The 50,662-nt window shown below is 40.7% G+C and overlaps 4 protein-coding genes across 4 annotated transcripts; 1 reads left to right on the top strand and 3 right to left on the bottom strand.

Annotated features, from left to right (window-relative positions):
- Positions 1-1,303: 1,303 nt before the first annotated feature.
- On the bottom strand, positions 1,304-4,498 carry LOC111568584 (zinc finger protein 892-like). The gene is made up of 2 exons (XM_023270291.3): positions 4,240-4,498; positions 1,304-2,794 (listed from the first exon to the last, which is right to left on the bottom strand). Exons 1-2 carry the CDS (start codon positions 4,430-4,432, stop codon positions 1,863-1,865), a joined length of 1,125 nt encoding a protein of 374 aa, XP_023126059.1. The 5' UTR covers positions 4,433-4,498; the 3' UTR covers positions 1,304-1,862.
- Positions 4,499-5,051: 553 nt separating this feature from the next.
- LOC111568590 (uncharacterized) lies at positions 5,052-31,072 on the top strand. Its single transcript, XM_055014662.1, is given in 10 exon segments — positions 5,052-5,288; positions 7,474-8,747; positions 9,721-9,726; positions 11,336-11,534; positions 11,791-11,905; positions 21,201-21,496; positions 23,381-25,072; positions 27,667-27,942; positions 29,551-30,489; positions 30,492-31,072. Coding segments are annotated over 10 exon segments (4,923 nt in total). The 5' UTR covers positions 5,052-5,242; the 3' UTR covers positions 30,572-31,072.
- LOC111568582 (zinc finger and SCAN domain-containing protein 21-like) lies at positions 15,876-19,203 on the bottom strand. The gene is made up of 2 exons (XM_023270289.3): positions 18,948-19,203; positions 15,876-17,622 (listed from the first exon to the last, which is right to left on the bottom strand). Exons 1-2 carry the CDS (start codon positions 19,087-19,089, stop codon positions 16,325-16,327), a joined length of 1,440 nt encoding a protein of 479 aa, XP_023126057.2. The 5' UTR covers positions 19,090-19,203; the 3' UTR covers positions 15,876-16,324.
- Positions 31,073-32,488: 1,416 nt separating the features above from the next.
- vcpip1 (valosin containing protein (p97)/p47 complex interacting protein 1) lies at positions 32,489-47,642 on the bottom strand. The gene is made up of 3 exons (XM_023270304.3): positions 44,828-47,642; positions 40,937-41,023; positions 32,489-38,503 (listed from the first exon to the last, which is right to left on the bottom strand). Exons 1-3 carry the CDS (start codon positions 47,475-47,477, stop codon positions 37,716-37,718), a joined length of 3,525 nt encoding a protein of 1,174 aa, XP_023126072.2. The 5' UTR covers positions 47,478-47,642; the 3' UTR covers positions 32,489-37,715.
- Between the last annotated feature and the right edge of the window lie 3,020 nt (positions 47,643-50,662).

Here is a 50,662-nt window from a genome sequence, read left to right as displayed (position 1 = left end):
ATGCAGGTTTGGGTATGGAGGTGATGGGTGCAGGTCTACATGTGTTGTAGCTGCAGGGTGTTCAACAGTCTGACTGCCTGTGGGAAGAAGCTGCTGCAGAACCTTGATGTGTGGGTTCTGATGCTGCAGTCTCTTTCCTGATGGGAGGGCAACAAACAGTCCATGTGAGGGGTGGGAAGGGTCCTTCGTGATGGAGGTGGTCCTGCATGTGCAGCGTTCTTGGTAGATGTCTTGGAGAGATAGGAGGGAGGCACCGATGATCCTCTCTACCATCCTGACCACACGTTGCAGAGATCAGTGATCCAGATCTGTGCAGTTTCCAAACCAGGCAGTGAAGCAGCCAGTCAGGACGCTTTCCACAGTGTCCCTGTAGAAGGTGGTCAGGATGGGAGTTGGAAGGCTGGCTCTCTTCAGTCTCCTCAGGAAGAGAAGCTGTTGTTGTGCTTTCTTCACTGTGGACTTGGTGTGGAGAGACCAGCTGAGGTCATCTGTGATGCGAACCTCCAGGAATTTGGTGCTCTTGACCCTCTCTGCCATGGAGCTGTTGATGTTTAGTGGACGGTGGTCAGTCGGTGGCCTCCTGAAGTCCACCACCAGCTCTTTAGTGTTGTCCACATTCAGGGTCAGGTTGTTGTTGCTGCACCATCCTACCAGGTGTTCCACTCCTGCTCTGTGGGTCATCTTGTCATTGTTACTGATGAGGCCCTGCACTGGGGTGACATCCGTAAACTTGATGATGACGTTGGAGTCTGTCTCAGCAGCGCAGTCATGGGTGAGCAGTGTGAACAGAAGGGGGCTGAGCACACATCCCTGTGGGACACCAGAGCTCAGCATGATGGTGCTTGACTTTCTAATTGTTAGTGTCACCAACCACATCCACTGTACCAGAAATTATTTAAGTATATAAGTCCTATTAACAAATCTTACATGTAGTAAGATAAACTGAGATGTGTCTACTGATATAGCTATGGAAGTATTATTGTCTTTATGGTTACCATGGAGACGTCACAGCTGAGGGTCTTGACTCAGCCAGTTCTTTAATAAAGACAAGAAGAAAAAAAAACACTGTCATTCAAGTAAAAGAGTATTTCATCTGCATGTATGTATGTATGTATGTACTGTACATGGTTGTCCTCCAGCTGATCAATATTTACTTTGAGACGTAGCTGAGTATCAGACTGTAAGACTGAACTCTTCTCTTGAATCACCACTCTTGTAACTGAGCCTGTCCACTTTGGTTCCAGCTTTTCCAGCCTTCCATAGTTGGGTATGTCAAAACAATGGAAGAAACATTCTTATCAAACTTCTTCTAGGAAAGAAACTTTATTTATACAGCACCTGTAAAATAATATAAAAATATCTCTTATAAAAATTAGTGACTACAGAAACATTATTGTTGGTAAGAGTGTGAATCAATGACATGGCTAAGTTTTTAAACCAACTCTACATTCACTAATCACACAGCATTCACACGAGGAAAGAAAGTTTGGACACATTCACTCAGAAATATTAGGGACTATCTCATGACTGTAAGAAAAGACGCCACAAGTGCAAGATCTCATACTATCTCATAGTTACAGACATAGCATACAATACACTCATGGTGTGGTAGTTGTTAGAACAGTTCAGAAATTACTCGTCAGCACATCTAATGGTAAACATAAAAAACAAACTTAATAATTTAAAATAATAATTCAGTGAATTCCATTCTTCAGAATGTAAACAAATACAGGCTACAAAAACAGGACTTATGTTGCAACCCACAGTGTACCTCACTGATGTTCACATTTATTATAAGCCAAAACTTTAAACGCGTCATTTTCAAAGATGCTTTGTTGTCAAGCTTGGCTCCCACAGATGTGTCAGGAGTATGACTTCTCACCTGTGTGTCTTCTTCTGTGAACATTCAAATTACTGCGCTGAATGAAACTTTTGCCACATATTTCACAAAAATACGGCCTTTCGCCCGTATGAGTTCTCATGTGTGTTTTCAGTGTTGATATGACTTTAAATCGTCTCTCACAGATGCTGCAGGCATAAGGTTTCTCACCTGTGTGAGATCTTGTGTGTACTTTCAGAGTTGATGCATCTTTATATAATTTCCCACAACTGTTGCAGGAGTAAGGCCTCTCATCTGTGTGGGTTCTCATGTGGACCAACAATTTATCATTGCTTCTGAATCTTTTCCCACATGTATTGCAAGCATACGGCTTCTCACCTGTGTGGATTCTGTGATGTCTCTTCATTTTGTAACTATCCTTAAAGGCTTTTCCACAAACATCACAGTTTACAGACTTTTTCCCTATGTAAGTATTACCATGACTCTCTACTACTGGACAGTTGTCTGCATTGGTAATATTGCTGCTGTTTCTGTGAAGCCTCATCTTTGGCATCAGTGCTGCATTTCTCGCTGATCCAAAGTCTACATACTTGCTTCCTTCCTGATCTTGGCTCTCAGCTACAGGAGAGTTGTGAGAAAGGAGCTGGTCATTGTTTGGTTCTGGTTCACTGTGGTTGCTGTCCTCATACATAGGAGTCACCATAGAGAGATCAGTCTCCTGCTTTAGAACAAGCTGCTCTTGCTCCAGACTGGTGCAGAGTTCCTTCTGTTCCTCTTTAACCTTTGAAACCTCGAGGTCCTCCTGGTGCACATTGGTGCAGGGTTCCTCCTGTTCCTCTTTAATCTGTGAATGTTCTGCATCCTCCTGGTCCAGACTGGAGTTCCTCTCCTGGTTACAGAGCTGCTGAACAGTGAGATTCTTCTCCTCCATACAGACATGTTTCTGTGGGGGCTCTGAAGAGACAAAAGGACATAAGAAACAAGTTACTAATGTGGTGAAAGTAAAACACACATCCAAGCAAATCCTTTCAGTTAAAACCATAAAGAAGGTTTGACAGTATGAGCACGTCAATCAGATTTACAAGCAAAATTTAAAGTGTGAAAATAAGACCAAGTTGATTATTTCTATGTTTTACATTGTTACAATCAACAACAGCTTTGACCAAACAAGAATTCTTTGGAACCAATCAATAGTCATTCAGACAATAGCTCCTCATAGCATCACTAACTAGCCTAACTAGAGTTAGATAATATAGCTAAATAGTATGATATGATGTTTCATTTACTTCATATCAGTAACTACGTACATTTTTTGTTGACCTATTTTTATAGAGATCAAGAGAAAAAAATGATTTAAATTTAAAGTGTTTTGGCCACTAAAGTGTAATCAATGTACACAGGTACTAATTTCACTGCCAACATAACAAGGAAAACCCCATACAAATGAATACATTTACACACATAAATAACAAACTTTGCATTTTCGCTATGGACTTTCATGGCGACTTGCACCCAACGCATTTCAACAGAACTGTCAACAACTTTGTTATTGCAGCCGATGAAGCATCAACCACTGAAACATATTGTCCCTTATTTTATTCCCCAAAAATTTTAACCCAAAAATTTATTCTAAACACTTTATACAGTTCCTTTATCGAGAATATACAGTGTCCATCTCTTAAATACTTCCCTCTAGCTCGAAAAGTGGCTCCAAACAGCTAATAATTCACTTTTGGTCCAGCATCGCCTCAGTCTTGCCAGCTGTTCCATCAACCTGCTTGTCATTCATTTCTGAGGCCATCTGCTTAGTGGATAAAGAGACTGCGTCTGCATTTTTAAGATTATTAATATCAGCTTTTTCTTTAAAAAAACAAACAAAAACAACTTTCATTGTAGCAATTATACTTTCAGCTAAACATAGCAATAAACAAGTCAACCCTTTTGTTGATTTGCCTGTCTCTTTTCTAAACTTATGTAAATAAAGGCATAAAGTTGTACTGAGCTGAATTAAATTATGGCCCAAAAACATTCATATCCTCTTGCAGTTAACAGCACTTTATCACCAAAATATCATCAAATTGGTTGTCTTTTTGACCAAGTGGTTCCAACTCCATCCCTACCTTTAGTTTAAATCGTCGTGAAAGTTTGCGTTGTCCAAAATGACAAATAATCACAGTCTGGATCCCAGAAACACCACAAATACATGATCTACTGTCCTGGTAGCCTGACAGTTAGCTTTAGTTAGTTAGCCTCGCTAGCAAGCTAGCAGTCGGCTACCAGTTTGTGTTGTCTCTGTTAGCTCACAGCTACACGTCACGTTTATAAACTCTGCTTTAATCTCCCAGTTCAGTCAGTTTCTCTGGTATCTTCTACATCCAGACCATCACGGTTTTACATACCTGGTATTTGTAAGGTGATCTCTGGTTTCCAGATGTTATCCAGCAGTCTGCGCTGACGATCGATCTCCTCCTCGTACTGGACGATGGTTTTCTCAAACTCTGTGAATATTTCTTCAGCAGCAGCAGTTAGTCGCTGGTTGATCAACTCTCTCAGATTCTGGACTGAAGACATTCTTAGCTCAGCTGCTGACATCACAACTTCCAACAAAAACTACCACTCATCGGTAAATCTGGGCTCCAACTTCACCTCTTCCGGATGTCTTCTTCTTCTTCGTCATATTCTAATAAAGCTTGCAGCAGACTGAAGTCAGCGGAGGCGCTTTGCTGCCCCCTATTGGTCATATGCACCGTTAAATCCTTGTGTTGGGGCTAAAAACTCAGTGTGATTTCTGTAAATCCATAATGATTTGTGATACAACTGATGTACCTGGTTACACTAACAGCTGGAATGTGAAGATATTTTGCTTGAAGTTTTATTATAATTCTTGCAAAATTAATTTTTATTAGGTGAAATATTATTATTTATCCCAATAAACAAGAATCTTTCTTGTAAAATTCTACAAAACTAAAGTTTACGTAACCTTCATCCGTACAGGTTTGCAGAGTTGTGTCTGTTTTATATTGTCACCGTGACCTTGTTGTTGTTCAGAATATGTTCTAATCTGCACATGTGTCTTTTCATGAAGTAACATTTAATCTTCGTTGTACAACAAAGGCTAATTCTTTTCTGAAAAGAGAATTCGTAAGATGAACAAGGCGACACCACAGATGACCAGTTCCCCTCCGGAACTTCACAGTGTGACACCGGCGGAAGTAAACAATGACGGGGCGCTAGCTACGTTAGCTTTACTGATGTCTGGAAGTTTTTAAAGATGACTGTCTTGTCTCGCATGTAATATTTCAGGAGTTTAGGTAATAATGTCTTCAGTTCAACATTTAGGAGATAAACGTGATACAAACTGCTGCTGTTGAAAAAAAAAACATCATCCAGTACGAAGAAGAGATGGATCATAACATCTGGAAAGCACAGATAGCGTTACACACAGCTGGTATGTAAAACTGTGATGATCTTAATGAACTAACAGATGAACATGACTCATATAGGATCTTAATCAGAGCTCTGAGTTACACCAACTGCAACAAAAAGCATGAATACATCTGTGAACATGTGACATTAAACCCATTCACGTTTCCCTCAGACTGACTGCTGTGGGTAACAGCAGAAGTTCTGGTGTGATGTCGAATACTGATCATCTGTCGAATACTGATCATCTGTCGAATACTGATCATCTGCCAAATACTGTGCTTCATGTTAAAGTTGTATTGTTTAGTTTATGCACGTCTGTGGTCACAGCTAAAGAGCGTCTTTTCTGAAACTTCAACGTTGTCTCAGTTTATAGTGTAATCAGGATGGAGGGTGATTATAGGCAATACTATTGTATTTTATCCAATTTTTAGCCTCTAATATGGCCAGTATCCTTCCTTAGTTTGTAATTAGCATCACTTATGGATGACTTGTATATAAAAAATGAAGCCCTTACTTCTCTTGTGATCATCTTGTCTCCTGGAGGTCCTTGATGCCTTCAGCCATCAGGTACCACAACACCTTGGTCAAATACAGCAGCTCCAAGGTTCTGTTTTACCCATTAAGATGGTTAAAAAGCACAGAGCACCTGAAGCAACTCATTTCCTGTTTCAAATTTTATGAAAATCTAGCTGAATTCACATCACAGCGTACTTTAACTTCTGTGTAAGGTGAGTTTTTCAGACAGATAACATTATAAAGTCAGGAATTTTGCCGCAGAGCAGCAGCTTAGTTAATATATAGTCTTTATTATCTGACAACAGATATACATGAAATGAGAACAGCTGTATTTATTAGCATTGTATGTGAGCACAGACAGAAGCTTACAGATGTGAAGTGCCTCCTGTATGTTTTGTCTTCAGCTAGTTGTGCATAGAAACAGCAGCTAATGACTAATGAAATGACTGCAGCCAAAAACAAATGAAGTCATGACACAACAATTACACAGCCCAAGTAAAGAAAAATGATTGTTCTATTAAATTGAAGTTAAAAAACTTGCTGCACTTTAAAATATTGATATCAACACATTTTGGGTGTTGATTATGCCCACTCATCGTGGCAGCTCTTGTAAACATGTTGCTAACATCAATTTCAAAATAAGAAGATATTTTTCAATAAACAGTTACAGTTTTTAGTTTCAACATCTCTGCTATTTTCATGATATTTTCATATGAATACAGGTTTAAATGATTTACATGAAATAATACCCAGGTTTTATTTACATTTTTCTAGGGTTGGACATCCTTGATAAATTTCAGTTGCATTAGTTTGTAAACAGTTTAGTGAAACATCCACTGTATACACCAATCAGGAATAACATTAAGACCATCTGCCGAATATTGTGTTGGCCTCCTTTATGCTGCTAAAACTCGTCTGACCCAGTGGGGCATGGATCCAGGACCTCTGGGGATGTCCTGGGGTACCAGGATGGTGGCAGGGAATTCTGTGGTTGCAGGGTGGAACCTTCCTAGATCAGGCTTATACTGGAACATCCCACAGATGCTCAGTAAGATTTGGATCTGGGGAGTGTGGAACTCAGGTGAACACCTTAGCTCTGCCATGCAGAAAAATATCTCCTGTGACTGTTATATCGTTAGATAAGTGTTACTCGGGCATTTATGTACAAGCAGGATTTTACTAATGTAGCAGCCCTAACTGTCTTTCACTCAAAGAATTTAAATCAGTAAGCAGAATAATTAGAGTACCAACAATACTGAACCCTCCATGTTATGCATCCTGGTGTTACAGAGTGATTCTTCTCCTGCCTCATTAACAATCTTAACTGAACACAGACAAAAGCATTGTGTTGAAGCCTTTATCTTGTCCAAATTACAGACATCAACCCGACAACAGCAAAGGTTTACTTTGTTCTGTCATCAGTTCAAGTCATGGAGTTACCATTAGTCAGCAACACCTGACCTGCTGTTTCAAATGACAACAGTGACCATCAAGCCAGACTAAAAGTGGGAAGCTGCTGCCTGTTTCATACACTGCGTTTTGCTAATAAAAGTGCCAGAAATTAAGAGTCACTCAAACAGGTGCTCTCAGGTAGTTTGGTGTGAATTATTTACACATGTTGCTAGTGGTTTTAACTTGTATGTACTTATTTGCAGATTTCCATGACTGACTATTTTGTTGTGTCCCTTTAGACCTTCCACAGCAATATGTATGTAAGGAGGAGGAGGTTCTTGCTGACCAGCATCACTGTAACCTGGAGAGGAACTCCAGTCCGGACCAGGGGGACCCAGAGCTTCCACAAATTAAAGACGAACAGGAGGAACTCTGCATCAGCTTTAACCAAGAGGACCCAGAGCATTCACAGATTAAAGAGGAACAGGAGAAACATTGTTCCAGTCTAGAGCAGGAGGACCCAGAGCCTCTGTGGATTAAAGAAGAACAGGAGGAGTTCTGCACCAGTCTGGAGCCGGAGGATCCAGAGCCTCTTTGTATTAAAGAAGAACAGGAGGCACATTGCACCAGTCTGGAACCGGAGGATCTAGAGCTTCCACAGATTAAAGAGGAACAGGAGAAACATTGTTCCAGTCTAGAGCAGGAGGACCCAGAGCCTCTGTGGATTAAAGAGGAACAGGAGGAACAGGGGGAACTTTGTATCGGTCAGGAGGGAGAGCTGCTTGTTGTGAAGCTGGAGACTGATACTTTTATGGTGACTCCTATTTATGAGGAAAGTGACCACAGTGAACCAGAGCCAAACAGTGACCAGCTCCCTTCTTACATCTGTCCTGTAGGTGAGAGCCCAGATGATGAAGGAAGCAAACATGTAGACAATTTTCCCGTGTCAGAGACTCACTGTAGTACTGTTACAGGTGAAAAGAAAGTAAAATGCGATATTTGTGGAAAAGCTTTTAAAGATAGTTATCAAATGAAGAATCATTATAGAGTTCATACAGGTGAGAAACCGTATGATTGTGAAATATGTGGCAAAAGTTTCAGTCGAAGTCGAAGTTTGTTGCACCACATGAGAACTCATTCAGGTGAGAAGCGGTATTCTTGTGAAACATGTGGGAAAAGTTTCCGCCTAAGTTCTAATTTGTTGTGCCACAGGAGAACTCACACAGGTGAGAAGCGGTATTCTTGTGAAATGTGCGGGAAAAGTTTCCGTCAACGAGGCCATTTGCTGTGCCACATGAGAACTCACACTGGTGAGAAACGATATTCTTGTACTGCATGCGGGAAAAGTTTCAGTCAAAGTGGTAATTTGTTGCTCCACATGCGAACTCACACAGGGGAGAAGCCATATTCTTGTGAAACTTGTGGCAGAAGTTTCAGTCGAAGCGATAATTTGACAGTCCACATGAGAACTCACACAGGTGAGAAGCCTTACCTCTGTCACACCTGTGGGGACAGATTTACTCACACATCAATATTGAAAAGTCACATGAAAAAGCACACAGGTGAGAAACCTTAGGAAAGATTTGTTATCAGACCTTAAACAAAAACATGCAGCAGACCACACAGGTGAGAAGCTGTCATCTTGCAAAACATCTGTGAGACGTTTCAGTTGAAGTGGTAGTTTGACTGTACATAGAACTCACATGGCTGGAAAGTCATAGCTCTGAAACATGGTTGGAGAAAAATGGAACAATTTTCTCGCCTTCTTTGTAGGTACAGTGAATTACATATGAGCCAATATGTCAAGAACATTTATTTGAATTCAGAAAGAACTATTCAGAGATTTTTGTATTTTTTATCATTTAATTTTGTGCATCTACTTTACTATATTACACAGGTAAATATTAGACTGCAGTGCAGTTAGATTCAGTTGAGAGCTGTCATTTTTGTACGTATACATTACACTGTATGTGGAAAAACATCTCAACTTTGACTGGTTGCTAAAAAAAATGCTGTTTTTACTTAAAGACGGAATGAAAAGTTAACCCATTGTCTCTGCTGGTGTCACATTGAACTCTATGTCTTCCTACAAGCCCCGCCCCCCTGAAAACAGTGAACTGGATGAGAGTTGAGAGCAAAGCTGGGCTCGTACCACTGCAGTTCTAAGTGTGAAGCTTAAACTTACCTTTGCTTGTGACTGTTGTCTGTGGAAAGTTCTGTTGTAGAAGTGAAAGGAGTTTTTGTTGTTGTAGATTTTAAGAATGACAGTGAATGAACTAAACCTGCTTTGTTGCGATGTTTTGCATTATTGCTAACACAATCAATAATTGCTATTTTCATCAATGAGTCTTTCACATTCCAATATTGTCTCTGGTGCTTTTTAAGGAAATTTAATGTATTATAATATCATTGTAGACTAGAAATAAAATTTTAATGCTGTGATTTGAGGGGAAACTGAGACTTATTGACAAAAATGTCATTTTATAATCTGTGTTTGATTGTTTCCAAAAAACATTACCTTATGTCTGTGAATTCTCTGTCATCAGGTCATGGTAAGTGTTCCCGTCAAAGGAAGTGAACTTGTTTTTGGTTTCACCTCTCATCCAACAGATGGCGCAACATAAATGAAGCCCCTGCATCTAAAGTAGAAGGGACTCTGAAGACAACAATGTAGAGAAGACAGACGCATCGAGAGGATGAAGGAAGCCGTCTGTAGACAGTAGAAGTGGCCGACAGCACCACCTGCAGCTCAAAACAGACAACATTTAAGGTCTGGTTCTGTGCTCTGAATATTTCCTCAGCAGCAGCAGTTCATCACTCGTTGATCAACTCTCTCTGATTCTGCACTGAAGACCTTAATTCAACTACTGACAACTCAACCGTCTCTAAAAACTTCCACACATCAATAACATAAACACTGCTGGATCTTTAACTTCACTTCTTCTGGGTGTCTCCTTCTTTGTCGTCTTCTAATAAAGTTTGCAGCGGAGGTGTGTTGCTGCCCTCCACAGGTCACTTTTAGAATCCTTTTACATGAGATAAATTCTTATGTAGTCCAATTCCATTAATTAGCTTTTGTTTGATCAAAGTGCGTCACAAAACAAAGACTTGCAACATTAAAACACCTCTTGCATTTTATTATGTCACAACAATCAATTAGTCCATCAGTTTGAACATGAAGCATTGAAAAATATTCTTTGTATCGATGTTCTTTGAAAACAGTAAGCTTGTTTATGAAGCATCTTTTATAAAACCATATCGCACATCTTCCAAAATTTGTCAGTCACCTCTAAAACCTGAAACAATAAGTGGAAAAATGGATTTAAAAACGTTGAAGCAACACTTGAAGCAAGAAAAGACTCCAGTTGGCAGGGAGCATTAGAAGGTTTCTCAGCTACAATCAGAATTCAGATCTGACTAAGGCAGAGTAAAAAAAAAAAAAAAAAAAAGAGTTACATATCAGAATATGAACTGAAATGACAGAATATACTACTGACATTGTGTAAATGGTATTTCAAAATAAAGTTTATACAGACAAAAAAAATTATGAAAGTGAGGAATAAAATTTGTTTGTGTCCAATTTTGAGAAGCTGCTTATTTACAGCATAAGAGTGATGCAGATACTGGCTGATTTGAATGAGTGAAGATGTTTGGTGTGATGTAATCCGCATGTTGCTTTATTTGACACTTATCTTTAAAGGTCACATTTTACAGATGTTTTACTTGTGTGCGATCCAAAAGTTCAGACTGTGTCTATAAAAAAAACAAAAAACTGCTCCTTGTTTATATTTGGCCGCCATCCCCATCAAAGTAGTCTCCTTGTGCAGCAACACACCGCTGCCATCGCTCCTGCCACGTCTGAAATGCTCTCTGGAAGTCCTGCTGTTTAAATGTGTCGAGCACCAACTGTGACGCATTCTGAATCTCCTCCACTGTTTTACAATGGTAACATTTCAACTTGAATTTCATTTTGGGAAAGAGAAAGAAGTCACAGGGAGCCAAATCTGGCGAGTAGGGCGGGTGGGGAATGATGATTGTGTTGGTGTTGGCAAACAAATCCTGCGTTTCCAAACCCCTGTGAGCGGACGTGTTATCATGGTGGAGCACCCAGTTGCCATGGCGCCACAGTTTAGGTCGTTTCTGGCGAATGCTCTCCCTCAGATGCCTCAGGATGTTACAGTAGATCTCGGCATTGACCGTCTGACTGTGTGGGATGAACTCATGGTGCAAAACCCCATGAATGTCGAAGAAGACCACGAGCATGCTCTTAGTCGCACTCTTGACCTGACGTGCCTTCTTCAGTCTCGGAGACTGCTGCTTGGTTTCTGTGTTGTAGTCATAGACCCAAATCTCTTCACCAGTGACGATCCTTGACATGAAGGTTGGGTCATCCTGGGCCTGTTGACGGAGATCGTCGCACACTTTTATACGCTGCTGTTTCTGCTCAGCAGTCAGGAGCCTGGGCACAAACTTGGCAGCAACACGGTGCAAATTCAAATTGGACGTTAGGATTGCCTGAACTGTTCCAAAGGACATGTTGACCATGTAAGCAATTTCCTTTATGGTGAGCCGACGATCCTCACGCACAATTTGTTCAATTTCTTGGACATTTTCAGGAGTCGTACTTGTAGACGGTCGCCCTGTCCTACCGTCGTCATCCAGTGAAGTTCTGCCCATCTTGAAACGTGAATGCCACACAAAACATCTGGACCGGCTCATTGCCTCCTTGCCGTAGGCTTTCTGAAGTATCTTGAGAGTCTCCTTAGCCGATTTACCGAGCTTGACACAATATTGTATTTTTGCTCTCTGCTCAAGTTTGAGGTCCAGGTCACCAATGGGAACCTGCAAGTGGTCACATAAATGCAAATCACTGCTCGTATTTGGTGCATGTGTGTGACTGTTCTGGGTTCCGTCTGTTTGCAACAGGGACGGTCTCAGAACTTTCTGATCACACTTTGTACAGTGATTCTCTGAAAAGTTGTCTAAAGTTTTACTGTGACTGCTGCTACTGTGATGTCTTCTCTTTGGTCTCAACACTGCATTTCTGGCTGATCCTGAGTCTACATGTTTGCTTCCTTCTTGATCTGGGCTTTCAGCTACAGGTAAGTTGTGAGGTAGGAACTGGTCATTGTTTGGTTCTGGTTCACTGTGGTCGCTTTCCTCATAAGTAGGAGTTACTATTAGCATATCAATCTCATGTTTCAGTACAAGCTGCTCTCCTTCCTGACTGGTGCAGAGTTTCTCCTGCTCCTCTTTAATGTCTGGAGACCCTGGGTCATCCTTATCAAAGCTGATGATGAGTTCTTCCTGTTCCTCTTTAATCTCTGGAGGTTCTGGGTCCCCCTGGTCCGGACTGGAGTTCCTCTCCAGGTTACAGAGCTGCTGGTTAGCGAGATCCTCCTCCTCCTTACATACATGTTGCTCTGGGAGGCCTGGAGGGACAAAAAGACATAGAAAAAGGTTATTAATATGATTAATCAAAAACACACACCCAAACAAATATATTCTAATTCAAAACATTAGTAGGGCTCTACAATGCAAGCACGCTGCTGACATATTAAAATGAAATTTAAAATGTGCAAATGTGACAAACTATTTGGGTGTGATTGACTTTTAGTCTGTGCTGATTGTCACAGTTAACAGTTAAATCACAAAGAGCGGGTCAAACCAGCAAACCAGTTTAGGGTAAAGGAAAATGCATCTTGATGGAGAAACAGACTTTGACACTGTAATGTGCTGAACAGAAGACATCTTTTTCTAAATTCAAACCAGAATTTCTTCTCCTGAAGGAAAATGGTCTGCAAATAAAAGTTGCTATGCATTTCATGTTTGCTAAGAGGTTCTGATCATTGATCCAAGCTTTGCTCCACATTAATCAATGTTTCAGTTTGTCTCATAAGTCTGTCTTTTCCTCCTTCAACTCCAACAGAGGTAGGAAAATCCAAATAAGGTAGCAGTGCTACTATCTGACAGATTTCCTTATAGTTTTAGTTATCTATTTTATTAACTTTCATCAGTTGAACAGAAAACATAAAGAGATCTGAGGGATTCAGAACAGACAAAGTACTAAAATCGTTCTCTCATTTAAAAAGCCTTCAATTAATCCACAGACGGCATGCTGCTTACAGGGAATGCAAGAAACACAAAGAAATATGAAATTAAATTAAATACAAAGAATCATCTTCTTTGCTTTTTATTGGCTCAGATCTTATTGTTCAATTTCTGCAGTAATCCTATAGTTCAGTCAGTTCCCTCTGTTGTTCTATACATAATGCAGAATTAATGCAGAATAATTCTACTTCTAAAAGAGATACCTTTGTGTAATTTCTTTCTGCAGCTGTGGCCACCTGACGCAACCAATAGTGGAGATTGTTAGAAAGCAGTGCGAGTTACATCCAGTAACTGCCATTTCTTTTCTGACAGAACTTTTTAATGCAATGATTTATTTCCACACATGTATTTTACCAGCACAACCAGCTGCATATAATTGAGTAGCTCTGACCGTCCAGAAAATGTCCAGGCTGATTCTGAAGCAATTTAACTATGTCCTATTATTGTCATTGAAATGTGCAAAAACCTTTCTGTTGTTTTTTTAAAAACTGTAAACCAAGAGTCTCATTGCACGTGTTTTTATTTGTTAAAGTGATTTAGGTTTAGCTGTGATTTAGCTGAAGGACTTGTACAGACTCTTGAAGACGGTACAGATGAAAAACAACTTTGAGGAGCTCCAGAAAGAAGTGGAACAAAACGTAAACAATATAAGACTGACCGAGAACCAGCAGTCAACAGAGAGAAACTGATGGATGTTGGGAGTCCTGAGCACAACAAGGAAACTTCTGACTTAAGTGTCTTACATGTACTTATCCCATGTAATTTAAATTGTATTAGATAGATAGATAGATAGACTATAGATAGATAGATAGATAGATAGATAGACTATAGATAGATAGATAGATAGATAGATAGATAGATAGATAGATAGATAGATAGATAGACTATAGATAGATAGATAGATAGATAGATAGATAGATAGATAGACTATAGATAGATAGATAGATAGATAGATAGATAGATAGATAGATAGACAGATAGACTATAGATAGATAGACTATAGATAGATAGATAGATAGATAGATAGATAAATAGATAGATAGATAGATAGATAGATAGATAGATAGATAGATAGATAGACTAAAGATAGATGGATAGATAGATAGATAGATAGATAGATAGATAGATAGATAGATAGATAGATAGATAGATAGATAGATAGATAGATAGATAGACTATAGATAGATAGATAGATAGATAGACTATAGATAGATAGATAGATAGATAGATAGACTATAGATAGATAGATAGATAGATAGATAGATAGATAGACTATAGATAGATAGATAGATAGATAGATAGATAGATAGATAGATAGATAGATAGATAGATAGATAAAGATAGATAGATAGATAGATAGATAGATAGATAGATAGATAGATAGATAGATAGATAGATAGATAGATAGAGATTGGCTCCACCATTGCTCCCAGTTAAGTGTATTTTAGCACTATTAACAGGATCCTACATTAGTCCTATTTATTACTTAGTTCATTCAGACCATCACACTTCTACATACCAGTTGTGTGTTGTGTTATTTGTGGTTTCCAGATGTTATCCAGCAGTCTGCGCTGACTATCTTCGTCCTGGACGGTGGTTTGTTCGGCAGCAGCAGTTCGTGTCTCGTTAATAAATTCTCCTAAACACTGAGCTGAACTCATTTTAACTTGAACTGCTGAAATATTCATCTGAGACACGACAGCACAGCCTTCCTCCAGCTCAGTCCACCATCCGTCAAGCTAACGCAGCTGGAGGCTTTTGTTTGTTTACATCCGCCCGGTGTCACACTGTAAAAATCCGACAGAAACACTGAGGAAACGGCTAAAGCCACGTTCATATTTTTTTTACATCTCTATCTTAAAAAAAAATAAAAAGAAGTTATTTAACCTTTATTGCGCATTTCATTCCAGGAGTACAAAACAACCAAGTATTTACTAAATGTATTTATTAAATATGATCAAACTATAAATTTCTCTCTGGTTGTTGATTAAACCTCTAAAAACTCTGAGTTAACGTTTTGGGTGAATCTGCTGCTCCTTTATGGCACTGGGAGCAGAGAGGTCGAGAGGACAGATTAGGGGGTTATTCCTGCAAAGGATTCTGTCACCTTGTGCCTGATCTAAGTTCTGGCAGTAGGAATCCAGAACTCATCTCTGAACACACTCTGAACCCAAACGTGCAGGTGGAAGGATTGTTGTCAGTTTATCCCTGTAGAACAGAATCAGTCTGAAGTTCTTAAATGTTTAGTATCATGAACATCTCTACAAAACAACGTCCAAAACTGATGCACTCAAATCCACTTTGATAATCTATCTACTTTTACCACACTGCTGTCAGAGATTCAAGGCTTCAGTTTAGTTATTATGAGCATGAACGGAGCCGTGTCACCTTTCCAGATCCGTGGTTCCCAGAAGTATAGTTCCAGAGCACAGTTTAAAAAAGGTAATATTTATCAAATTTCTACGCAAACTGTGAATAGTTTTCTTCAATTGGAGAAAAAAAAGCGCAACAAAAGTGCAGACTATTTACTATTTATTTTTAAGACTTGGAAAAGATAAAAACGTCTGAATTATTTACAAGGACAATGCAGTGACTTTTCAAGGAATTTAATTTTACTGCTCAGCTTAAAGAATTTCCAGATTTTCCAAGAATAATCTTATTACAATGTTTTAACCAGAGTCTGCTATTTTATAGCAATATGAACCAAAACAAGTCATCTACAAGTGGTGTTTATTTGTTTCGCCTTTGTTTATTGAAACATGTAGATTCAGTTGAAAATCCACGGGTTTCCCTCCCTTTACAACAAACGGCTGAGGAGAAGTCGAGTGATTTTTTTACTGAAGCTCCTAGGATTACCAAGACCTGGATGACTGAGAATCAGCACAGACAATAAGCTGCATACATGGAAAACACAAAGCTGAGGGGTCTTTGCTGTTCAGGAGAAAAGGATACATTTTTCATATTTCGTTCTCAGGTAGTGCAGTGATTTGGTTTCCCACAGTGTGGGAAAGTCAGAAAGCTCTCTGTAGTATAAAACTTTTAATCCGTATGAACTCCTTGGTGCCTTCTCAAGTTTGTCATTCGACTGAATCTTTTCCCACAGGTGCGACAAGAATACGGTTTCTCACCTGTATGGATTTTTAAATGACCATTCAAGGTTGACCGCTCAGTAAATTTTGTCCCACAGGTGTTGCAAACATATGGCTTCTCACCTGTGTGAATCATCAGGTGTGCTTTTAACTTTGATGTGCAAAGAAATCTTTTCCCACATGTGCTGCAGGCATACGGCTTCTCACCTGTGTGGATCATCATATGCCTTTTCAAATTACCGATGCCATTAAATCTTTTCTCACAAGTGTTGCATGAATATGGTTTTTCACCTGTGTGCGTTCTCATGTGAATGTTAAATACATCGATCTGACTAAATCTTTTCCCACATGTATTGCAGGAGTACCGCTTTTCACCTGTGTGAATCATCACATGCCTTTTCAAATTTGCAATGTTTATAAATCTTTTCTCACACGTGTTGCAGGCATATGGTTTCTCACCTGTGTGACTCCTCTGATGTATAAGCAGTTTAGATTTATAAGGAAAACTTTTTTCACAAACATCACATTTTAAAGACATTTTCCCTGCGTCAGCATCACATTGACTCTCTGACATGGAAGAGTTGTCCACATTGGGAATTCTATTTCGGCGATATCTTTTCTTTGTCTTGAGTTGTGAAGTTCTACTTAATTCTGAGTCTACAACCTTGTTTCCTTGCTGATCTGGACTTTGAGCCACAGGAGAGTTGTGAAAGAGGAGCTTGTCATGGTGTGGTTCTGGTTCACTATGGTCACTTTCCTCATAATCAGAAGTCACGATACAGATGTTTATCTCCTGTTTAACTGCAAGCTGTGCTTCCTCCTGACTGGTGCAGAAATCCTCCTGTTCATCTTTAATCTGCAAAGGTTTTAGGTCCTCCTGGTCCAGATTGGTGCAGTGTTCCGCCGGTTCCTCTTTGATCTTGGGAGTCTCTGATTCCTTCTGGTCCAGACTGATGCAGCGTTCCTCTTGCTCATTTTTAATCTCTGCAGGTTCTGGGTCCTCTGGTTCTGTCTTAATTTGTAGAGAATGTGGATACTCTTGGTCCAGTTTAGTGCAGAATTCCTCCTGTTCCTCTTTAATCTGTGGAGGCTCTGGATCCTTCTGGTCAAGATTGGTGTAGAATTTCTCCTGTTCCTCTTTAATCTGTGGAGGCTCTGGGTGCTCCTGGTCCAGACCATTCCTCTGCTGGTTACAGGGCTGCTGGTCAGAGAGAAACTCCTCCTTCTTACAGATGTGCTGTGGGTTGTCTGGGGGGACAAAGTGACGCAGGAAAAACGTTACTAGCATAGTTCAAAATCAGACATGCAAATAGCTGCAATGCTACAAGTACAAGACACAACACACATTGTTTCAAATGATTAGGCTGCTGCGCAGTTCTGTGTTCTAAACTACTTACATTAAGTGTTAATGGGCAGATAAACAGGATAAATTAAATGATTTATCAGATGTTAATACATGTAAAGCGGCACTGATGGAGTTTTTCATACAAATGCCATCATATCTAGGTCTCTCATGACCAGATCTATTTCCACAGCACTGGATCAATGCTGAGGAGGATGGTCTGGCTGCGCCTCATGATTACTATCGATCTATCGACTGCTTTGCCACTTCGATTAAACTAAACTATTCATTTTAATCCAAAAAAGAGCAAAGTTCATTTTATTTTGACAAACTGTGTGTCGCTAAAAAGATTAACATATGGTATAAAGTGCAAAATTGGAAATTCCAACATAAGATTAAATAATAAAAGAGGGATTATTTGAGTCAGTGGTAGAACTCCAAAAGTAATCCCAGTTTCTTTCAAACTTCTTAACAAAGTGACCAAGTTTGGTCCGTGTATTAAACAAAGTGCAACATGGACATGGTGGGTATTTTTACAGCACGTAGCAACTAAAGCAACTCCTTTTCTCCATGATTGGCTTCAGTTTGGTTGTAGTGAGTAGTGCATTGATAGGAATATGGTCACTGAGGCATTTGTCAGTCATAAGTCTCATGATGTGGTTCTGACATCCTTAACACAGTCAAGACTGTTTAACACAACTGCCATGATGTAAGTGTCAAAGATCTTGGATTTCAGATGATAAGGAACTCGTTTTGATGTTAGGACTTGTTCATTTTTGTTGAAAGCTGCTCAACCTTAAGCGATGCGATGCTGTACAGCCACCATTCCATTGTTTGGTGACAGTTTGTGACCAAGATACAGAAATTCAGTTACCTGAGTGATTTGCTGGTTGTATGTTGCCATTGTTTTTGTGTGTTGTGGGGCAGATATTTCCTCATAGCAGAATCATAATGAAGTACAGTCAGACCATTCTACTTAACCTGCTTCAAAACTCTTCAAGTTCACTGACTTTCCCTTTCAGTGTCTTACACATACTGCCAGTTTATAGCTAAATGTTTCTGCTTTTAAAAATAAATGCGTTTATGTTCCTTTTTTCTGAATAATAACTGACAGTAGAAATACTGTATTATTTTATTAATCAGACACTAGAAATAAAAAGGGCTCTGATTAGGATCCTACATGATTCTTATTCATTCTTTAGTTCATTCAGACCATCACACCTCTACGTACCTGTTGTGTGTAGCGGTGGTTTCCAGATGTTATCCAGCAGTCTGCGCTGACGGTCCTCGTCCTGGACGATGGTTTGTTCGGAGACTCCGAGTTTTTCTTCTTCGTCTGTTTCCTGCTCGATAATAAACTCAGCCGAAGACATTCTTAGTCCAGCTGCTGAAATACTGATCTGAGAAACGACAATACAACCTTCTTCCAGCTCAGTCCACACATCAGTCAAGCTGACGCCGCTGGCTTGTTTTCGTCGTTCGCTTCCGCCTGGTGTCACACCGTGAAGCTCCGGAAGAAGACAACAGTTAGCTTCGGTTCCGCGCAGTACAACTTCTATTCCATAACTGGAATATTAATTCTGTATTCCTCTAAAACAAAAGAATCGTGACTACAAAAGTAGATTTGTAGAAAAGAAAATGGATTCATGTGCTTAAAACAAATTAACTAAAAGCATTTTTTACATTGCAGTTGTGCTGAATTTAATTTAGTTTTTTGATAAAGTCACCACATCTGTTGTACAATAAGTCATTTATATATATCGACATGTTAGAATTTCCACTTAACCCCGTTTTACACGTGGTTGTGTAACAGCTGTTACTTTATTTTATTTCATTTATTTTTATGGAAAAGAAAAAAATGTCTGGACTTAACAGTTGTTTTATTGCATGTTTTGGATTTTTTAACGATTATTTGTCATTATTTATATGATATTTGTCTACTGTAAAGTACTTATCAATAATTATTATTAAGTTATTATTATTATTATTATTATTATTATTATTATTATTATTATTATTATTATTATTATTATTATTATTATTATTATTATTATTATTATTATTATTATTAGGCATATTGTGACACTTGCAAAATGCAAACATCTTCAGTTACTCAGGGAGTTAAAACAGTTGACAATTCCTGCACAATCATCTTCCTGCTCCGTGGATAAGACAGAGTTGGGTACTGAGATTAGACAAAATCACTGAGGACAAAAACTGGCCAACAGAACAAACTAACGGAACAAGAAGTAAACATTATTAGAACATTATAAGAGTCACAAACATGCTCTGGATGCTGCAGACTGCTTAGATCAATGACATTAAACTGTTCTATAAAACATGTGAACACAAAAGTTGCTTCTCCATTTTACAGCCAGAAGATGCATTCACAAGTGTCAAAATATGTTTATATTAGAAATTTAGCCCTTAAAGGTTTACCCAAAATGCACTTTTAAAAAAAAGGTTTTCTCTGGTGAATTATCAGAAAACACATCAATTAACACATTAAAGAATTGTGTTGAACACAAAGATTTTCAACCCTGATAATTCCATGTGTCTGTCTGCTGCAATTATAAAGTTATGAGGCTCAAAAATGCTGGAAAAAGGACAAATTTGAAAGTGTGAAACTGTGATGCATGCCAATGTACACTGAGGGTATCATTAGACATTAAACTTTGACGTTAAATAAAAAATAAAGATAAATCATTTTGAAACTCCAGACCTCTGATGTACTTGGATTACTATCCAAGTACATCATATTTCAGTTCATCCATAATCAGAAATTATTTAATCTACTTTTCGAATATTGAAGATTGTAAAATAATTACATCACGAAAAATGGTCTTATCCTTAATTGTTCCTGAGATATTGTTGTTGAAAGAGCCACAAATTTCAATGTGTTAACAATGATCTGGTAGCGGACTGGCGTGTGTTTAAAAGAAAACATTTTTGATTTATCAAGGTAAAATTTCACAAGTAACTTTGTAAAAAAAATCCATATTTTATTCCATAAAAAGAAAAATCAGTCAAATAAAGGACGGTGGAGCAGAAACTGATGATTTGAGTTAGAATTAGTATCAGATAGTTCTCCTATCGTGCATCACTGTCATGGAAATATCTTCAGAAAACTCTTAAACTCTGACACATTCATATCCATTAATGAGTCTAAGAGTATCATAAAGAAGGCAGTGAAGGAGGGATGCCCTTGCATAGCAGTCAGTCTGTTTTATTGTTTATTTGTGTATCATGCATTTGTTTTATATACCTTTGGAATTTTGTATCTCTCACAGGTCTTCCTCGTGAAAGAGAGCTCTAGTCTCAATGGGACTTCCTCGTTAAATAAAAGTAAATAAATGTAATGTATTTATTTATTTATTTACCTTTACTTAATCAAGATATGATTAGAAATCTCAATCTGATTTACATAAAGGTAAATAGACAAAATTGAACCACGTCGGTGTAATTCCACTACTGACCTGCGGAGGCAGCAAGGCGCCTCTGCTGCCTCCAGTCTGATCAGGAGAAGAAGAAGAGCTTCACTGATGTGTGGTGTGGAGGAGGTTTGTGTTGTCGAAGCTCAGATCAACACCTCAGCAGCTGAAGCAACGATGAGTTCAGTCCAGAATCTGAGAGAGTTGATCAACCAGCGACTAACTGCTGCTGCTGAAGAAATATTCACAGAGTTTGAGAAAACCATCGTCCAGTACGAGGAGGAGATCGATCGTCAGCGCAGACTGCTGGAAAACATCTGGAAACCACAGATAACACAACACACGATGGGTATGTACAGCTGGGATGCTTTGGATGTGTAAGTGAGCTTTTAGAAACATGACATTAACTGGGAGCTTACAGAGGCAACACACTGGACAAGACTAGCATGCTAACTGAGCTAGCTGACAGAGCTAACGTCAGTGTCCAGGTTGTTGTGATTCTGAGAGATTCAGCAAAACGCAGCTGCTTTATCGGTTCTTGGGACGTTTCACCTTTATCCAGGAGACGTCTTCGGTTCGAACTGACCGCTGAGGAGTTCCGGATTTCTGTTATCGTGGCTAACATCCATTAACAAGCCAAAGCAGACAAGCCTCGAGCTGTGAATGGTTGTGAAACTGACAGGTCAGAGGTGGTTCCAGGTCTTAATGATGTGAAACTTTCTGGAATGAACTCTCCAGGCTGCATGGAGGTGGTAATGGGTGTCCTAGGCCTCGTCTTCTATTTAGAGATACACTGATCAGGCATAATATTATGACCACCTGTTTAATGTTGTGTTGGTCTCCTTTATGCTGCTTAAACTCCTCTGACCCAGTGGGCCATGGAACCAGGACCTCTGGGGATGGTGGCAGTGACTTCCCACTGGGAAGTGGGATCTATGTAAATCAGGCTTATTAGGCACATCCCTCTGATGCTCAGTAAGATTTGGATCTGGGGAGTGTGGAACCCAGGTGAACACCTTAGATCTGTTGTGTTCCCTGGTCACTCCTGAGCAGTTTTTGCGGTGTGTCAGGGTGGATTTTCCTGCTGAGGGCAACTGGCATCAAGGTTGTTGCTGTTCCAATGGGGTGGTTAGTGGGTTTGGGGTTGCTTGACCTACAATGCTTAGGTTGGTGATACGTGTCAAACATCCACATGAATATCAGAACTCAAGGTTTCCCAGCAGAACGTTGCATTAGAACAAGATGGCCGATGTTATTCACGTCACCTGTGTAGATGTTCCAGCTTCCTCCACTCTGCTCTCAGACCGTCTGCCTACTCTGTCCTGAAGGTGGACATTCCCATCCTTAAAGGAATGTCTTTTATCCTTCAGATGCAGGTGAACTCCTGAGTCTTGTCCCGAGGACTTGACCCCATGTGTTGAGTCGTGTTTATTGGAGTGCTTGTTTAGTTCCTCCATGTTTAGGTCTGTGCACTTCTCACTGCGTTGCTCAGTTTGTGTCTTGGTGTTTGGTCCTCAGGATTAACCAGCTATTGCCTCATAGTGTGACTTTATCTGGAGTGCACCACTGTGTTATGTTTGGAGAAAATCCTTCTAAGCTTCTCAGCCACTCCAGCTACACAAGGGGTAACAATAATGGTTCTCCCTGTTCTTCTTTTCCTCTGCTTGATATTGCACTGTTTTATTTTCCAGATCCCGTTGCTGATTTAATAAAGGGCCAGTTGCGATACCAACAAGGTTTAGGTGCTTTTTTAATATGTGTATGCTCCTTTTCAGGTTCATGTCAGTTTCACAACCCAGATAACAACCCAGTCTGTTTAATCAATAACAGAAGGTGTCTCATGTGATAATGCTTTAACACCTGTTTGAATTTTCTGTCCTGGTGAATATTGAACAGAAGCAGGACATTAAAATATTATATCACATATCCAACATGTTCTTACATCTGAACAGCAGAATAAATTGATTGCAGTATACTGTATATGAGGAGGAGGGTGTGGTGGTAGCGTCAGTCAATAACAAGACTTTCAGAATATCAGAACATTTTTTTCCTAATAGATTAATTGAAATAAGTTGTTTAATTGTAAACAATGTAAAATGTATGCTTAACCACGTTTGCACTCTTTAAATATCATTTTCATTTATGAGCAAAATTCTCGCCCTGGAAAAAACTGGAATATATTTGCTCAGATGTGTTCATAATCACATTATTAAACTTTTTCTTGACCTTCCAGACTTCCCACAGCAATATGTCTGTACAGAAGGGGAAGTTCTTACTGAGCAGGAGCTCTGTAACCAGGGGAGGATCTTCAGCCTGGACCAGGAGGGTCAAAACATTCAGCAGATTAAAGAGGAACAGGACGACCTCTGCAGCACATTAAACCAGACTGACTCAGTGCCTCCCCCGGTTGAAGAAGAACAGGAGGAACGCTGCAGCAGTATGGACCAGGAAGAACCAGACCCTCAACCGATTAAAGAGGAACAGGAAGAACTTTGCAACAGTCTGGACCTGGAAGACCTAGAGCCTCCTCACATTAAAGAGGAACAGCATGTTGGACTGAAACAGGAGACTGATATCTTTAAAGTAACTCCTGCTTATGAGGAATTTGACCACAGTGAACCAGAACCAAACAGCGACTTGCTCTTCTGTCACAACTCTCCTGTAGTTGTGGAGCTGGAGTCAAAGAAGAAACGTCATGGAAACAGCAGCCACAGTAACGATGTAGAAATATCTCCTGTTTCAGAAAGTCAGTGTGATACTGACACAGGAAAAAAGTCCATAAAGTGTGATGTTTGTGGAAAAGCCTTTAAGGATAATTACCAAATGAAAATACATCACAGAATCCATACAGGCGAGAAGCCATATGCTTGCAACTATTGTGGAAAAACATTCAATCAAATTTATTTTATGAAATTACATGAAAGAGTCCACACAGGTGAGAAGCCATTTTCTTGTGAAACATGTGGAAAAAGTTTCAGTTGTAATGCTCACCTTAAAGTCCACATCAGAATTCACACAGGCGAAAAGCCATATTCTTGCAAAGCATGCGGGAAAAATTTCAGAAGTAGCGATCAATTGTCGGTCCACATGAGATTCCACACAGATGTGAAACCATACGAATGCAACACTTGTGGGAAAAGATTTCACCAGATGTCAGCAATGAAAATTCACAAAAAAACTCACACAGGTGAGAAGCCGTTTCCCTGCAAAATATGTGGGAAAAGTTATACTCAATGTGGTAGTTTATTGCGCCACATGAGAACTCACACAGGTGAGAAGCCTTACCTGTGCAGCACCTGTGGAGAAACATTTACAGATGCATCAACACTGAACAATCACATAAGAACTCACACAAACGAAAAACCCCATTCTTGTGAAACATGTGGGAAAAGTTTCAGTTTTAGCTCTCACCTGAAGCTTCACATAAGAACCCACACAGGTGAGAAGCCTTACCTTTGTAACACCTGTGGGAAAAGATTTACTGACTTATCAGCATTAAAAAAGCATGTGGCAGTCCACACAGGTGAGAAGCCACATTCTTGCGAAACATGTGGAAAAAGTTTCACTCAAAAGAGTAACTTGACTGTTCACATGAGAACGCACACAGGTGAGAAGCCTTACTCCTGTGACACCTGTGGAGAAAGATTTAGTCTTGCATCAGTTTTGAAAAGTCACATGAGAAAACACACAGGTGAGAAACCTTACCTCTGTAACATATGTGGGGCAAGATTTGCTGAGTTATCGGCTCTTAAAAAGCATACAGCAGTCCACACAGGTGTGAAGCCATATTCATGTGAAACATGTGGGAAAAGTTTCAGTCGAAGTGATAATTTGGCTGTCCACATGAGAACTCACATGGGTGAAAAGTCTAGACAGAAAAATGCAACAAGTTTTTCTCCTTTTGTTATTGAAAAGATAAACGACATATGAGACAGCATAGCAAGAATATCTTTCCATTATAAAATGTTAGACATGTTTTTAAAGTTGCAGCTCACTTAAACATTGAGGTTTAAGTGTGATATGATGCAGTTTTATCAATGCAATTCTCCTTTACTGAGTAATTGTCTTTATAGGAGTGGGAAGTAACTAAGCCTCTAAGAACAGCATCATTTTCCTCATAAGCCCCAGATTACATCTAAATGGCAAACAAATTACAAATTTAAACAATTAAATAAGATCAGTCTTCAGGTTGTAATTTAATTCAGCTAATTTTCTGTTAATCACATTTATACTAAATATTTTACACTGACAAATCTTGGATTTAAACTGAGATTAGCTGACAGCTATAATTTCCAAAGCACTTATGAGATGTAATGTCTAATGTAGGAGTGACCAAGAGTCAAGATGAAGTGACTTCACTTTGACCAGCTGCTATAAAAAAAAAAATTACTTCTTCTTTGAAAGTGGATCTAAAATGTACCTCACTGCTTCTACTGTTCTCTGTAGAACGTGTGATTTTGCAATGTTTTAAGTTGTTTTAATGCAATCAGTGACTGCTATTTCCATCATTAAATGTGTCATGTTTGAAAATTATCTCCGGTGCTTTGTGGGAACATTTGATGTGGTTTAATGTCGCAGTGGACTGGAAAAAAAAATAGGATTCTGTGATTTCAAGGGAGATTTATGTAAATGTGATTTTTTTTTTTTTTTTTTAAACTGTTTTGAAAAAAATATTGCCTTGTGTTGGTGTTGACAGTCATTGGGGTCACAGCTTTTAGAATAGAATAGAATAGAATAGAATAGAATAGAATAGAATAGAATAGATCCTTATTGTCACTGTTACAGAAAACAATGAAAATCAGTTTAGTACTCTGAATAGCAGCATTAAAAAATAAACTATATAAACACACCCTAAAAAATATATACAACAAAAGTGGCTTAGGACAAAGAAGCAAAGCTTGTTCTTGGTTCGCCTGCATCTAAAGGGTGAGGGACACTCCTTCGAAGACAACAATGTCAATAGAAGACAGATGCATTGAGAGAGGAGTGAAGGAAGCAGTGTGTTAAACTGGAGAAACCATCTCCACCACCCTGACTATGGAGTACTGAGTGGTAGCTGCTGCATAGGATGGTGAGGCGAACGCAGGACTGAAGGGTCGGGTTTTTAGCCGCCAGTTCTTTATTGACCCATAACATATTTTTAACCAAAAGAAAATGTGGTTTTTTGGCCTTATTTGATAGTGTTTAGTAGAGAGGCAGACAGGAAAGTAGGGAGAAGTTCTGCAGTGGCCATGAGTGGGAATTGAACCCAGGCTGCTGCGTAGGGGAATATAACCCAGTTCATGGGTCACCCACTCAACCAGTTAAGCTATCTGGGTGCCCCAAAAGAAACTGTTTCGTGGATGTAAAGAAACATTCCCTGTAATATTGCTGGGAGGAAAGTTATGTTCCTCAAATGTTCCCTTGTTTTGCTGGGATGGCACTAAAAGGTGGGGTTTAGTCTGGTATAAGTCGTCCACTACGGGAAACAAAACTAACAACCTCCAAGTGCCATCTACATGCTAAAAAAAAGTTTTGCAGAGGATTTGGGTTGTGCAGTAAATTTGTATTTTGTGTTTTTTGGTAAATTACCATTTTTTTTGTTTAAATGTTTGGGGAAAAAAACGACTCCCTTGTTATTCTTTTGCAGTAACATCGTCACTGCATCCCCGGCTTAGTTCCACCCAATAGGATTGTGGTTGGTTTAAAGAAGTGCCAACAAAGCTGAGAACTGTTTTTACTTGTAGCAGAATGATGATGAGGTGCAGTCAGACCATTCTGTGCTGCAGAGACGAAGCCAGGTCTAATAGTAGAAATTTGTCAAGCCCCCAGAAGAACCGAGCTCCTGTGGGCAACAACTGTGAATCACACTTTAATGGAAAACTGCCACAGAGAGAAGCCCCATGTAAGCAGGTCATTCACTGAAATCAATGCGCAACACAGAACATTGTGAAACAACATAAATAAGTAACTCGATCATTACTCCACCAAGGAACGTGTCAGAGTTTGTCTGTGAATCTGTGAATCTGTCTGGGTGCAACATTAATCAAAAACGGACCATCAGATTTGGATGAAATTTTCACGACCACCTCATTAGATTTTGGCAGTGATGCAGCTTATAATCTGGATCCACAGATTGTTCAAGGATTTCCCTATGCGAGATATAGCAGCTGGCACGGCGTCACCGTAACTATGACATCAAGTGAACGTTTTGTCAGCTGCCTGCTGACGATCACATGATTGTGATCCTACTACAAATCCATCGTTGCCGTTATCGGAAACGATACAAGGAACAATTGATTAAATTGTGCAGGTGTTTCCGAGTCCCATCAATTAACGGCGGGCGCTAGATATTTAGGTCATGTGATTCGGTATCCGTACAAAACGTACACATGCATAACTCACTGTGGTCAGCCCGAGGTGAGGGTGTCAATGAAACTCTACAAATGACCTGTGGAGGGCAGCAGCATGCCTCTTCTGTGTCAAGTCTGCTGCAAACTTTATTTGAAGCCGACGAAGAAGAAGACACCCGGAAGAAGTAAACTGAAAGCGCTAGCAGCGTTAGCTTTACTGATGTGTGGAAGTTTTTAAATGACGGCTGTGTTATCTGGTTGCAAGGAGATATTTCAGTAGTTGAAGCAACGATGTCTTCGGTTCGGTATCTGAGAGAGTTGATCAGCGATCGACTAACTGCTGCTGCTGAGGAAATATTCGCAGAGTTTGAAAAAACCATCGTCCAGTACGAGGAGGAGATCGATCGTCAGCGCAGACTGCTGGATAACATCTGGAAACCCGGAATAACGCTACACACTATAGGTATGTGAAACTGTGATGCTCTGAGTTAATAAGACAACGGAGGAACTGACTGAGTTATAAAGTCACGACAGAGTTCAGAAACATGGGGTGGAACTGGGAGCTAACAAAGAGCACAGACTGACAGCTAACATGCTAGCGGTGCTAACTGACAAAGCTAACTGCTGAGTGTTGAATGTAACGATGAAAAGCTGGCCAGCTGACAGAAAACAGGACAGTATTTATAGCGTTTGGAATTTTTGTGCTCAACCATGCTAACATTCCTGTGGTTAGCTTAGCCACCGTGGCCAGTCTGTCTAATCAATGCCAGAGCTAGAATCATCTCAGCAGTCACTTGCTGTTACAAATTTGAAATACAAAAGACTTCTTGTTTTTAAGAATTCATTGATTAGATGTTTGAAATCCAGCCTATTCTGTCCCATGCACATGTGAGGATCTTCATATCAAAGCTAGTCATGTTAGCCTGAGTTCAGCTGTGATTACATGCTCAGGCTGCAAGCACATAATACCAAAATAATGCTTTCAACTTCAATCAGACACAGTCAGCAGATTTAATTTTGCTGATTATTAAAGCCAGTTGTGATCTGGAGCCTGACTGATCAATTGAATTTTTCCTGGGTAGAAAATTCCAATTCATAGGCCAGTATTCTTTAAATATATAAATATACACGCAGTATGTTGGTGTTAAACTGGCAAGGGCAAATGATGAGCCGTTGTTTATTATATTTCTAGCAATATATTTCACAGACTTACCTTGAAGACATTGCTTAACTCAACACTACCTTCTGCTCGGCTGTGATGCACAGTCTGCTCTGCTACATGTGCTGCAGACAGCGCTGTAAATGGAGTTAGAGCTGCTCTACTGGACATACTTTGAGAAGACACCAATTCTAAATTACCCCAAGCATGTTTTTTGGTGCTCTGGTGTGCATAAAGAAAATAAATGGACAACATATGAAACATGTATATCTGTTATATACTAGTATCAGCTGACCAATAATATCGGTCATTCTCTCATGCACCTACCAACAGCAAAATGAAAATGTCCTGACAGGTTGGATGTTACTCCAGGCTCAAAATGGCACCTTTTTTTTTGTCCAACAGATTTGACTGGATAGCTAACAAATATATCTGTATAATATGCACAAAAATACTCAGTGCTGTTAGCATTGGATCCTTACTGATCCTGTGGTATTACGGACTAATATGTGCATAAAAATACCTATATATGTGGAGCTGCTTGTATCACTTCTCCTATGATGTCTCTAAGTATTAATAAAATTCTAATTATAAATCCATCCGCTTAGTACGCTGTCATTAATTGACGTCATGGAATTACTGTTGGTGGACGACAGCAAACTTCACCTGCTGTTTTTTATTTTAATTGACAACTGTGATGAAGAACACCAACTAAAAGTAGGAGGCTGCTGCCTGAATGTTTTGCAAACAAGAGTGTCAGAACTCAAGAGCCCCACACGTTGGTACAACCAAATGATTTGTCACATTTCTGCAACATCCTGCTAATGATTTAAACTAGAAAATACTTGTTCACACCTTTGTTTTTCTATCGTTGTATTAGTACCCTTTTCTTGTGTTCCTTTGTCTCCCCAGGCCTCCCACAGCAGCATGTCTGCAAGCAGGAGGAGATTCTTGTTGACCAGGAGAGAAACTCCAGTGTGGACCAGGAGGACACAGAGCTTCCACAAATTGAAGAGGAACAGGAGAAGCTCTGCACCAGTCTGGACCAGGAGGACCAAGAACTCCCACAAATTAAAGAGGAACAGGAAGAACTCTGCACCAGCCAGGAGGAACTCTGCACCAGTCAAGAGGGAGAGCAGCTTATATTAAAACTGGAGACTGAAACATTTTTGGTGACTCCTACTTACGACGACAATTATCAAAGCGAACCGGAACCAAACAGTGACCAGCTGCTCTCTCACAACTCTTCTTTAGCTGAAAGCCCAGACCAGGAAGGAAGCATGCATGTAGGAAACTCTCCCATGTCAGAGAGTCACTGTCATACTGACACAGGGAAAAAGAAAGTAAAGTGTGACGTTTGTGGAAAAGCGTTTAAGAAAAACTGTGAAATGAAGAGACATTACAGAATCCACACAGGTGAGAAGCCATACATTTGCAGCACCTGTGGGAAAAGATTCAGTGAGGTGTCATCATTTAAGTATCACAAAAGAATCCATACGGGTGAGAAGCCATATTCTTGTGAAATGTGTGGCAAAAGTTTCAGAAGTACTGATAACCTGCTGGTCCACATGAGAACTCACACAGGTGAGAAGCCATACTCCTGTCAAACATGTGGTAAAAACTTCAGCCGAAGTGGTCATTTGTTGGGCCACATGAGAACTCACACAGGTGAGAAGCGTTATTCTTGTGAAGCGTGTGGTAAACGCTTCAGTCAAAGTTGTAATTTGTTGCGCCACATGAGAACTCACACAGGTGAGAAGCCGTATTCTTGTGAAAACTGTTGGAAAAATTTCGCTCAACGCGGCCAATTGTTGCGCCACATAAGAACTCACACAGGTGAAAAGCCTTACCCTGAAGCAGCTGTGGAGAACGATTTAAGTATGCATCCACACTGAAGAGTCACACAAGGACTCACACAGGTGAGAAATTGTAGTCCTGAGACATCTGTGGGAACCAAGCTTGAAAAACGTAAGAATTTATTAAGGTTAAAAGTAGGTATTTCAGAACAAAGGCGCCTACAAGCTGTGTTTAAACAACGATCATGTGACTTTATTGCATTAAAATCCGGATTCCATCTGTGCCAGATTGTACAATCAGTTTGAAGATGTCAAACTGTCCAATGGCTACATGGTGACTTTTACAGAAGCACACTGCATTTGCAAAAGGAAGAGAATTAGAGACATTTCATACTTCTGAGGAAAGATCTCATAATTAATTCCATGTTGCGCTGGTGTTACCTGATTAAATGTCTGAACATGAAGTTTGAAAGCCAGTATATTTTCTTCCAATGATGGAAAATGTCATATTAAGTTCACGTGTGTAAATTACATACAGTCCTGTTCATCTTGTTAAAATCTGATGTATTTCTGTGGTGGTTCTTTTCAATTTTTTTGTACAAATAAGTAAATAAAATCTGCTTCTGGTTTGTATCGGATGCAGCTGCAGCTTTTTATAAGACGGCTCAATTTAAAAATTCAACATGCATGAATTTATGGCTGTGGTTGAGCTGCTACCTGCATTAGCTTCTCTACAGGATAGTCCAAGGTTAAAACAAGGGTTGTGGGAAATGTAGTTTAAATCAGTATGACTCAAGACTCAAGACCTTTATTTATCACAAACACAATTATACATAGTGTAACGCACAGTGTAATGCATTGTGCACCTGTTCCAAACCGAAATGATAAGAAAAACGAGTAAAAACACCAGAAATATGTGTGTGTATATACATACAGATAGAAATGAGCAAAATAAATATATAAATCAAAGTGAAGTAGTGCAAATAATATATATAAGGTGAAAGTGAATGGATGTTGAATATTGAACAGAGGTTGCACGTTAATTGTCTGTTGAGTCTATTTTTCCAGGTTCAGAGGTTGGACAGCCTGTGGGAAGAAGCTCCTCATCCTCTCTGTGTTTGTCTTCAGGCAGCACTAACGCCGCCCTGCTGGCAGCACAGAGAACAGTCTGTGGCTGGGGTGAGTGGCCTTTAACCTGCAGCGTTTGTTGTAAATGTCCTGCAGGTTGGGGAGGGTGGTTCTGATGGTTCTCAGCCCAGCAGACCTCCCTCCTCAGGGCACAGAAGTCCTGCTGGGTGCTGCTGTCCATCCAGGTGGTGATGCTCCCAGACAGAATGCTCTCAGTGGTGCAGCTGTAGAAGTTCCTGAACACCTTTAGAGGAGCTTAAAGTCCCTCAGGCATCTGAGGTGGTAGAGATGCTGTGGAGCTTTCTTCAGCAGGGTGTGGATGTGACAGGACCACGTCAGGTCCTGTGTGATGTTAACACCCAGGTACTAGAAGCTCTCCACTCTCTCCACCTCTGTCCCACTGATCCTGAGTGGATGCTATGTCCTCTGCTGCTTCTCGCTGCAGTCCACCTTCAGCTCCTTGGTCTTGCTGATGTTCAGGAGGAGGCTGTTGTCTCTGCAGCAGTCCTCCAGGTGGGTGATCTCCATCAGATAGTCCTCCTCGTTGGAGATCATATTCATAGATATACTGACATGCATTATAATCAAAGCACTGAGCTGTTCTCACTTATTCAGTGATGATTTATCTGCAGAGTGATCAGATGATTCCGTCATTAAAACTATTTATTATCATGCAGCCAAACTGTGACTAACACAAAAGCACGTGATCTCGCTTTTCTCTACAGGTTGACGTCTGTTATAAAACTGAAGCAATCCTCTTCCTGGAACATTAAAAAAACATTCAAACACTGTGGCAGCTTTCAAAAATGGAACACAGATAAAATGATTTAGTCTCAAACGTGAACAAACAGTTATTATTTTTTAAAATTTTCTAACAAACAAACAAACAGAAAAATCTGTCAGTGATGACAAAATACAGAAACAAGTGAAGGAAGTGATTTTATTGTTGGGGTTGAAAATTCATCACACATGCAAACAGCGATGTTGAAGCCGTGTATCATCAATATTTTATTAGCAAACCAGAGAGAAGTTAACAAAAGAGAATTAACTGAAGAAACTGAACAATTGTGTTTCTGTACAGGTCCAAATATACTACAATATATACTATAATACAACTGGATTACAATTCATGTCATTAGTACAGCAGTCACAAAGAAAAAACTTCAAGTGTGTTACAGCAGTGTCGTCGGATCTGAACAAACTTTTCTTCCTTCTGATTCGTCCAACCAACCAGTTTCCTCTCAGACTGACTGACTGATGATTAGGTTCAGTTAATATGACAATGCTACGCTAACATTCCCTCTTTTTCCTCAAACAAAGTGCTAAGTCTTACATTTGTTCACCTCAACGGCAAAATAAACCTCAGAGCTGAAAGATACGACTGGGATTCACAGTTTGAAAGTGAGATTTTTGCCCAAACCAGAAAACAAAACATCTTGAGATTTTAAGGTCAAAATGAAGATTTCAGTTAAAATAAAAGGCAGTTTAAGGTAAAACAAGGTAAAAATCTAAATGTAAAGCAATTTGTTTGTATAAAAGTCACAATTTTTAAGGCCTAATGATGATGAGTTCGTCCAACAAGATCATTTGTCGTCATTTCAAGAGCAACATGGAAATGTGAAGAAACAATTTGTTGGCAACAAAAAGTGTAAACTGACTTTCATCTTTGTCATTTTAAAGCAAGGGTTTGACCCTTTGGGGAACACGTTTTCTTATTTAGACAGAAAGACTGAAGCATTCCCAGGTCTGGCTCAACCATGTGGTGGTTTCACACTTCAGATTAAAGAACTTAGATACAACATGTACATCAGTGAGCCCTACAGCTGCTGATAGTAAGATCTACTGAGCCAGTTTCCAGTCTGAATGCTAAGCTAAGCTAACCAGCTGCTCATATTTACCATACAGACCTGGGAGCGACATCAATCTGACTAACTGAGCAGAAGAAAGCAGCAAGAAAGAAGCATTTATTCTAAAACAATATGATGAGAAAAAACACAGAGCAGGCTGGAAACAACTGCAGATTTCATTACAAGCATCTAATGACAACTTGAGAAACATTCAAATATTATCCAGTAGATTTCTGCTAAACTCAGAAGCACCATGAGATGGTTCGACCCTGTGGTCAGCTTTCTGAAAAGCAGGATTTTTAGGTTTTGTGACTCAGTACCAGGACGAAACTTTTCACATACTTTTGGCCCCACCATGTGGTTTGTAGCTGCAGGATAAAACATCTCTGAGGATGTTTCTTAAAACACACATAGGTTTCATTTAAAGATCTGTTGCTTATCTGCATTTACTCCCATGTTGCTCTGATAAAAAACAGCAGCTTTTATGATTCATACTGAATGGATATATACACTACCGTTGAAAAGCTTGGGGTCACTGAAAAATGTCCTTATTTGAAAGAAAAGCAGTTTTTTTCCAGTGAAGATCACATTAAATGAATGATAAATCCAGTGTAGACATTGTTAATGTGGTAAATGACTATTCTAGCTGGAAACAGCTGATTTTTAATGGAATATCTCCATAGAGGTACAGAAGAACATTTCCAGCAACCATCACTCCTGTGTTCTAATGCTACATTGTGTTAGCTAATGGTGCTGAAAGGCTCATTGATGATTAGAAAACCCTTGTGCAGTTATGTTAGCACATGGATAAAAGTGGGAGTTTTCATGGAAAACATGGAATTCTCTGGGTGACCCCGAACTTTTTAACGGCAGTGTACATCAACAATAGACATAAAAACCCTAAAAACTGTGATTAGATGCTTCTAAAGACATCTTGTTGCTTGTATTTTGTTTCCACAGCTGCAGAAAAGCAAACGTCAAGCAGAGACTCTATAAATCAACACAAAGGTAGGATTCTCATGTGTAGTATTTTTATATTCTGATTTGGAAGTTCAGTAAAATTTTTGCATAGGATCAAAGCACAAAGGCCTGTGGAGGAGTTTTCTTAACCAAGCATCAGATCAACATGGTGCTTTTAAATTGGAGTGAAATTTTTAACCTGGTTTATCTTTGGCCACGTTCTGCATTTTAAAGTGGGGAGATTTGAAGCAGCTGTTGAGCCCAAAGGATGACAGCAAAAGGACATTGTGTCGTTTACGCAGCAAAAAGAAAACCTCATAAACAGGTTTTTTTTTTTTCCATACACACTTTAAGCCCCATCCAGATGGGATGATGATGGTGACGATGGAAAAAACAGGAGGAATAAAACATTAAAAAGAAAGGGTGTGATTTACATTCAGGTGGAAGCAGTGAGGTCACTGGATAAACAAGGTGAGTTTAGTTGTATCGACTATTAGTGAGGAGGTGACAGATTACTAACATCTGTTATATTTTAAAACATCCCAATCTCTAAAGACAAAAAATCCCATTTGAATGGGGCTTTTCAGTTGTTTCTATTGGTCACCTGTAACTGCATTACAACAACAATGGGGGGAAAAAACACAAACAAATGATGGGTTGTTGATCACTTAAACTCTCTGCACGTTGATATTTTTTTCTTTGAGAAACCAACCTTTTTAGATGACTAACACACACGTTTTGTCTAGATTCAAAGCACCTCCTGACTGGTACTGACTTGTGACTTGCTCAGAAATTCACTGTTAACACTTTGTCCACACGGGGGAGCTGTTTCCTGACTCTGCCCTGAACACCTGCAGCACCAACCTGCAACACCGACACGCTTCTTTTCCTGCAGCCCGAACACGAGATGGCAAGAAGTTCTGTTGAGTAGCAAGGGAGAAGTTTATCTTTTCTGAATCACGGATCTGTCAGAGCGATCAAGGCGTGTTGTGTTATTAATTGTGTCATTAACTGTGCCGCAGAAGAGAGGTGGAGCGTGATTAACATAATTATGCATAACTTCAAGCTATAGTGCAACATAAACGGGTAAATTCTATAAAAATGTAGCCCCCTACAGGTGCCACAAATGGGAAAACTAGCTACAGAGACCAAAAGAGTTTTTGTAGCAGGCTGTAAACACATTTATTTCTGCTGTAAAGTTGGATATTTTATCATGGATGTGTATGGCGTTTGACTCGCTTTTGGAGCCTCAGGTGGACATTCACGGAACTGCACTTTTTGGCACTTCATTTTTCAGCCCGGCAGGTTGCTGCTTGGCTTGGCATCAGGACTGTTTAGATGGTGTGCTCCACCTGGTCAGCATACTGCAGGTGTACGCTGCTGTGGTAAAGGTGCATTTACAGCCTCACGACTCAGTACATTCTCATTCAAATGGTATGAAAAGCTCAGAGGCGACACGACGGTTGTTTTTCTCAGTACGTCTTAAGATCATTGTCTTGTTTTTTTGACTGAAAGATCACTTTGGTGGCAAAAGCTTCAGCTCCTAAAATGCTTTGACTGTGTTTCCGTAGCTACTACCAACACTGGACGAAGCCTGAGGAGTGAAGCCTTCTTAGAAGTGCTTAAACCCTCTCAACCCAAAGCAGCTCTAGGTGTTTTTGCAACCATCTCATGTTCCTCACTGTGAGCTACTTTTACGCTGCAATATAAAGTTCTGCAGCTCTTTGGAAACAACACAACTATGATGAGAAGCAAAGACAACTCAGGAATGTTTTTTTTTAACCTAGAACCAATGTGTAGAACTTTTTAAGTGCCCTTACCCTAACCCTCACCAACACTGGATACTAAAATAGTGGCTTTACAAACTATAGATTTTTAAGTACTTATAGTTTCATTTTGCTTCCACTTGTGTCCTCTGTGTTCTGTGCAAATACAGCCTGCAGTTCGGCCGAAGACTTTAAATTTTATCATGTTACTGAGTCAGTTTTGGCTTCTCAACTGTGATGACAAGCGCAGAATTTATGTATTTTTTCCTCCACAGGATCTGGTACGCTTTATTTTTGGCAAATTTTGAAATGTGACTACAGTGTAAATTCTATGATTTTAAACTTTGCTGATGGAACTGTACCTCACCAAATATCTAATCAAACACTGTTGGAAGGTTGAAAACCTAATGATTATTTCTTTCGAATTTCTGGCTTTGACAAATAGTATAATTTTTGCAGTTTATTAAGATAACGTGCCTTTTGACCCTGCTGGCGGGATTTGGGGTGGAGAGGGTCAGGCAGTAAAAAAAACTTCTATACAGAAGTTTAAAATGTAATGTTTAAAAACCTAATTCATAAACCCTAAAACACAGCTGTAAAAGAGAAAAAAAGCAGATGGAGACTCTTTAATTTTTAATCCTCAGATTTCATTTGCTACCTCTCAGTGGTGCAGGTTGGTCTGAAGCGTCACATCAATGACACTGTTTTCACCTGGAACATTAAACTTGAAGTGGTGACTGTTAGAGGGGCAGAATATTAAATCTCAGGCCAAGAAGGAGTCAGACAGTCAAGCAAACACAGATCCAGAGTTCTCCCTGCGCTCCTCAGACTACCAGACGGTGGAAAAGCAGATTTCGGTGATGAAGGCGTTGATGCGTACAGAGGCCAGTGCACTCTTCAGAGTGTGCACTTTGATGGAAGCATGGTTGCAGGACGCTACGCTGCCGGCAGCCAGCAGCTCTCACCTGGTGGCGGATTAAGACTCAGAGGATTCTTCTATCTACAGGAATGCGTCTCACACGGGAATCCGACCGGTTCGTCCTCCCCGGACGTCGGTGCTTGTTTATAGCGAGAGGATTACACATCTGCAGGTGGGAATCACAGAGCTAAAGCAATCCTGTCACCGAACAGGCGACCGCGATATACTGCAAGACAGTCGTTTACAAAACATCACCAACCCAAGAGAAAAACTTATTCTAATGAGGCAAAATAATTTGCTTTAAAAGCCAGAACCAATCATTTACTGTTTTGATTATTAACAGAGTTGCATCCACAGCTGAGGTGAGGGTGTGTAGCAAAGTGCGTACAGTGTAAACACACACACACAGCCACAGCTTCAGTATTGATCTGTGACTATTGATGATTTATTGCAGACGGTGTGTTGCAGTATATCGCCTTACTGATTATTGTCCCACCTGGAGTCTGCAGCGGAGAGGACGGTCGACCTGCTCTTTAGTCATGCAGTAAAGACAACGCAACACGATGAAGACCAAAGCTTTGAGATCCGACCTGAGGCGATATGACCCACAGATGGCGGCCAGGCGGGGAGAGGGCGGGGCGGTGCTGGGGCTCAGGACTGATCAGGAGTGATCCATGGGTTCGGTGGCGTTGCTCTGCCCGGCATCCTGGCTATCCATCTCCTCCGGCTCCTCCGCCTTCTCGTCTGGTTTGCCGGCCGCCGTCACACCCGCTGCAGCTACAGGTTCGGCTGTAGACGCTGGCTGGATCGTGGCCTTCTTAGTCCCACCTGTCCGGTCGTGGCTGGCCCCGCCCCCTGCGGCGGCGGTGTTCTGTTGCTCTCTCAGGTGGCGCTCCATGGAGGCCTGGATGGACGAAACCATCTCCTGCAGCTTCCTCCGCTGCTGCTCCATCAGGCTGGGGTCCAGGCCGCGACCGTCCTTCATGGTGACGAAACCCGGAGCCATGCGGACCAGCTCCCTGGTGGCATCCTCTGGGATGTCCGACAGATCAGGGGGTCCTCGGGAAACGCTGGCGCTCAGGTCCACGCCGCTGCTGTGCTGGCGTGTGATAGGCCGGTGCTCGGGAGGGGAGGAGCCTCCGGCGCTGCCCAGAGAGTGGCCTTTACCCTGGAAGGCGGTGACGCTCTGTAGCTGCTCCTTCTTGCGGACGACGCCACCGCTACCCAACCGCAGGACGCCGTGAGAGGGACTCCCCTCTCTGCTGCCCCTGGAAGCCGCCTCCGAGCGGAGCTGCACCAGCGCCTCCTTCACCAGCTCTTCCACGTCTGGGCCGACCGGGAAGTGACCAGCAGCGTCCACACAGAGCTCCAGACGCTCCTCTGCTGCGTTGTAAACGAAAGTTTTCCCCGCCAGGTGAGGCAGCGTGCAGTGCTTCCCATCCATCAGGCCTGGAAGAGAAGATGATCACAGACTGTTCAGGACACCATCACACAGATTCATTAGCATCATCGCTGTAGCTGCTCTCACTGTCTAGTACCAGGGGGATGAGATGTGTCAAATACAGTGAAAAAGGTTTGGGATGACAGTAAGAAATATAAACTCAACCTGCAGCAGCCTTTTGTAAGATATTAATCCTCACAGTTTTCATTAGTATTTATGATTATAAATTATACTCTGCTTGCTTTGGCAGCAGAAACAGTCGGTCACTATGTTTACTTTTTATGTGCATCATGTATTTGTCCAAGAAAGCAAAAAAACACACTTTTTACTAAAGACAGACTATATAATAACTCTCACTTTTTTTCTAACTTTATTATCTCGATTTTTATCTGGGGTTTCTAGACTTTAATATTATGTGATCACAGTAAACATATTCCTTTCTGTTTTTGTCATTACAATCAAATTTCACTAATGACGTTGCGTATAATCAACAGCTCTTACACCTAAGATGAACATGGCCATAGATGAAGGCAAACACAGTTAGCAGAACTGGCTTTTTTCAGGATGGCTGATGGAAACCCAGCAAAGCCAAACTAAACTAAGGTCCAGGTTACAGTAAAATGAACAGTGACGCTCCTGGTCAGCGGTCAGGTTTCCATCCTGTCCTTACAGAGTATTAATGATACAACAGGCTGCTTCATTAAGAGTTTTTACAGGCTCTGTAGAGAGAATCCTCAGTGTTCAGGTGAGAAACAGACACCTAGAGGCTACTTAGCTTCAGTCATCTCTAATTAGCTTTACTCTGCTGTCACAACAGTGTTTTTCCTGTCTGAAGTCTTTGTCACACATTTTAAAGGAAGACGAGACTCCATTTGATTCTTGACTAATTAAAGGACCAAAATATAAGGAATGGATCTGACTAATAAGTTCTTATTCCCCTGCTGTACAAAAACTATCAAAACACATTGGTAAGCCAATCAGGGCTACAACTAACGATTGGTTTCATTGTTGTAGCTGTTTGGCCTCTAAAATGTCAGAAAAAGGTGAAAAATGTCAATCAGTATTTCCTAAATAGCTTTTTTGGCCACAGTCCAAAGGTATTCCGTTCACTGTCATAAAGAACAAAAGAAACTACATTCACATTTAAGAAGCGGCAATCAAAAAAAATTTACCTTTTGTTCTTCAAAAATGACTGAAAGCATTTATCTAGTCTGTAACAGCTCCAAACATAAATAACAGCGATAACTTTCTCCATTCACTGTGGGAATCTGGATGTCACATTTATTTACTGATCGGAAATCCAGTTTTGGACACACGATCAATATTTGTTAGTTGTTGTTTTTGTTCTTCATGAGATTTGCTGCCTCGCTGTGGACTCATTCTTTACTGCAGTATAAAGTCCTGCACCTCTATGGAAACAGAACAACCATGAAAAAGGAGAGAACTCTGAAATGTCTCCTGTGCTTTACGACACATTTAGAATGCCATAAATCATAAAAAAGAAAAAAATAAATTTGATTATTTTACAAAAATTAAAAAACCTTGAATCAACATGTACAGATGTGACAAATACATCTGAAAATCTGATTATTTTTTCTATTTTTACGGTTCCTAGCTGATATATGGAGTCATTTTGGAGACTTTTTAAAGATAACATACTTTTCAAACATGCTAGTTGGTGTTGGGGTTCAGAGAGTTAGGTTTACATATGTTTTAGGTTTACAGAAGAAAGATGAGTGTGATATAAATTAGTTAGTAAAGCATGTTGAGCCTGAAGCCAGGTATGTCACAAACGTGGCTTTCTTTTAACCTGCTAGATCACTATGATGCTGCACAGCTGCACAGGAAATGCAGGAAATGTAATAATCTGTTGTATGTTGCTGCCCAGCCTGTTTTACACTGATAACACTGCAGGTATTAGAACACAGATTAGAAAAACAGAGAATATTCAATCAATACCAATAATTATGACCCTGATCTGGCAAAAAGCTAAAGTGATTTACACATTTCCTGCATTATGGGACAGTGTCCGACCTAAATGTTGGTGTTTAAACGGATGTAGTTTAAAGTTGCAGAGCTCTAATATGCAGCTCTAAGTTGGAAATAAGCAGCTGCATGGAGAGTTACTGAGTGGGATAATAAATAACTTACTGCATCAACAGTTTTCAATCAGCATTCCTCTCTGGCCTGATTTACAATAATAGTGTAGCATTTTACCACAATATTTTTCCTGTTTAATGCAAGAATGCATGAATTGAATCTAGTCAACAATGAAAGTCTCGATACCCGACATCTCTGATTGGTGTTTCAGGTTTTGTAGAGCCGCCGAACACAAAGAAATCCCGGCTATGTCGGACCTGCTTTGTAGGTTCCCCCCTCCCCACGTAACACGAGGCGACGCATGCTGATTTATTCCAAAAGTCCTGATGAAAACGACTCACCCATGTCTTTCTTGACGATGTTGTAGAAGACACCACCCTGCTGGAATAAGTGCGGCAGCTTCTTTGCGTACGACCAAACGTCTTCACCTGGAAAAAGACAAACATTGTACAGGTTAAAAAGGAAGTAATGTTGCTTATTTTGATTACGTGTTTTTACTGAGTGATTTTATCCGTTTTGTTGACTGTCTATGTGAAATGAGACATTTTTTTGGATAAATTATTACACGATTTAAATACTTGTGTGCGTGAACATCGTGGTGTTACTGTTAAAAGTGTGCTGTGTGATGCAGAAGATTAGATTCCAACAGGTTTACCAGTGAAGTATAAATGCATCTACCGATTTAAAACACCACAACAATAAAATGCGTCTGCGTTGGAGTGACATGATGTAGCTTTTATAACACCTTACCACTGTGTAAAAGCAGCACACATCTTGATCACAGAAAAAGCAGAAACTGATTGTTGGAGCATAAAAAAAATCAATCAAAGCATCAGCAGCCTGCAGGGAGGTTAAATATCTAATATAATTACTAAAGTCAAGGACAAGTTCTTGTTTTTGTGGTTTGACGAGAGCATCACTGGATATCTGGTGATGCTTTGACTTGAGTGATCAGACTGGCAAACAAAATTAAAATGTGGTTAAATAAACCCCCAACTTCAGGGTGAAACATACATACAGGTCATACTCCTGTGTCCTCTTCTACTCCTTGTTTTTCCCCTGGAAATCAGTGGTTTATATGAGCGATTCTAACCCTTATTACCCCTAAAACCTACTGGCAGCTTTGAAAAGCATGTCAGCTGTTAAAAAGAAAATCACCAAAATTATAATATTCATCAACCAGAAACTGTAGAAACAGAAGAATCTTTCCGATAGGCCTCAAGATAATTATGCGTGAAAATTTTACAGAATCTAACCTCAACATTGTGATCCTTAATCAAAATCTAAATATTCTATATGCTTTATTGGAAAAAATACAGCTAAATATAAAGCATTTACAACAGATTCTGTGAATATAAAAAAAAAAAAATCTGTACTCCTCTGTGCAGCTGGGAAACAACGATTGAGTCAACTGTGACCAAAAGGTGAACTGCAGGCAGTGTAGGAGCAAGTTTTTGGAAGATACATTCAGCAGTGAAACATCTTTCTGGGATGGATGTGCAGAGTTGGTAAAGGCTGTAAAAACATAAATGGTTCAATATCTATAGTAAGTCAAAGTCGTGCTGTTTCCACAGACATGCAGGAGTTCATATTGGAGTGAAGAATGAGCCACAGTGAGGAAGCAAATCTCATGAAAAGACCAAAAACAACAATGAATTGTGCAGGACTCTCCCAGAGGGTTAATTTAAAGTGCTTAAAATATCATATTAGCATTAGAACAACATCACAACTGCACTCAGTAATGGGATGAGCACATTTTTGCTTTTACTTGCATGACTGTGCATTTTATTTAGCTTTGTTTTTCTCCACATATTGAAAAATTCCGGTTAAGGTCAGGGTAAGTTCAACGCAGGTATTACACATTTAAAATGCTCAGTGACACATCTATTGACAGTCAGCTGTGTGGACACTCTGTGCAGACGCTGGCTGATGAGCGGATGTTTTGTTTTTCCTGGACAGTAGGATTATTGAATGCGAGCCCTGAGCTAACGGGAAGTGCAGCGTCAGGCCTGCCGAGCGTTCAGAGTGCAGATGAAACCTTCCTGAATATCGACAGACGCTGTGTGTCACGCTGCCTGTTGGCCGGCTCATCTGTTTATCTGAATGCTGCCGCAGCCTTTGACCCTGTTGGCAGGTGAGACGGGGTGGGACGGAGATGGCCGAGTCAGCACAATTACAACACACACACACACACACACAAACACACACACACACACACACACACACACACACACACACACACACACACACACACACACACACACACACACACACACACACACACACACACACACACACACACACACACACACACACACACACACACACACACACACACACACACACACACACACACACACACACACACACACACACACACACACACACACACACACACACACACACACACACACTCTTTCTGGTAGCGTTCGTGGCAGTTGATCCATAACCCTTTGGATCCTGAAGTCCACTGGCAGGTTTGAAAGACAACAAAAAAAAAAAACAAAGAACAAAAACCACAAAAAATGACATCAGCTATCTATTCGATTCAGGAATGAACTAAATCTAAGCTTGAAATTGTGGTATTTCAGTGGAAAATTCGCAGAAAATAACCTCAGATGCCGAAAAACAACAAAAAACTGTGCTGCACCGTAGCAAAACGGAGACGTCATAACTGGCTAAACTCTGAAAATATCAGAGTTTTCAAGTGAACTGCAGGCAGTGTTTCCACAGAGCAGAGAACAGATGAGAGAACAGGAGGGAAATTAAACCTACTGGATCAATGCCAGAAGTGCAGCATGGCTCAAAAACAATGAACAGAGGATCAAGTTGTAGGAAGATACATCTTTCTAGAAGTGACATGCAGAGTAGTGGAAAAAAGTCAAGGTTTGTCAAGGTTGTAAAACTGTACCCTGATAAATATCAATAGCATGTGAAGCCATTTTTTCCAGTATTGGTAACATACACAGAGCGCACAAATTCAACTCTCATTTGGTAATTTTTTGTCATGAATTATGGCATTCTAACAGAGTCAAAGTGCACAATAGACATGTTGAGTTCTCTCTACTTCTAGCCATGGTTATGCTGTTTCAATAAAGGTGCTGGACTTTATGTTGCAGTGAAAAATGAGACCACAGTAAAAATGTAACACCCAGAAAACTGCATGAGGTTCAGAGGGTTAAACAATGCGAAGAGCAGCATGAGTGCATGCAAAGTGAGAAGAAAGATACACAAGGAGGGAAACAGATTCAATCCAGGTGGGCAAACTCAGGTCAAGACACTCTGAGAGACCTGAAAATGTTTCAATCATTTAAATCTCTGACTCAACTGCTAAAACAATACCTAAGACCTAAATATTACACCTAAACAACACAATTTTAACTTGTATATTAATACAGAATAGCAGAACATCCGAACGTTACATTGATATTGACTAACTAACTGCCTTCAAGACATTAATCTGAACAAAATGTTCAGATTAACTGAAGATGTTTCCTTGATAAATTCTCCTTCATGTAAGATACTTGTTATTTTGATCATCAATAAATCAAAATGACAACATCTGAACTTGTTTACCATATATTGACATACATTTTCATCTGCATAATTTTTTAACAGCTTGAAATTTTTAGTAAATACAACAATATTAAATAAGTAAATATATATAACGTCGTATAGAGCTGGAATCTTTTTTTCAGCCAGAACTCAACTGTGGGTGTCTCAAATAAGAAGTTTCCTACAGCCACAATTTCAAAACAGTTTGATATTCATAATATTTTTTTTAAATCACTCAGGCAAACTTTGAACTGAATCCAAACTGAAGTCAGATTTGACAAATATTAACAACCTGATTAGTTGTAGGAAGATTAAATCAATATCTGAAGAGCAGATCTGTTTGATAACTGTCAGTTATTCAAGAAACAATACCAAATATTATTTAAAGCGTTACCTTTTCAAATTTTGCTTTTTTGTTCCATAGTAACTGCACAGGTCATTTTGAGTACATTCGCTTCAATTCTTTCACTAATTAGCTGGAAAACAATAAACAGAACGATCAATAACGAGAGTGATCGTTAGTAACAGACTAAGTCCGGGTGGTAAAGTGACTTCCCTCTCGTTACCTGATCTCTGCATTAACGTCTGCTCTCAGTGTTTTTCTAACAGAAGTTGTATTGGAGGAGGCGGGAGACCTCGGGGGAGGCGGCCTACATGTCAAACTCATGTATTCTTACCCATCAAAGTTGCTAGGAGACAGAGGGAGGACATCTCAAGGTCGATGCTGTCCTGGAGTTCCCGGCTGCTCATCCTGCTGGACGTCACGGCGTCTTCGCTCTTCACCGAGTGCAGGCCGGAGTGTGAGCTGGATGCTCGGGGTATGGAGGCCGCTGGGTTCTTGTCCTCAGGGCCCCTCAGTATCTCCACCGTCACCCTGTCGCCATGCTGCAACGCCACCGGCTCGTTCTCCTCGCCGTCCTTCGGGGGGATCAGTTCTTTGGGTGGGAAGCCATATCGGATGCACTGCTGCGCCGGCAGCACACCAAACTGGTTTGTGATGCTCCTCTGCAGCTCTGAGAAGGTGGTGTGGGCCTGCAGGGTCAGCATGGCCTGCCTGCCGTCACTGGTGGTCACACGGATCTTCTTCTCCTTACTCGATGAAGACGGGGAGGACGATTTGGTGGGCGTGGCTGGAGCTGAGGAGGAGGAGGTTTCTGGAGACCCACCGGGGGAAGATGTCCGGCCGTGGCCCTTCTGCTCCTGTTTCAGTTTGTCAGTCCGTCGCTTCTGAGTGACGAAGGCCTGCTCGCTGATGCTCTGCTGGATGCTGCGCTCCGCCCGGCTCATCGTCAGCTCCTCTTTGTGAAGCGTCTTTGCTTTCTGACCTGTCAGGATGATCTTAGTAGGAGGCTGGGGATCTGCCACCTGCGGAGTCTCTGTGGTGTCGGTGAGACGCTGCACGTGAGCCCCGTCAATGGACACTGGATTGTATTCATCCGGGTTCTTCTTAGCGGTGTGATGCAAGATGGTGTTCACCACTTTCTGCACCAGAATCTCACTGCCAAACTCCCCTGGGAAGTGCTTGGTGACCAGCTTCATAGCCACATCGTACACATTGCTGTTCAGTGCCGGCTCAGTCTCATACTGGAACCAGTACACTGTCTCACGCACCACCCGGCCCCCCCACTCCAGCGTGATGGGGAAGGCCTCGGGCAGGTTGTCATACTCCTTCCCTTCCCAATAATGCTTGAAGCCACACCCACACTTCCCGCCCTGAGAGCGGGTGTTTGTTCTGTCCCCATCCAGGTAAACCACCGACCCGTTCCCTCGTATGTGGCGGACTGACGTGCCGTGACACCAGTTGCAGGTGTTGAGGGAACTCAGTTTGTAATCTGGGACCAGGACGTCTCTCTGGGTGTCATACGAGCAGACCACATTGTTGAGGGGGAAGCTGTAGTTCTTGTCTGGCCGCAGTTGGCCGTGTGTGGATTTGGCTAAGTTGTAGAGCTTTCCACCAGGAACCAGCCACTCTGGAGGGACGTGGAGCTCAGAGAGAGCACCACAGATCAGGCAGCGGTGCAGCCGGTTCTCCATCACTGACTTCTTGGCTGCCTCTGTCACCTCCTCGGGCTGGATGCCGATCACACCGGTCCGTCTGTAGACGTACTGATGTACGTCTGCCACCAGTGACGGGTGGATGCTGTGTTTCTCCATGAAAACCTCTTCCATGGCGTTGACCAGCCTCATCAGATACTTATCCTGCAAGCTACGGTCGCCACCAATCACGCAACTCCCATCTGACTCTAGCTTGATGTACTTCCTGATGAGCTCCTGAGGGACGCCCCATGCCTTTGGCAGCAATCGAGCAGGCAGGTTGGGCAGCACCGTATTCTTGATTCCTACCAAGGGGATGTAGTGGTTCCTGCCGGAGCTGCTCCAGGCGATGCAGATGGGTTTGTTTAGCTTCCCATCTTTCCCCCTGCACTGCTCCTCAGCCACCAGCCCGGGCAGGAAGGTGGCCGAATAGTCTCCGGAACTCCTCATCCCACTCAGGGAGTCCAGCAGGATTATGGGTCTGTGGAGGACGTTGGCTAAACCAAATATGTGGATGTTGCGCAGTCCAAGCGGCACGCCTTCAGGTGGGATGAACAGGGGGTCGCACTCATTGATGATATCCTCCCACTCTGCAGAATCAATAAAGTCCTGAAAGAGGGCCTTGTAGCGGTCCAGGTTCTGCTTGAAGTTCTGTTTCAGGTTCTCTCTCAGGGCGTGCCAGAACAGTTCTCTGCCCACCAGGGCTCGGGACACGGCGTGGACCAAGCAGTGCCCGTCTCCATCTACGTGGACTGGAATGAGACACTCTCTGTTGCCATTGGCCTTCTTGACCTCCTCCAGAGTGTCATGCAGGTAAATGAGGCTCCCTGACCGGTCCTTGCCGTAGCCCATGGTGGACACATGGTCCGGCTCTATCAGAAAGGCTCTGTCCCCCAGCAGTGAGCAGTCAAACATCTCACCCTGGTTCATTTCTCTGAGCAGCTTGGCTTTGCCGGTTTGTTTGTCCATGCCGTACCTGGTGAGCACCGGGGACAGAAGCTTGCAGTGGTAGTTAGAAAGCCCCATTACCTTCACCAGCTCTGTCCCTTTCTTGGGGGCCCCGGTGACGCCGAGCAGGGCGTTCCTGAGCAGATTGTGAAGCACCACATCTGGATCGGTCACCTCCTCGACATTCAGCAGGTTCTTCTGCTCGTGCCGCTGACCACACTCCGTGCACTCGATGCTAATGGAGCCGTGAGCGGGGAAGAAAAGCCTCGCCTGACATTTCGGGTCTGGGCAGGTACCCGACAAAATACGCTTGTCTTTTTTCTTTGAGCTCTGCAGCAGCGACATCTCGGCCGAAAAAAAGCTGAAATTGTCCGTCAGCTTCACAAAACCATGATAGTCACACTCCGGCGGGGATGTCAGACGAGCCTCGACGCCGCTAACGAGAGTTTATTTGCCAGAATAACACAAGAACAACACGGAAGCGGCTGTTTTTTTTCCTTTAGCTACTGACCGCTGCTAAACGTGACTACGTAATGACGTCGGATTGTGGGATTTGTAGTTTTTCTTTGCGAAAACGCCTGAACATTTATACACCACGTTCAAAATGACAGCATTTTCTCTTTTCCTTTCAAGAAAATTATCAAACAATGACAGCAATAATATCATGTCGAGTAGCTTTATATGGCGAAGGGGTTAAAATTAGCAACCTCAAAGTTAGGCAGACTACATTTACCAGCATGCAACGCGGCGCAGCGACGTTTTGTTGTGTAAGGAAGTCAGTTCAGCAGAATCATGGCAGATGGGGCTCATCAGAAGGATTTTTCGCGATTTATGTCATAGGTTTTATTCAATAAATCTTTTAAAAGTTATTTCATCACTCCGGCGGCTTTTACAGTTTTGTAGTGAACTGTGGTTTGTAGGTTTTGGGCCATAAAACGAGCCGAGTTTGGCTTCAACGGTGCTGACAACAGGAGTTTATTGGTTAGCTTAGCTGTTAGCCCGTTGGATCATCATCACTGATTGATAGAATAAATCGTCGCATTTAAATGAGCTAACAGTCAGTGGTGGAAACGCAGACTGTTTATGGCTGAAACCAGCGAAAATTGGGTTTGTAACATTCAGGGAAACATACTGTCGCCGAACTCCATTCACTTCTGTGTGAATTTTCTGTTTTCTTTCTTACCGATCAGTCCAGACGACTCAAAGAACTAAACTGATGGTTTTAAATGGATTTTGAGTGACTTTTGATCACTACGGCTTAAATTTGATCCCCCAAATTGCACCTATTATCAGCATGATTTTAGGGTTAATGTGGTGAAAGCAGCCTGCTGCTGCCACCTGGTGAGATTCTGTGCAGGTGACTGAAGAAGTAACGAGCTCATGGTGGTTTGGATCTGTGCTCTCATCTTGTCCTCCATAAACAATAGACTGTATCAGAAACTTATATACAATCTATGCTATAAACATTGTTTGTTTTGTTTTACAGTTAATTGGACATTTGAACTTAAAATGACAAATATTTGAGCAGAATCTGGTTTGTGGTGATGTGTTTGAACGATTTCAAATCAAAATTGCAATTTGAAATTATGTAATTAGGAAATCACATAGGCTGATATTAGCATATGTGCTGTAAAGTGTGTCTGTCCTGGGGTTTAAACAGTTCTCATAGTGGTGTGCAAAGTCCTATTTGTGTCACAATGGACACATTTGATGGTGTCTGACATCGTTTTAAATCTTTTACACAGCAAACGTTGAACTGAAGGTTCTTTTTTTTTTTTTTTTTTTTTAAATCTAATTTACCGCATGCCGGTGGCAGAAATACAGATGCATAAAATAACTCCATCCAAAGCAACCGGTGTAAACCTCCATCCAACTCTGTTCTAAAGCAAATACAGTAGATCTCACAAGTCTGTGTTTTAGTAATCCCAGCAGTTTATTAGTATTTATAATATTATTTGGAAAAGTAGCAGTAATAGGAGTATACAATGTTAGTTTTAATAATACTAGTTGTATTAGCGAATTATTACTGCAGATTGTGGGACTGAAGTTACATCCAGTAGGTACTGTTTTTATGGCACAACATTTTTTTTAAAACTATTTTCACTAACTTGGACAATAACCAGAGACTGTGAAATTTGGAGCATCAAACTCTTTATTTTTGGCTTTCTGGTGAATTTTTATGCCCGACTTTGCCCATTTTCTGCTTCAATTTATGGTGGAAACGTCTTTATTTATGTATTGAGTTGCCAACATTCAGGCCTCAGGTGATAATTCCAAATATAATGGAACATAAAGCAGTCAGGCTCTCAGGCATCCAGTGTAGCATTTTTTTCTCCGGTTATATCAGTGTTTATAGTAGTAATTGGAAAAACTATAGTAAAAGGCGGCTGCAGACAATGTTGACAGTAATCTTTGTTCTTAGTCTGGTTTTTAATTTGTTTTCTGTATTTATCAAATATTATTTCTAGTTTGAGTTTTTGTCAGTTGTTTTCATTTATTTGCTTATGCAGTTATACATTTTCATACATTTTAGTCGTCTTTAATCACTTTGTTATTGTGTTATTTTTGCTGTACTAAGTTACATTTATCTATGAGAGTGTTTCTTCAGTCCCTGTTTTGATCTAGTGATTCATTTATAACATAATTGTTAAGGTGGATTGGGTGGGTATTTGTATTTTTTAAATTCCTTTTGTTCTGTAAACCACTTACAGTCTGTTTGTATGAAAACTGTTACACAAATACAGTCTGACTGAATCATAATGTATTTATAAGCTATTACTGAAGGCTGTGGCCATTAGTGGCTAATTCAAGTATTTTAGAAAGCAGATAACATTTGGAGATAGCATTATGATGAATATATGCTGGTTGGAGCAACAGTATGTGCAGCTGAAGCATCTGTCAGATCAGTTAATGTGTATTTAAACAGCCACAAGAACCTGGATTCAAAGAACTGACGTCATCCCACAACCACATGCAGATAAAACAAATGTTGAGACTAAATGAGGTGAAGAGTCACTGAGAAAGTTCTCACAGATCTGAACGTGTTCCTCACAAGCTGTGCTTCTGATTCCAGGAGTTACTGGTTTGTTTAGATGCAGTGGAGTGAAGCAGCAGCAGCGACTGCTGTGTGCTGGTTTGTCCAGCAGATGTCACTGTGGTCCAATACAATGAAATGTGAGACTGTTGTTATGTGTTTCCAGTTTAATTTTTTCCCATAGTGTTAACAGAAACGGGCTTAAGACTGACATAATCAGTACACAGTATGAGTACACACAGACAAGTAAAACTGCATTATGTCCAAATTCTCTATTAATAATAGGGATAATAACAACTTAATTTTACAGCACAGTCTATACAGCATGTTCAACTCAAAGACTTAAAACCACACAATAAAAATAATAACAATAGGAATAGTAGTAATAATAATAACACACCAATAAAAGAGGTAAAATGACAGAAAAACACTGTCTGAGAAAATACTTCATCCCCATTAAAAATAAATAAATGAAAAAATTTGTCATTTGTTTTTG

The sequence above is a fragment of the Amphiprion ocellaris genome, chromosome 10, assembly GCF_022539595.1.
Source record: "Amphiprion ocellaris isolate individual 3 ecotype Okinawa chromosome 10, ASM2253959v1, whole genome shotgun sequence".
Taxonomy (NCBI): Eukaryota; Metazoa; Chordata; class Actinopteri; family Pomacentridae; genus Amphiprion; species Amphiprion ocellaris.
Note: the sequence above shows the minus strand (reverse complement) of the source record. Positions and strands in the feature narration are given on the sequence as shown.

What these genes read in the sequence shown, in the direction of transcription:
- LOC111568584 (XM_023270291.3), bottom strand. Translation starts at nt 4,432, where the DNA reads ATGTCAGCAGCTGAGCTAAGAATGTCTTCAGTCCAGAATCTGAGAGAG. An exon ending in GATCACCTTACAAATACCAG is followed by an intron (nt 2,795 to 4,239) that starts GTATGTAAAACC and finishes TTGTCTCTTCAG; the next exon opens with AGCCCCCACAGAAACATGTC.
- LOC111568582 (XM_023270289.3), bottom strand. Translation starts at nt 19,089, where the DNA reads ATGTCTTCGGCTGAGTTTATTATCGAGCAGGAAACAGACGAAGAAGAA. An exon ending in ACCACCGCTACACACAACAG is followed by an intron (nt 17,623 to 18,947) that starts GTACGTAGAGGT and finishes TTGTCCCCCCAG; the next exon opens with ACAACCCACAGCACATCTGT.
- vcpip1 (XM_023270304.3), bottom strand. Translation starts at nt 47,477, where the DNA reads ATGTCGCTGCTGCAGAGCTCAAAGAAAAAAGACAAGCGTATTTTGTCG. An exon ending in TCTCCTAGCAACTTTGATGG is followed by an intron (nt 41,024 to 44,827) that starts GTAAGAATACAT and finishes GTCTTTTTCCAG; the next exon opens with GTGAAGACGTTTGGTCGTAC. An exon ending in CATCGTCAAGAAAGACATGG is followed by an intron (nt 38,504 to 40,936) that starts GTGAGTCGTTTT and finishes CTTCTCTTCCAG; the next exon opens with GCCTGATGGATGGGAAGCAC.